This window comes from Quercus lobata, chromosome 3, assembly GCF_001633185.2.
Source record: "Quercus lobata isolate SW786 chromosome 3, ValleyOak3.0 Primary Assembly, whole genome shotgun sequence".
Lineage (NCBI taxonomy): Eukaryota > Viridiplantae > Streptophyta > Magnoliopsida > Fagales > Fagaceae > Quercus > Quercus lobata.
The window spans coordinates 37,184,137-37,256,225 of record NC_044906.1 but is presented as its reverse complement, the minus strand read 5'-3'; the positions used below and the strand labels follow the sequence as shown (position 1 = coordinate 37,256,225).

Genomic DNA, 72,089 nt, shown 5'->3' with positions numbered 1-72,089 from the left:
TTTACCGGTTTGTTTTTCTAGGTCATCATATCATTGTGCTCTTTATTTTCCACCGCTTTACATGATATGATTGTTTTTTTTTTTAACCTTGATCAAAATAATAAACCTAAGTATTCATTTGATTAATTAATTAGGTTAAACAATCTAGTTTATAGGGGTCAAAAAAACTAACAAGTGGTATCAGAGTTGATCCTTGATCCCTGTTATCATGGATAATTTTAAGTGTCTTACTTTTTTTTATTGTGATGTTTTGAATAAAAAGGACACTATTGTTTCAGTTGATCTTTTTGCAACTTGTGAAAGGAATTTGCAGGATTTTAGTATTTCTCAGAAGATTGGTGTAATCCCCCAAATACACTCTGTTTCTCATGGATTTTCACCTATAAAGCCGAAGACTCATGCTATATGGGTGAGAAAAGACTTGCTAAGGTGAGTGTTGTTTACTTGTCCCTGATTTAGTTCTTTCAATTATTTGTGGACATGTTTACTTTTAGGTTTTGGTTGTTTTATTTTCTTTGGTTGTTTTGATTATTCAAAAATCCAAAAACATTGAAAAATTTCAAAAAGACAAAAATATTTTATTTTGTGTCTAGATATATTTTTCTTGAGGATTACATGAATTATGATATCTCTCTCTTTATTTAGAACATGCTTGATATTGTGGAGAAACATAAAAAGTATGTGTTATATAAGTGCTAAGCTTATTCTGATTTTGTGTGAGAATGTACTAGTTTGTACATGTACTCAAGGGTTAATTAAGAAATTGATATTTCTTGTTTGTGTACCCTCGATAGCCTAGTTAAGCACTGGCATGCATTGCATGTGTATTTTTAAACATTTAGTTTAATGTGTGCTTTTAGTTTTGGTCATAATTTTTTTTAAAACCAAAAATATTTTTATGTGTTTTGTATTACACATCATGAATATGTTGTTAGGTTCTAAGGATTAGGAACTAATGTATTAGAACTCTAATTTGTATTGTTGGCAAACCATGATCAAAACAAGTTTTAGTCTTGTTTAGACTTGCTCAAAGTATATACGTTTTATGTAAAGTTGGAATCGAGTTACTACAGAATTTACTGTGCAATTCTGTCTGGCTCGATCGATCGAGAATTAGACTCGATTGATCGAAACACGGGTAGAATGTTTTTCTGCAGAATTTTCCAACTCAGCCCAAGCCCATATGACGTGTAGGGTTTTATGTTTGTCATAAGTATAAAAGGGAAAACCCTAGCTACGTTTTTGGTTATCCATTATGCTGTGTGTGTGAATCTTTTGTGAGATCAAGAGGTGGTTGCCTTCACACATACTTAGGGTTTCCAAGATTCAAGACTATGTCAAGAACTTGGTAATCGATTCAGTTGCTGCATTAAAGAGCTTAAAGAAACACAAGTGGGTGTGCTTGTAGTTGCTAGAGAATCCAAGAAAGAAGGAGTCCGTGGTCTTGGAGCTTGCACGTTGTCATGTCAATAAGTTTCTACTGGTGGGTAGTAATAGGATGTTAGTGGTCTAAATCGCTATTGTAAAATTCGGTTCTTTCATAGTGGATTCAGGTTTACCTTGAGGATAGCTAGGTTAAATCCTCCCCAGGTTTTTTACCGGTTTGGTTTTGCTGGGTTATCATATCGTTGTGTTTTTTATTTTCCGCTATTATACATTGATATGTTATATTTGTGTTAACCTAGATTTGTTAATTTGACTAAGTAATCACTTGGTTAATTTACTAGGTTAATACAATTGTGTTTTAAGGGGTCTAAAAACATACATATGTAATTGAGGTTGGCCTATTATTTTTTACATAACATGCTTGTGTACCTTGTTTAGCTTGGATGAGCTTATTTTTCTGCACTTTACTAGTTTTAGCTATGTAGTGCATGTTGTGTGAGAGTTGTTTATAGTTTTTGATCACATGATTTTGATTTTTAAGTTACATGCTTTTGATTGTAAGGACTAAAAAAAAATTCTAAGAGAAAGGCATAAATAACCATATCACCACTGTTTACTAGCCAATCATGAATACCTTAGTGCATATCATAAGATTTTGTGCTCGAGAAAGTGTAGCACATACACAAAAAGAAAATAAGGTGTAGCCTTGGAATAAAAAATATATAACAAAAATGGTGAGTACATTATAAGGCTAAAACAAAAAATAAAAAAATTTACATGATTGCAAGCTTGTTTTCTAGGAGATGTGGGAGTTATAGGATGTAACTCTTTAGATGATAGCCACTTTCAAACTTATGTGATGAATAATGTAGAAATTGTGATTGATTATTATCTACATATCACCTCACATGTATCTCATGCTTTTACTAGTTGCATACACTTCACAAGTTATTCTTTGCTAAACTTAGTACATGAAATTGTGTGTGAATTTGGTTTGGCCATCCAAGATTATCTTTTCTATGGTGTTTGATGCAAAATATTTTTAAGAGTTGGCAAAAATTGTGTTTTTGATGATTAAAAAACTTGTTTTGAAGTTTTGGGTTGAAAACTTATGTTTTTGAAAATTTTTTTGAATCATTCTCATGCATTACATGTCATGAAAAATCTTTTGAAAATTGATTCTACAAAAAAATTTCTGGTTTTTCAAAAAATTTTACTAGAATTTCGATTGATCGAATCTGATTTTCGATTAAACAAAAATTTTCAGATTTTTCAAGTCTAGCTTTTGCCTAACTCAATTGGTATTCGATCGGTGCTCGATTGATCGAAACTGAAAAATTTTCTGTTTTTAAGTATTTGACCAAATTTTTTTCATGAATCATTTGTGTTTAAGATTCACATGCATTGCATTATTTTTTGTATCCATCATATAGTTTTGTAGTTATATCTCTTATTGTTTTCACACATAACATGTATACACTTTGCTAAACTGGGTACTCAACTTGATTTAAAAATTAATTGATTAATTTTTGAGTTTTGTACAGTTTAGTATATGCTATTTTTATGTGTGAATTATAAAAAATATTTTCCTAAAGAGATATGATGGATAATAATGTGCAAATATATTCTCTACTTGATTTGAGTTCAAACACCATTTGTTTATGGGTCACATGGTGTCAAATTAGGTCTATGTATTTTTATTTATCCCCACCTCCTAAATTTTCCCCAAAACTGTTTTTCCCAAAACATGTTTTGTTTTTCCTATTTTTATAGGAGGATGAGCTTGTTTTTAATCTTTGTTGTTCATAAGGGGAACTGCCTCTATTCTCTACAGAGCTGGATTCATTTGTTTCCTTGATTCTCTATTTTCTCTTGACTTTTGTTGCGTATGTTTTCTTTTTACTCTTTGTTTGAGTTGTTTTTTAATACGTGACAAAAAGGGGGAGAAATAGATGAAATTTGGAAAAGGTTTTTAAAATGTTTTGTTTAGGGGGAGATGAAATTGTTTTTGAAAAGGGGAGAAAATAAAAATATTTGATGTACCTAACTTAGGGGGAGAGTTAGTTTACTTTTGTTTTTATATTGTATTTCATATTATTATTTATATGTCTTTCTTTCCAAACATGCGGTGATGTGTTCTTTTGAGTGTTTCAGGAAAGATAGGTACATTTTGATCAAGACCTTCTACCTTTTCTTGCAACTTCTAGGTTAGGAGTCTTAGATTGGGATTTGTGTTGTATTTGGGCATTTTATTGTATTGGGTTGTTCTTGTATTTGAGTATTTGATTTTGTATGTAAGTTTTGTCACGAATTGCCAAAGGGGGAGTTTGTTAGGTTCTAAAAGTTTAGAACAATTGGCAAATCGTGAACACAAACTTGTCTAGATATAAATCCTAGAGTCTATAAGTATTATTTGACAATGCTCAAGGTGATTCAAGTCAAGATTCAAGAACAAGTAAGCTGCAGAAAGAAGAGTCTAGAAACTATTTGGTTCGATCGATCAGAAGACAGGCTTGACCGATCGAAACACGTATTTGCAGAATTCTATTTCAGCCCAAACTCTACTTAAACGTATTGGGTTTCAAGTAAAACACTACTAGTATACAAAGGAAACCCTAAGCATGTTTTTATAAGGCTTTTCAGAGAGAGAAGAGTGTGTCTCTTTTGTATCTAGGGTTTTGAACACAAAAGCTCTCTAAAGTCTTCTACTAGTGTTATTCCTTGAAAAACCTCAAGATCCGGTGTTGTAGAAGTTGTTGCATACAAGATCAACATCTAAGGAGATCCAAAACCTTTGAGTGGAGTCTCAAAGTCACAAGCAGGTGAACTTATGTTGGTGTAAAGGTCAAGGAAAGAAGTAGTTCGTGGACTTGGAGCTATCATGGGGTTGTGGTAGTAGTTTTCTACTCGAGGTAGCAATAGAATGTTAGTGGTCTAAGTTCTATTGTACTAACTTCAATTCTTTCATGGTGAATTTGCTTTTTACCTTGAGGATAGCTAGGTTAAATCCTCCCCAGGTTTTTTACCGGTTTAGTTTTCCTGGGTCATCATTTCATTGTGTTCTTTATTTTTCACTGCTTTACATGATATGATTGTTTTGTTTTAACCTAGGTCTGAATAATAAATCTAAGTATTCACTTGGTTAATTAATTAGGTTAAACAATCTAGTTTACAAGGGTTAAAAAATGTACAACTTTGAAACTAGATTTTCTTAATTCATATTTTATCAAAAAAAATTGTAAAACCCTATAAGACTATAAAATATTATAATATATACTGTTAAAAATAGATTTAATTTTTTAAACTAATTAAATGATTTTGAAATATATAAATAAGAATTTAAAGCATAAAATACTTGTACATCCTAAAATTAAATAAATTTAAGCAATCTTCTAAACATTTTCCCAACCACTCTATTCTCGCAATCAAATATGGAGACCTCAATCGCAAACAACCAATTCATTATCCCAATGAAATTAAAGAAATTATTTGTAAGTATTGACATGATGGGAACGTGATTAAACAAAGAGAAATTGGCTAAAAACACATCAATTTATAAAAATTTAATTGTTTTTATTATGGCTTTCGTATCCTTAAAAAAAATGGAAAATACTTTGAAATCATCATCGATTTTTATTTTAATTATTATGGCTCATATAGCACAAAATAGTAGTAAAAAAACTTACAAAGAAACCTTCGAATTATGACTTCTAACACAAAATAAATATAAAAAAGCTAACTTCATAAATAATCAATTAGAATGTGTCTTTTTCGTTTTCTTTAATTCTAAAGAAAAATACATTTATAACCTTCCCTAACCAAAATCCTAAACACCTAAAGACTCAAAGTGAATTAGAACCTTCACAAAATCCACAACGTCTGATTTCAACATCAAAACCGTAAGCTACCGTCATTGAATAAAAAATGCAAGTCCCCTTCCTTGGTCATAGCCTACTCATACGGGTTAGGATCAAATGGTACCACAATGTTGAGTTATGTAGGTGTCATTGAAAGGTTGAAGGTAATTAGCATCGCTTTTTTTTTTTTTTTCCTGAGTGTATTTGAGATGTAATGGCATGAAGGGCTGTAGGCATGTGTATATAAAAGAGTAAAAGTGAAAATGGTGGATGGAAATGCAAAGAGTTTTTTGTGTGTGGGAGAAAGGAGAAGTCTTGAAACATTGAATAAAAAATTTAACAAAAAGTAGTCTTGAAAAATTGAACCAAAGGAAATAAAGAGCCCATATTTTTAAATTTGTTCTTATCTCTAATGTAGCTTAAGAGTATTTCAATTCTCTTGATAGAATGTACCACATGTCAGAACTTCATGCTCTCTCATATGAGGTCTCTACTTATATATATATATATATATATATTGATTAATGCTAGTGGCAAGTACAAACAATGCTCTAATATAGTCAATTCATTGCACTGGAATGAAAAGAATTGCACTCGAGTTCACAATTCAATTCATCAATTGGTTGTGCAATTCAATACAACTAGATGATGTCCTGCGCTATGCGCAGAGTACTTTACAATTTAATTTGAAATAATTTTTATGTATATTAAGACCTACATATAATAGTTATTTTGTTGTATAATATTTATGTTTGCCCACAATATTGTTGAATACTTTGAAACTTGATTTTCTTAATTCATATTTTATTAAAAAAAAAAAAATTGTATAACCCTATAAGACTATAACATATTATAATATTTACCGTTAAAAATAGATTTAATTTTTTAAACTAAATAAATGATTTTGAAATATATAAATAAGAATTTAAAGCATAAAATACTTGTACATCCTAAAATTACATAAATTTATGCAATCTTCCAAACATTTTTACAACCACTTTATTCTTACAACCAAATATGGAAACCTCAATCACAAACACCCAATTCATTATCTCAATGAAAGTAAAGAAATTATTTGTAGGTATTGACATAAAGGGAATGTGATTAAAGAAAGAGAAATTGGCTAAAAACACACCCATTTATCAAAATTTAATTTTTTTTACTATGGCTTTCGTATCCTTAAACAAATAGAAAATACTTTGAAATCATCATCGATTTTTATTTTTATTATTATGTCTCATACCGTACAAAATAACAATAAAAAAGCTTACAAAGAAACCTACGAATTATGAGTTCTAACACAAAATAAATATAAAAAAGCTAACTTCATAAACAATCAATTAGAATGTTTCTTTTCTTTTTCTTTAATTCTAAAACAAAATACATATATGACCTTCCCAAACCAAAATCCTAAACACCTAAAGACTCCAAGCGAATTAGAACCTTCACAAAATCCATAAAGTCCGACTTCAACATCAAAACCGTAAGCTACTGTCATTGAATAAAAAAACGCAAGTCCCTCTCCTTGGTCATAGCCTACTCATACAGGTTAGGATCAAATGGTACCACAATGTTGAGTTATGCACGTGTCATTGAAAGATTGAAGGTAATTGACATCACTTTTTTTTTTTTTTTTAGTGTGTTTGAGATGGAATGGCATGAAGGGCAGTAGGCATGTGTATGTCAAAAAGTAAAAGTGAAAATGGAGGATGGAAATACAAATAGTTTTTTGTTTGTGGGAGAGAGGAGAAGTCTTGAAATATTGAACCAAATTAAACAAATAGTAGTCTTATAACATTCATGCATTTCATTCTAGGTTGTTTTTATTTTTTTTTTCAAAAAAAAAAAAAACGAGGAAAATGGAAGATAAATGTGTTTTGCGTTATTTTTTCTTGGATTTGAAATCAAGGTTGGTCATATTATCTTTACATAACATGTTTATGTACCTTGTTTAGCTTGGATAAGTTTATTTTATTTCACTTTACTAGTTTGAGCTTTGTAGTGCATGTTGTGTAGGAGATGTTTATAGTTTTTGATCACTTTGTCTTGATCTTGAAGTCACATGCTTTTGTTTGTTGGACTTGAACTTATTGAGAAAGGCATAAATAACCATCTCACCACTATTTACTAACCAATCATGAACACCTTAGTGCATATCATAAGATTTTGCGCTCGAGAAAGTGTAGCACATGCACAAAAAGAACATAAGGTGTAGCCTTGGTTTAAATGCTAAAATTGGTGTGTACATTATTGGGCTATATTTAATTCACAATCAAATAAAATTGGTATGTAGATTATCTTGGCTATTTTAATAAGTTTCTGATTAAATAAAATTGGTGTGTACATTATGAGGCAAATCAAGAAACTTACATGATCGCAAGCTTCTTTTCTAGGAGATGTGAGAGTTATATGATGTAACTCTTTAGGTGATAGTCTCTTTCAAATTTATGTGATGATTTTGTAGAAATTGTGTTTGATTATTATTCACAATTTCACATATCACCTCACATGTATCTCAAGCTTTTGCTAGTTGCACACACTACACAAGTTTCTCTTTTCTAAACTTTGTACATGTTATTGTGTGTGATCTTGTTGTGGCCATCCAAGATTGAAAATTCCTTGATTTTAATGTAAAATGTGTTTAAAGTTTGAGATTTAAGGAAAAATTGATTGAAAACTTTATTTTTGGGAGATCTAGGTTCAATACAAGTGTTTTTGAAAAACATTTCATCTCATACTCATGCATTCTATTCATAAAATACTATGCTTTGATTTTCAAAAATTTGATTTTCCTAGTTTTTCAATTGATCGAATCTGTTTCTCAACTGATCGAAATTGCGATTAAAAATTTGGTTTGAATTTGCCTGGCTTGATCGATGCTCGATTGATGCTGGATCGATCGAATGTAACTTTCGATCGATCGAACCTTTTTTTTGATCAATTGAAAATCGTTCAGAGAGTTTTTTAAAAACTTAAGTTTTTCACATGTTTATCATTATTCAAACTTTTTCAAAAGTTATTTCTCTCTCTCTCTTCAATTGGTCTAAGATTCAAAGCAAGATTTTTGTCATTTTCCCTCAAATTTTTTCAATTTTGTCTTCATACACCGGTAAGACCCTTTTACCCTTCCTTTTTTAGTTATTTTCATTTTTCATGCATTTTAAGGGAGATTTTCGAACCTAAGGAAATTTGGGGTTTTTGGTATTTTCAATCATTTCTTTCAAAATTGATCAATGGGTTTTTGTTATGGGATGTTCTTAAACTGATCTTTGTGGTTTAATTTGATTAATTTGTTGAATTGGGAAAAATTGGAAATTCTAGGGCTTGAAACTACTTGAATTAGGGATTTTGTTCAATTAAGCATAAATTGATGAAATTGGCTTGTTTGATTGATAAATTTGGTCATTATATACTGTTCTTTAACTTATGTAAAGATCAATTGATCAATATGTTGGGATTTTTGAAAGTGGGTTTTCAAAATTTTGGGTTTTTGGTATAAACTCCATGTTCAAGCCAATTCTGTGTTTTTTTAAAGTATAATTGAACTATTCTCACTGCATTAGAGTATGCATCATGAGTTAATATTGTTCATGCATCATATAGAGTGTTATTTTCTATATTGCTTTTTATCTAACTGTGTCTGATGCAGTCTGCCCATGGTTTTTCTTGTTTTTTTTTCTTTGGTTCTTTTTTGTCTGTCCTTTCCAACCTTAGCATCATGTCTAGGAACACTAGAGCCAATAGGAAATCCTCCTCCTCTTCTGCCCCCACCTTTGATAGTGAGAGGTTTCAGAGTGAGAAAAACCAAGAAACTTATAAGAAGCTAAACATTCTTAGGAATGTGTGGGCTGAGAGGAGAGTAGTGTTAGATGAGCTTAACCTGGAGATTAGGAGAAACTTTGAACGTAGGGGTTGGTTGCCTTTGTTGGATGTTGATCATCCTCCTTTAGCTACCTTGATCAGAGAGTTCTACTCAAACCTCTCTGTCCACTCCAATGATTCCAACACTCAGTTTGTGAGAAGTTGGATATAGGGTGACGAGTACACCATTACTCCTATGGTAGTGGCCTCTGCTCTTGGGGTGCCTAAGGTCCAGCATCCTGTCTATCCTTGCGATGAGTCTTCTCCCCTTGATGACATTATGTCATATCTTACTAGGACTTCTATCCAGTGGGGTTTTGATCCTCGGATCACCTCTCACGAGTTGACCGAGATTCATTATCTCTTTTTCTAGATTTCTTGCCATTCTATCTGCCCCATCTCTCATTTGCATACTATTCCTATCGAGAGATGTGCATTTTTGTATACTCTTGTCACTGGCGCTCCAATGAGTTTTCCTCATCTTTTCATTCGTTCTTTGGTTGAGGTTCATAAGAGTAGTTCTTCTACTCATGCTCTTTTCTTTTCTATTTTTATTCATAGGATTTTGTTACATCTAGGATTAGATGAGTTTCTTGTGTCTGAGCCTGTTCATATTATAGCTCCTATAGGTGCCACCTTCCTTCGGCAGAGGGCTGCTTAGATGCGAGCTAGCTCTAAATGCCCTAGGGTAGACTCTTCCTTTGGTGCACCTCCTCCTCCTTCTTTTCATTCTTCAGGTGATCCAGCTGCTGATGCGTTCGTAGATCTGACTGCTGCTACTAATCCTCCATCTTCTGCTTCGAATATTTTTAGCATTTGTCATACATTGGACACTATCATAACCATTCAGTTGGCTCATGGTCAGCTTTTGGTGGATGTGCTTATCGAGCTTTAGGCCTTAAGAACAAATTTGGCGAGCTTTAAATGGTCACCTCCACCACCTCCTTTTGATGATGAGTGATTGCCCTTTGGCAATTCGTCATAAAAAGAGGAAGTACATATGGATGGAGATTTCGTTGATAAGGGGAGATTTTTGTTGTTTTGGAGCTTTGGAGTTTTAAATTATATCTAGGTGCTTCACTTTGTACTTATTTTTTGGCTCATGATGTATTTATTTTGATGTCTTTATTTTTGATGAGTTGTATATGATAAAGGGAGACACCTTGTTCTTATTTCTGTTTCTTGTTTCACATTGTGCTACATTGATTATTGATTTTATATTTATGAGGTTATTCATGATATATGTCTTGTAGTTTATGATTATGTGGAATCAAGAATTTATTTTGTTTTACTTGTATTTTCCACACATGCGTTTATGTGTTTGTTAAGTGTTATATGAATATATAGGTTGATTCAATCATGTTGCTGTCTACACTTGCAACTGATAGATAGTAATTAGGTTGGATTTGTTTTTGTTGGGCAATGTTATTGTAATAGGCTGTTTTTGTAAACTTTGAGCATTTTGTTTATTTTTTGTTTTGTCACAGATTGCCAAAGGGGGAGTTTGTTAGGTTCTAAGACTTTAGGTTTAAATGTATTAAAACTTCATTTTGTAATGTTGGCAAACCATGATCAAAACATTTAGTCTTATTATAGACTTGCTCAAATTTTGTTTATGTGTAAAGTTGGAATCAAGTGTACTGCAAGATTTATTATGTAAATCTGCCTAGCTCGATCGATCGAGAATTAGACTCGATTGATCGAAGCTCATGCAGATTGTTTTTCTGCAGAATTTTCCAACTCAACCAAAGCCCATTTGACGTATAAGGTTTTATGTTTTGCCTTAAGTATAAAAGGAAAAACCCTAGCCATATTTTTATGTTGTTGTTTATGCTGTGTGTATGAATCTCTTGTGAGATCTAGAGGTGTTTTCCTTCATACATACTTATTGTTTCCAATCTCAAGATTGATGTGAAGAGCTTGGTAATCATTTCAGTTGCTGCATAAAGAGTTTAAAGAAAACATAAGTGGGAATACTTGTGGTTGCTGTGAATCCAAGAAAGAAGTAGTCCATGGATTCGAAGCTATCATGGGGTCGTGTTAGTATGTTACCTACTCAAGGTGGCAATTGGATGTTAGCGGTCTAAGTCGCTATTGTGTAAACTTCAATTCTTTCATAGTGGATATGTTTTACCTTGAGGATAGCTAGGTTAAATCCTCCCCAGGTTTTTTACCGATTTGGTTTTCTTGAGTTATCATATCGTTGTGTTATTTATTTTCCGCACTGTTTTCAATGATATGATTTATTTGTGTTAACCTAGATCTGCATAATTTACCTAAGTTAATCACTTGGTTAAATAACTAGGTTAATCTATTTGTATTTAAGGGGTCTAAAAACATACAATATTGATTGATTTTGTGTATGTACAATTTTTTTAAAACCTATTTTCTAAAGGTACAAATACACTTTCAATAAATTAGTAAATAATTTTTTTGATGAAAAAAGCCCTTAAAGTATCGTCACTACCACTACCACCATTAGTAACTGTGACTTTTGTTGTGGGCCTTTTTGGTTAAATCGGCCTAGGCTGCCTCCTGCGATACTAAGTCCAAATATTCTGAGTAAGGGAGTTGAGACTGGTCCAACTGTAATTCAATTTGGTTCGGCTTGTGCGCAAACTATGCCTTGTCTGCCAAGAGCACACTTACGGCGAGCAGAACTGTTTCAGATGAGTCGTGGCAGGCAGATATGATAATAATAAGATAAAAGCAAGTACTTTGACTTCTTTATTAAAGTAAATAGATGATCCCTACTTAAGAAAATATAATCACAATTTAACAATAATTATTTTTATAAGGAAAGTAAGGGATACAAGTGGGTAGTATATGGGTTACTTAAAAGAGGAAAGAAATCAGATTAAATCTAATCCACAGGACTAAAACCAGAGAGGGAAGAACGCATCTTCTCAAAGTGAATAATCTCCCAGGGAGATCCTACCGTGGAAATTAATTACTTTGAGGGAAGCAGATCTGAATGCTTGGTGCACAAGAGAATTCTTTGTTTCCGGCAGAGAGCAGGATTTTGAGAGGAAGAGAGGGAATCAACCTATTGGTGCATGCCTGCCGCTCTAACTCTCTATCTTTTTCTTTCCCTCTCTTCTACTATTCCCCTTTCTTTTCTTTCTATTTTTTTTTCTTAATGCTTGTTTTCTATTTCCTGGTTTTTAAATTCTTAATACCGTGATGCTTGTGTCAATCTCCCTCCTGTACATGGCAAGGGCCTCTTTATAGTGCCTGCCATGACCGGATTTTACTATTTTAGCCCTTAACAACTTTTGTCTGATCTGGGTGTACTTGCCGCCCACCACTGGTCCGCCAGACAAAAGAAAACTATTTTTTTTGTTTGTCTGTCATGACACCCTTTCCTACTATGGTGTAGGTGCCTTCTCTCTCCCTATCCCTCATGGCATGTACCTAGTGGTTCCAACTCAACTTTACTTCTTTTGGGTGGTATGTCATCCTAGCAGGACACTTCCCCCAAAAAAGCCCGAGCAGGAACCTCAAAAATAGGGTTTTCCCCTCTCTCCACTGCCAAACCATGCCCTCTTAACTCTGACCCATTACCTCATCGTGTCCTGTATTGGCTAGGTACAAACTGGTGAGGTCTAGGCCTTGTGCGTGCCTCTCTTCCATGTATGTCCAAAATCTGCCTACTGTTCATGCGTTTGCCGTGGTTGGCCTGCACAGTCTGCCGTCCGTTTTTGACTATTTTTTGGTTTCCCTTTCTTTTATGGCTTGCCCCACTTAGGGGCTAGGCCTTGCTTGATGGTGGGCCTTGCCTTTCTTCAGCCCATCTTTTTTCTACTATCATCTCCTACAGTGCCATTCCATCATTTTTGCTGCGAATTTATTTGCCTCAATCTTGCTGGGCCTTTTTGGGCTTGCCATTTATTCTTCTCCCAATGGCCCAATATGGCCCTTGGTAATTTCATTACATCACTGGCAGGCTCCTGTGTCCCATTTGTTTTCTCTAGGGCGTCCTTGGCCCGTTCGCTTTCCTTAGGCTTCCTCGGCCCTTTTCTTCACTTTGCATTCTCATGGGCTTTTGCTGAGTTCTTTGGGCTTCCCCGACCCAATTACATTATTCCTCATCCTTGGGGTTCATGGGCTTGCCATCAACCCTTTACTTTCTTTGCTTTCATCCTTTGGGCCTGCCATGGCCCATTCTCACTTTTCCATACCATATATTGCCCATGGTTTGCTTATTTCTCTCTTTTCGGGCACCTTTAGGCCCATTTACCTCTCAAGGCCCATTTGTTTATCTCATGGGCCTGTAATCCATTATTCCTGCTACTTGGGCTTAATAGGTTTTCTATCCATTTACCAATTTTTTTTCTATCCACGTTGCTGGGCTTCTCCTTTCCACTTGGACTTCCAAAATGGCCATCAATATTTAGCCCCCTAAACATATGAAGCGTTCCTGTGGTTCATATGTGAATAAAAGATGTAAGGTTGAATTTAATCAACCAGCTTGTTAGCTTTATTATGTGCCAAATTTGCTTGTATTTCAGCAATTAGTAACCCTGTATTTAGGTGGGATTCTTGTAAGGGTAGTAAGTGAGATAGTGTGAACAAATGCTCAAGAGTATGCAAGAAAAATAGGGACTCGCGACTGGATCTCGTGGATGACTCGCAACTGCAAGTCGCCAGAAGTTGCACACGTGGTAGGCATGCCAGAAGTTGAAGCGTCATGCCAGCTGGAGCGCTACAGGACAAAATAGGACAACCGGCCATTTAGTTACGTCGCGGCTGGAACTCGCGACTTAGTCAAGTCGCGAGCCAGCCCTATTTTGAAAAACCTGACTCTTCACATTCTATTCTCACCCTAGTATAAATACCCCTTATATCCACGAAAGATAGAGAGCTTCCAGACAGAATTTTGAGAGAGAAACCCTAGAGAAAAACAAGATTGATTCATCCCCAATCTTCATTAAGAGACTCTTCAAATTCTTCAACTCTCTTCCTCTCCATTGTTAAATCCTTGAGAGGCTTTTTACCAAAACATTTTCTCACCATATCCATTACTGTGAGAGGGCTGTTTGGTGCTTTGGGAAGTAGTTAGGAAGGAACCAATTTCACATTGGTTGATGTTATGGTCAAGTAGTGAAATTCGGGAAGCTATAAAAGAAATAGGTTCGGCGCAACCTCGTTGGAGCAAGAAGCTTGGAGAGCTTAGGTACACTGGGTAGATTAGACTTGAAGGGTCTATTGCTGTTCATATATCCCAACTACATTTTCTAGTGGATTACTTACCGCTTGGAGGGCGGTGGAAAGGTTTTATGACGAGGGTTTCGGTTTCCTCTTCGATAACACATCGTGTGTTGTCCTTGTGTTTGCATCTCTCTTCCCTTAATCTTTGCCTTTTATTTTCTACTATGGATGTGATTTTAATTGGTTTAGATTGTTTACCAATGTTGTTTATAACTTGTGTTCATTTTCCGCACACTTATTGTTTATCATAAAACTTGAATTGGTAATTTTGTTATTGGGGGTCTAAACATTCATAGTGTTTTATACACTTATTGAACTTTCATTTGGTATCAGAGCGGGTACACTGTTATTGGTTTCATTACCATAATGTGATCCTTGACCCCATATTGAGATGGACCGGTCTCAATCCCTAAATGCACCTCCATATTTTGATGGTAGTAACTATGTATTTTGGAAGGTTCGGATGAGAGCATTTTTATATTCCATTGATGAATCAGTTTGAGATGCTGTTGATATAGGTTGGACCAGGCCTGAGGCAGCCAAATCCACATGGGATAAGGCAACACTCGCCGCATCTAATGCTAACAGTAAAGCACTTAACGTGATTTTCTGTGGTGTGTCTCCAGATGAGTTTCACAGGATTTATCACATTACCGTTGCCAAAGAAGCGTGGGAGATATTTGAATGTCAACAGCTTGTTGATTCCTTGCGAGAAGTAAGAAAACGTTAGTGGATGCCACCATCGGACATACTCCTCAAAATGAGTGAGGATGAGTCCTTTAACTCTTTCTATAGCAAGCTGAATAAGGTGGTTGTCAGCAAGTTCAATTTGGGGGAGAAAACGGAGGATTCCAAAATAGTAAGAAAGATCCTTCGGTCATTGCCGGAAAGTTTTCGTGCCAAAGTGACAGCGATTGAAGAGAGAAAGGACCTTGATGACATCAAAGTCCAAGAGCTGATTGGTTCTCTTCAGGCTTATGAATTGTCGCTGCCCATTCAACAGAAAAGCAAATCTCTTGCTCTTAAGACCATTAATGAAAGGTTGGAAGTCCATGACTCATCGGATGAGGATGTGGTTGACAAAGATGTTGCATACCTTGTGAAAATTTTTTGGAAATTCTTGAAATTCAAGAATAAAGGTAAATTTGTTGATAAAGGGAAATTCCAAAGTTTAGGAAGGGAGAAAAGGGAATTCAGAGAGAAAGATGGAAAAGAATCCCAATTTACACAAGATGTCACTTGTTTTGAATGCAACGGGCATGGACACTTTAAGAAAGAATGTCCGAATTATTTGAAATTGAAAGGCAAGGTGTATGCCATGACACTGAGTGATTGGATTCATCCAACTTTGATTCTAAGGAAAGTTGTGATGAAGAAGGGAATTACTCTGCTTTTATGACTATTGCCTATGTTGAGTCTTCAAATGAGTTGAATTTGCTTGTACAAAATCTTGGAGAGCATAGTGATGAAGAATCATTGGAAGTTATTGAAGAATCAGATGCAGAAGAAGATGAAAGTACAGTCAATCTTCAAGAGAATTATAACTCACTCCTGGAGAAGTCAGGTAAGTACACAGGGGTGGCTAAGGCAGCTATGAAAAAGATGAAGAAGGCAGAGAAGGACTATAAAAGTCTCCTAATTTTCTATAAGGAGGCCAAATGTGAGATAGAGACACTGAATGGTGAGCTGTCAAAAGCCTACACAAAAGTGAGATTTCTTGAGCAAGAGGTTGTGCAAGCAAATATCAAGATAGAGAAGGTCTCCACCAAGAAGCTAGATGATGTTATTTCATCTCAAAAGCATCTTTCAGAAAAATCTGGGTTGGGATATACCAGAAGGAGTAGCTCATCGGGCAATATCACCAAAGAAGTGAAGTTTATAAAGGCGAAAGAGCCATTTGAAGTTGGCCCTATTGCTAAGAAGCCCAAGATGGAGGAGAAGAGGAATGTGGAGGACCAATGGATGTTGAACAACCCCCGTAATCAATCTGTGGGCAGGTCTGAATCCCGAGCCAAGTCTCGTCCACGACCACAAAAAGGTCCTAGATCGAACTATGTGTGTCATCACTGTGGACTTCAAGGGCATACTTGACTAAATTGTCAAAAGTTGATAGCAATGAATAGTGCAACTGCTTCAACATCACGAGGACCTAGAAATGATAGGAGAAATTGGACTGGTGAACCATCAAGAGATCGAAATAGTGATCCCGGAATGATGGACGTGATGAAGATAATTGGTGCATTCACCAACTGCTTGGAAAGCTTCACATGAAGGTTTGAAAGCCCTAACTCCCGTACCCAATCCTATAAGAAAATCACTCCAAACGCAAGTGACGTATAGGTGAAAAAGGGTATTCATGCATAAGCATTACAACATGTCCTTGCATCAATACTTCCTATGCTTTGTGACTTTGTTTTGGTTGTTTGATTATTGATTGTGTGGGTTGAAATTTGTTTATCTGTTTTTGCATACTTTCATTTATATTTTTTTAATGTTGCTTTTGATCAATCTTCTCCTTCTTATGTGTCAAAAATCCAAAAACCACATAAAAAGTAGAAAATCAAAAATTTTGATTGACATTGTTGAGTTTTGTCTCAAAAATTGTTTTGCCTTGTACCTTTGTGCTAATGGTTTTATGCATTTACAAGCGTAGCTTGTTCCTTTGCACTTTTATCACTGTGGAAGAAATCTTGAAATCTATGTGACTGTTGTAAATAGATCTTCAAACTTGTCATAAATGATTAGTGAATGGTTATGTTGATCTTGAGATATGCATAGACTTGTGCCTATATATCTTCCCACTCTTTATTCTTTTTGCTAAAAAGAGCTCACCAAATGTAAATCTCTAAATGTAAAGAGATATTAAACTGCAAAAGCCTGTCGCACATACTAGTATTCGACTAGAAAAAAGGGAAAGCAACCAAAAATAAAGTGTATAATTTTTCAAAAAGCCAAAGGCTATTTCATCAAGGTGAAATATCAAACACCATTCTCACAATGAGATGTGATTGTTTCAAAAGGATCAAACAGGTTAAATGCTATTATTGAAATTGGAACCAAATGTAAAGCTCCAAGTTATGTAATCAAGTCATGTGGGAGGTCATATATGCATACTTCTATAATTGAGATGGGTCACATGATCCAGTGCTAATTGTGTATGCCTTGGTTGAATTGATCATTGAAACTTCACATTAGACTAAGGATTATCTCATTTTTGATATCCATACAAAACACACAAGTTTATGTTCAATGAATGCGATATTCATATGTGTGATTGTACTTAATAAAATGTGTTTTCACATGCTCAATCTTTGTTGATTCAAACACAAAAAGATTTTTGAGTGTTTTAGTTGTTTTTGGAAAGTATTTTGTTCTTACAAAAAATTGAAAATTTCAGAAACAGTGTTGCCCTATTTTGGCGACTCAGTCACGGGCCGGACAAGTCGCATGTCACAGTCGCGTTCTCACAGGTCGGTTTTGGCGACTTATTCGCGAGTGGAAGGTCCAGTCGCGAGGGATACATAGAGATTTTCGCAGCTCAGCTCGCGACTCCCTCGTGAGTGAGATTTCCAGTCGCGAAAAACACTTAGCAAATTTTTTCAAAACTTTTAGCTTGAATTGTTTTGGTGGGTGAAACTGGCGACTTACCTCAGTCGCGAAAAATGCGTGTTTGGCAAAAGTTGGTCTGTTTTTAAAAGGTGTTCAGTTTTCCCTTGAACCTTTTATGACTATTCACTTTCTCTCTCAACTAAAACTAACCTAAACACTCCGTGTCACTCTCTACAAACTCCATTTTTGCTTCATTTCTTCTCAAATCTTCAAGAAAAAGGTATGGGTCTTCTCTTCCTCACTTCTTATTTCATGTTTTTAGTATTATTTTCTTGCTTTATGAGTTGTCACTGTGATTTGAGATATACTATGTTCGAACATTTTTTTTCTTAGATTGCTGGGTTTGATTGTTTAGGGTTGGTTGTTTTTGTTGCTGATTTCATTTGCTATCATAATTTAGTCTCATTATGCTAATCTTTGTTCTGAGCTTTTCCGTTTTGTTGGTTTACATACTCATTAGGTATATGGGTTTGGAGTTTTCTGCGATGTACTCTGTATGTGAGTTTGGGTGTTTAAGAATGTTTGAGGCTTTAGATTGTTTATCTTATAATACTGTGATTTTAAGTTGCCACATCGTGTGTGTGCTTCTGTCTTGAGGGTATTTTTTTAACATTCCATATTCAGTAAGATATGCCTCATAAACATCTGCTCTTTTTTTTGCATGTATGTGGTTTCCACTGTTCATAAATATTGCTGTTTTATACTTGTTCCTATCTTACTATGGTCTAATTTGAGCTATCCTTCCTTAGTTCTCAACTGTGCTTGATCTGTGCATATCATGCTCATGGTAGATTGTCATAATGACAATTATTTGTAACTTTGTGTTATTCAGTGTTCACTTGACATTTGGTTGTTACTGTACAATCACCATTTTGGTTCACCTGCCTCATTCAATACTTTAGTGTTGCTTATGATTTTGTTTGGTACTGACCTGACTCATGTTTGTGATTGTGTGAGATATCTCTGGTTCACATTTTTCTCTGAATCTAATCAAGTTGATATCTATACTTTGTGGTGTTGCTTTTGGTTCTTTGCTGTGTGCCTGTTCTCTTGCAGATGTCTCATCGATCCTTTAAAGGCAAAGACGTTGTAACTAATGATCCATTAGCCCCGATTGCTAAACGGACTCGATTCTCATCTTAATCATCTAAAGACTCCAATTGTGAGAGGTTTAGAACTCCTCTTAACTCACACATCTACTCAAGCATCTTTAACGTGGCATCTCCTATAGTGGAATGTGTGGTTGAGTTTGACACCTTGGGGGCCACTTTTGTCCCTTAGATCTTTGAGTTAAGAGATTGGGCAGACTTATTCGGGAATTTTGAAGACCCAATGGATGAACTGGTTAAGGAATGCTACTCTAATACAAGTGACCTTGGAGTTGAGCTAATTTGCTGGGTACGTGGAAAGGAATTTATCATCAACCCGAACTCTATAGCCGAAATTCTCCACATCACTAGACCTAAGAATGTGGATCTAACTCCTTATGATAATCGAACTCTAGAGACTCAAGACATTCTACAAGTTCTTGGACCTAACCATGAAGTCTCTAGTAAAGGCACATCCATAAGCACTGCCAAGTTTGCACCTGAGCTGACCACACTAAAGCTGATCATGTTCTCCAATCTTTACCCGCTGTCCAACACGACTTTCATCAATCTCGAAAGAGCCCCCATTGATATCTGTGCCCACATCTTTCAAACCATAAGGAAGACCGCGACTCGATCAGCAGCACGAGGATGTATTCCATTTTGCAGTCTCATCATGAAGTTCATTCTTCGTGAAGGTATTAATCCTCCCTCAGATGGAAAAATGATGACCCGTCCACGTCCAATTTCCATGTTCACTCTACAAGCCAGCAAAAGTCATTCCTCTAAAACACCAAAGAGTGCACACATCTCTCTTGCTACTTCGTCTGCTCTTGAGTCAGAGACACATGTACATACCACACCCTCTTCGTATGTCACCCCTGAATTACAACAAACTTACACTCTACAAGTATAGTCTGATCCTCAAACTAATAGGTTGGGTAGTTTGTTTGAAAGTCTTCATAAGCGCATTGAGGGAATGGCAACACTTCTCAACTCCACCAACAACCAAGTCCAAATGCGTCTCGAGGCCATGGAGAATCAGCTACATGCTATTCACCAAAAGTTAGAAGACAGCCATACAGTAAGGGGAAGGAAGCTCAAAGGGAAGTGTATACAGTAAGGGGGAGTTGGGTAGATGATGACCTATTCTCTCACACCACACATACTTTTGATCATATTGTGTCTTACTTATTAACTTATAGTTTTCATAAAACTCTTGTTCGTGATTATTGTGGCTAGTTGTTCTCTCCTGTTGATATCTTGTGAAACACCTTGGTTTTTATATATTGATGATATTTTTTTCAGTATATAATGTGTTTGTACCCATGTTGCTTTTGTAATTTTTTAGGGTTTTTTTTCATAATTTGTAGGCTTTATGGTTTGTACCATGCTTTATGTAGCCTTTATGCTTTGTTAAATTAGTACTTCTAACTAAATGTCATGCATTTTTCTTTTAAGTATTGTCACTCTTGTGCCCTTGTAGGATTGTTCCTAGATGCATATACTTAGTATATTATGCATTGGTTGAGTGTTGGGCATTGTGTCTTACTTATTAACTTATAGTTTTCATAAAACTCTTGTTCGTGATTATTGTGGCTAGTTGTTCTCTCCTGTTGATATCTTGTGAAACACCTTGGTTTTTATATATTGATGATATTTTTTTCAGTATATAATGTGTTTGTACCCATGTTGCTTTTGTAATTTTTTAGGGTTTTTTTTCATAATTTGTAGGCTTTATGGTTTGTACCATGCTTTATGTAGCCTTTATGCTTTGTTAAATTAGTACTTCTAACTAAATGTCATGCATTTTTCTTTTAAGTATTGTCACTCTTGTGCCCTTGTAGGATTGTTCCTAGATGCATATACTTAGTATATTATGCATTGGTTGAGTGTTGGGCATGGAAGTGATTTGCATTGATCTTATTAGCTTGTATGTCCAAGTATTCATTCCAAGTGTGAATGAGCATTATGGTCACTACCGTGTAGTGATTGCTTGTTTGATCAAGCCATGGTTTGTTTCTTAACTTCATCTTTGCTTGATCACATCATGCCTGCTTCATATGCATTTCATGCTTTTCTGCATACAATGATCATGGTGTATTGTTGTGTTTCAGGAGATTCATGTTCATATGATTCAAGAGCTTCACAGTTTCTAGAGTTAGGTGTAAGTAAGTTATGTTCAACTGTTCCCAACTCACATGTTAAGTCTAGAGTCTGTTTTAGGGTTTTGTCACGGAATAGCCAAAGGGGGAGATTATAAGGTTGAATTTAATCAACCAACTTGTTGTCTTTATTCCGTGCCAAATTTGCTTGTATTTTAGCAATTAGTAACCCTGTATTTAGGTGAGATTCTTGTAAAGGTAGTGAGTAAGATAGTGTGAAGAAATGCTCAAGAGTATGCAAGAAAAATAGGGACTCGTGACTAGATCTCGCGGGTGACTCGCGACTACAAGCCGCCAGAAGCTGCACACGTGCCAGGCATGCCAGAAGTTGAAGCGTCATGCCAGCTGGAGCACTACAGGACAAAATAGGACAACTGGCCGTTCAGTTACCTCGCGGCTGGAACTTACGACTCAGTCAAGCTGCGAGCCAGCCCTGTTTTGAAAAACCTGACTCTTCACATTCCATTCTCACCTTAGTATAAATACCCCTTATACCCACGAAAGATAGAGAGCTTCCAGAAAGAATTTTGAGAGAGAAACCCTAGAGAAAAACAAGATTGATTCATCCCTAATCTTTATTAAGAGACTCTTCAAATTTCTCAACTCTCTTCCTTTCTATTGTTAAATCCTTGAAAGGCTTTTTACCAAAACCTTTTCTCACCATATCCATTAATGTGAGAGGGCTATTTGGTGTTTTGGGAAGCACTTAGGAAGGAACCAATTTCACATTGGTTGATGCTATGGTCAAGTAGTGGAATTCGGGAAGCTAGAAAAGAAATAGGTTTGGCGCAACCTCGTTGGAGCAAGAAGCTTGGAGGGCTTAGGTACACTGGGTAGATTAGACTTGGAGGATCTATTGCTGTTCATGTATCCCAACTACATTTTCTAGTGGATTACTTACTGCTTGGAGGGCGGCGGAGAGGTTTTAAGCCGAGGGCTTCGGTTTCCTCTTCGATAACACATCGTGTGTTGTCCTTGTGTTTGCATCTCTCTTCCCTTAATCTTTGCCTTTCATTTTCTGCTATGGATGTGATTTTAATTAGCTTAGATTGTTTACCAATTCTATTTATAGCTTGTGTTAATTTTCCGCATGCTTATTGTTTGTCATAAACCTTGAATTGGTAATTTTGTTATTGGGGGTCTAAATGTTAATAGTGTTTTATACACTTATTGAACTTTCAAAAGACTTCCCTACCCTTTTTGTCTTTTCATCTTCTTTTTCTTCACAGGCTTTTTGAACAGTGACCCCTACTTTACGCATACATATATATTCATATAAATATATATATATATTTTCCGTGAATAGTGTTATCTCTTCGAATTTCCCAATTTAGCAGTTATTTTGAAACACAGCCATCGTTTCATTAATTTCTTCCTCTTTCTGATGGCTGACTCGTCGCCTCCTTTCATGCCAGCATTAATGACCTGGGTATTTAAGAAGGAGTCCCTTTGTAATCCAAACACAAACCCCTTATTCCTTTCTAAAACTCTCTTTCTATTTTCCCTTTCTTCTCTGCTTCCTCTTCCTCAAACACTCCCATCCGTTTTCTTCAATCAAATTCTTGTACAATGACTCCGGGGAAAAGCCAATGCTCCTCCCACCGTAAAGGAAAAGAGGTTATCTCCGATCCTCCCACCGCACGTGACGTAGGCGAGGAGGCCGTGTACTCCAAGTCAGACCATTCCTACGAGGAAGAAATGGAGCGTGCCCCGAACAGTGAGTGCGCTCCACTTATTGATTCCTGGTACGACGTTCATCCCCATTTCCCAAAGATTCCCGGTGATTATGCGCCACTGCCTGGCCGTGTGTGGCTTGCTTTTTGCTAGTGAAATACGGACGTTTCTTGGGCCTTGTTGGCCTCCTCGATCCCCGATCTTGTCATTCGTCAGGGCACTTCGCTCCCCGTGCCTATCCATTTCGAGTTTGGATCAGGTAGTGCCCTGAGTTGGAGGGAGTGGGTGGATAGTGAGTTATCTGACACCGACTTCATGGGGTTGTTACAGTGAGCAAGTGTTTTGAAGGCCATCATTTCATCCCGCTGCTTATCCAACTTTTGGGACCTCTTCAACCTCCGTCACTTGGTCTGCCGGTGGTGTACCACCACCTATACCTTCTTCTTCTCCTATGGTGAGGTCATCGTGACCTTAGAAGATGTAGCCAACTAGTTACTCTTGCCCATCCTTAGCAACGTTGATCCTGCCACCTTAGAGCTTTCCCTAGAGGAAGAGGCCGTGGAGGCTGAGTTGAAGAAGAGGATGAGTGGGAATGCTAAGTTGTCTTCTTGGGTTAGTTCTTCTAAATTCTCTGTGTCTGCTCATCATACGGCCTTTGTTGTGTTTTGGCTTTGCAAGTTTGTTTTTGGGTCTCACCCCCATTACACTGTGAAGCCTTTGTATTTCCATTTGGCTATTAAGATTTCTGTTGGGGTTAGTCTGCTATTGGCTTCTATGTTCTTGGGGCATTTGTATGTCCAACTAGACATCATGCGAAGCGACGTGAGCCAGGAAGGCTCTTGCCATATAGTCACCTCCTCTGATCATAGTACTATTTTGCAACACTTGCTGCATGAGCATTATGCTAAGCATTTATTGAAGTGTAGGCCCCTTCGCTTCACTAAAGAAAAGTATCAGTCGTGTCCACAGGCAATTACTGATTTTTGTGGTAGATTTGAGTCAGACTTTCCTTTGGCCTTTTGTTGGGTTGGCTTGAAGCCAATTGACCATTCTGCTGTTGAATCCTTTGATCAAGACGTTAGATTTTCTTGGAGAGCTTACTGAAAATTTGGTACCGGTTATACATGTGTAGATTCTGCTATGGGTTTGTTCATTGACACTGCCGGGACTACCACTCCTTTGACCGGTTTTGATGAGACCGGGATTACTTACTTGGCGGCTGCCAATGCTAGATGGCTACCTTATTTGGCCGACAAAGGAATTAGGTTTGTTCATTATCCTGCCAACCGAGTGAGAAGGCAGTTCGGATTAGACCAAGACATCCCTGATGGCTTTACTTTTCTTATGGAGTCCCCTACTTCCGTCCGACTCTTTCTTCGGCCCACTGCCTTTGAATTTTGGAGTCAACGTTTTACTGTAGTTACCGTTCCGGGCTCACTGAAGGAGGGCGTTTGTACCCCTACCATGCATGGATATTGGCAGGCCATGATGACTTCATTCGAAAAAGAGTTAATGGGTAGTCATGGTTTCTCCCTCGTTCCTCCTAATGGGCTTAGCCTAATTATCTCGGCTAATCCTTGGTTGCTTTTTCCTTCCAAGTCTGTGTTAGCATATGCCAAGAAGATGAATTGGTCTACTATCTTTGAGTGAGATGAGGAGAAAAGAGGGTGGCATTGGCACGCTAGTGATTATCCTCTGGGATGGGAGAAGAAAGTTAAAGTGATGAATATTTCTGCACTGAGTGAGAAGGGTCTTGCCAAGCTTAAGTCTACAAGCAAGTCCAAACTTGCTACTCCACGACCATCTACAGATGCTCCCCCCTCTAGCAGGACACGAGGCAACAAGAGAAAGACAACCCCTCACCCTGTGTTTGCTGCTAAGCGGAGAGTAAGTTATCCCTAATCCTGCTTCGTCTTTTATACTTTTGACTTTCTAGTAGTTAACTCTGATATGTTTGCTGACTTTTCTCTTTAACCTTATCTTTTTGCTCCCCCCTTTTTTTTTCTCTTTGCAGTCTAAGCATAAGGAGGATACAACAGTCACCCATCTCATTTTGCTTGATGAGCTTGAGTTTGAGGTACATCTCCTTTCTTTTCTTCTTCCCTCTTCCTTTTTTTTTTTATTTTTTTTTTTTATTTTTTTTTTTTACACGTGTTTCATCTGCCACATGCTTTTGTTTATCTCATCTGCCTAAAAGTTCCTTTGATCTTTATATCTTTTTATTTTGTCTTCTAGGATGATCTCGAGCTTCTTTCTATATACCACCCCACAGCTGAGGAACTTTCTGCCTCCATGGGCGTACCAATGGGAGGCTTTTTTGATGGGGCTAACATAGCATTTGCAACACCTGCCCCTTTTGTTGCTGCACATGGAGTTCCTGCTGAAGCTCCTACCCTTCCCACTGAGCCGATACCCATAGGCGAGGGTACTCATATTGGGAAGGTTAGTGAGGCCACTCCTATTCCTGCCGAGACACTTACTCCCCAAGAGGTGGCCACTTCTCCTGTTGCTGTTCAGACCATGGTTGCTTCTCCTGTCACACCCCTTTTCATCTCCACTAGTGACCCCTTCGTAGTTCTATCTCAAGCCATGAAGGATTGTTCTTTGAAAGTTCAAAAACGTGTATAAACACCCTTGAACGTTTAGACCCCCAATATACAAATTACCAATTCAAGCAATATGTCAAATAATTAATGTGCGGAACATGAACAAAAGCTTAATACAGAATTGGTAAACAATCTAAGCCAATTAAAAACACATCCACTGCAGAAAATAAAAGGCAAAGATAAAGGGAAGAGAGATGCAAACACAAGGACAACACACGATGTGTTATCGAAGAGGAAACCAAAGCCCTTGGCGTAAAACCTCTCCGCCGCCCTCCAAGCGGTCAATAATCCACTAGAAAATGTAGTTGGGATACATGAACAGCAATAGACCCTCCAAGCCTAATCTACCCGATGTACCTAAACCCTCCAAGCTTCTTGCTTCAACGAGGTTGCGCCGAACCTTTTTCTTTTCTAGCTTACCGGATTCCGCTACTAGACCGTAGCATCCGCCATCCTTGGCATCCTCCAATGCTTCCCAAAGCTCCAAAAACACTCAACACTCTAAATTGGTGTGGGTAGTGTTTGGATAGAAATCTCCTCTCAATAAGTATGACAATGAGAGAGGGAATAAGAAGAGACTACAAAGGTTTCTCTCTAAGAATGAGTAGCTCTCTCTAATTGGGTGAGTGTTTTGAGGTAACCTCTCTTAGGGTTTTTCTTTATGAATAGCCACACATATTTTGTGGGAATGAGGGGTATTTATATTGGTGTGAGAATAGAATGCGAAGAGTCAGTTTTTCCAAAAACAGGGCTGGCTGGTGACTTGACCTCGCGACTTGACTGAGTCGCGAGTTCAAGCCGCGAGCTAACTTAATGGCCAGTCTGGATTTTTGTCCTGTAGTGCTCCAGGTGGCATGACTGTTTAGCTCCCCTGCATGCTCTACGCTTGTGCAACTTTTGGCGGCTTGCAAGCCGCGAGCCTCCCGCGAGATCAAGCCGCGAGTCCCTGCTTCACTGCACAGTCTTGAGCATTTCTTCACTCTCTCACACACTACCCTTACATGTGGGTGGACTAATGGTGATTAATATGCCAGGAATTCCAAATGGGATTCCTCATTCTAGTTCAGTAACAGGATTGACGTTTGATATCCTGGGACACTGCCTCACGGATCTGGCAAAGGAGGTAAGCTAGCAATCAGCTATTACTTTTTGCACTAGAAGCTTTTCCAAGTCAAATAGATCACTGCAAGTAAATTTATTGAACTTACACTAAATGTCAGCATATGAACTTAGAATTTGGAACTTCAAAATACAAAATTTTGTAAAACCTAAACTCTTATATACTCATCTGATAATAGAATTTTGCTAGGACCATGGAGTACTTTAACTAGTCTATATAATGTACAAGCAATTTGCCTGGCAAACAACTTAAAAAGAAAACCACTTCATGAGGATCTCTTTTGTAGGGGTTGGAGTTTGTCACTTCTCCTAGTTATGCATTGTCCTAAGAACGATTTATGTTCCATATGTGTAAAAACAAAACTAATGATGCTGGAGATATTATAAATTTTGTTACATTTGCTTTGCGAACTAAAGTGTTTACAAATCACAATAATTCAAATACTCATTTATTATGTTATTTAAATAGGACCAATTGCATCCACCACCACGTCAAGTTGTAGGCCTTTTCTGGTAAAATCGGTAATAGTTTTAGTATTTCCAAACTAAAATGTCTACTGTTACCTTTGTAGGGATTAATTAGTGAAGTTCAGGTGGACTCCTTTAACGTGCCTATTTATGTTGCCTCACCCAAGGAGATGACACAACTGGTGGAAAGAAATGGGTGTTTTAGCATTGAAAGAATGGAGATAATACAACCTTGGGCAAGAGCTGGTGACCTTAGTAGCCAGGCATTCACAATGCACCTAAGAGCTGCCATGGAGGGTATAATAAGCAAACATTTTGGAACTGATATTATTGATGAACTATTTGATCGATACTGTAAGAAACATGGAGAGTTTATCGGCCTGTTGGAGTCAAAATGCAATGAAGGAAATCAACTGTTTATTGTTTTGAAACGCATATGATGCGGCTTTGGAAGCACACATAAGACTTCTTATTGTCACAAATTTGCATATGCATCAGCAGAAAGTTTATTTCTTTGTCACAAAGAAACTTTAATATTAACTACAAATAAAGGTCCATAACAATAGGGACTTAACCATTTTTTTTTTTTAGGATTAGTGCCCTTAAATACTATTATATGATGCTAGGTATGAAATTATGTATGACTTAATGCTGTGATTAATAAAGTTGTTTTATTATTATCTAAAATAATGGTAACATGAATATTCAGACATTATCATATAGTCCATGAGATGCATAGTATATGATTTATGTGAAAAGTCACATAAGATATAAAACACAAGTTCTTTGTAAACTCGGAATTTTAGTTTTTAGTTGATGATGAAATTGGGCATTTCATCCGCGTAAACTAGAACATATCAACTAATATGACTTGTCTTAATCATGGAAGTGGAGACTTCTAGTTGATATGTTTTAAGATTTAAGACATATTGAATTGGACCGCTGTGAGATTTATTATTCTCCTAACAACTGTCAAATGAATAATAAATCTCACGACTTCTATTTACATGAACTCTTAATCCTAAGAAAATAATGGACATGATCATGAAGTGTAAGTTACTTTGATATATCTGGAGTGAGAGCTAATGTCATGATCAAAATCTCAGTATGTTGGGCAGCCACATTTAGTGTTGTTGGAACATATATTTTGAAGATGGAATTCATAATCTCTTAACGGAGATATAAAATATTCCCTTAAGATAAGTTTAATGGGTTTGATTATTCAGAATGTTAGGCCTAACTACTTTAGTAAAGAGTTACTAAAGTAGATATTTATGACATTAGATTTCATAAATATATGATGAAAAACTTAAAAGATTAAACTAGGTACTCAAGAATTAAGATGTAGTAATCTTCAAAGTGGCAGTCTACATTCATGACTTTGTATTACTACGAATATTTAATGAAGGAGTTACATGTACAATAAAGTCTTGGGATATAATTTATTAATAAGGACTAGAGTGCAATTATATTTATATAGCAATTATATTTATATAGTGATATTAAATATAATTAATGGTAAATTTGGACTTGTCAAGAGTTGACAGAAAAGCTTTAGGCCCATTAGAGCTAGTGTCTTATTTGTTCTCTTTTGGTCCCACTCCAAACTACATACTAAAACCCAATTGGAAAGGACTAAAAGGCTAGCCCAATTAGATAATCAGTTATAAGGAGAGAAACATACAGAATTTTGTATGAGAATGAAATGGTTTGTATGTGAGTGTTGGACACTCTCTAATTCTCCTTTGAACACATTCATAAAAACTGATTGAGAGACTACACTTCTTGGGCACAAGTGGAATTGGAGTAAAGATTAAAAGTGTTCTCAAAAACTTTTGATCTTTGGTTTTGAATTTCACCGCACCAAGGTACACTCTCTTGTTCCTATATTTTGAAACTTACATAGTACATCTTATCAATTGCGAATGAAGTAGATCCGTTAATTTTCCGCTGTGTATGATTTGTATGCGATACAAACATGTGTTTTTTCAACAATTGGTATCAGAGCGGTTTTCAATTTCGAATCTGTATAGCATGTTTTGTGAGTTTTAAATTGGAGATAATAATTTCATGTTGTTAGAAGATTATATATATATATATATATTTTTTTTTTCGGCATGGTTGTTGAAATTATTGTTTGATAAAACTGATATTGATGTTATGATGTTGTTTAAATTTGAATTTAAGTATGTTAAATTGAATTTTAAGGCCATAGCATCAATGGAATTTAGTTTTGATATCAATCTATGTCTATCATGTTCATATGATTGTTGTTTGTTCATGAAAAACCGTTGAGAACTGCCTTAGAAAAATTCTGGAAAATTCAGGCTTCACAAGATTCGATCGATCGAAAATTACTTTCGATCAATCGAGTGAAACAGTGACCAATCTTCTTGATTCAATTGATATTCGATTTTTAGTTGATCAATCGAATATTCTTTTTAGATCGATTGAGCAGTGATCGAGTACCAATCGAGCCAGGCAGATTGTTTTGTGACAATTTTCTAATTTTTTTCAACCGATCGAGAAACACATTCAATCGATCGAAAATGGGGAATTTTGAATTTTTCTAAGTGTTTTCACATGGATAAAGTGCAAGGTTGTGTGTAATTAGATTACACATGTTTCATAATTAAAAACCTTTCTTTTAAAACATCTAGTGGGAGAGAGATACAAGGGTTGGATCCCACGGCCTCCATTATCGGTTCATAGTAGTATGAAATATATACTTTGTCTTTGCTTTGAGCTTGGCATTCCATGCGGAGAGTATTTATTTAATGGTCCTACAAAATTGAATTTCCTGATTTATAGTGGTTTGATCAAACATCTTGTCTTAGCCTTGAGCTTTGCATTCCATGCGGAGGATGTTTTGAATCATGGTACTACAAGATAAACTTGTTTATGGTAGACGAAATGTGGCTACACATGATTCTAGACAATCGTATACACTGGACTAAATATTATAGTATCCTCTATGTTGAGTTCTTTCTATTATTATTTAGAGGCCAAATGTATAACGACATATTATTAGTGTTTGCTAAGAGTTATAATGATAGCACTAATAATGAGAATAGTTCTCAATCAATCGTAGTAATTGATGTTCACTCTATGTTAAGGGATATTGAATATGGGATGGGGTTGTCGTTGCATATATTATATTATGGTTTTATTAAGGTTCCATACTATATGTTTATATGCTAAATTGATAATGTCCAATTTACTTATTATATTCATGTTTATTGTTTTCAGATTTGAACATGGCATCATTTAGCCCACTTGTTACTATTTTTAATCAAAACAAACTGACTGGATCCAACTATGTTGATTGGAAAATAAATTTGAACATTGTTCTTACTGCTAAAGAGCACAAATATGTGCTTACCCAACCATGTCCTAGTTTTCCATTATTAGATGCTCCTCTTGAGGAAAAATAGCGATATGATCATTGGCAGAAATCTAATGAGATGGCCAAGTGCTACATCCTAGCATCTATCTCAAATGTTCTACAGCATCAAATGCAAGATGTAGACCTAGCTTCGGACATAAGGCCAAGTCTAAAGGAGATGTTTGGTGAGCAAGGCCTTTTTGCAAGGCAAGAAACTATGAGGCAAATTTATAATACCAAAATGAATGATGGCACTTCAGTGAGGGAGCATTGTCTTTAGATGATCTCTAATCTGAATACACTGGAAGTTTTAGGTGCCGATATTGATGGAGAATCCCAAGTGGATATGATACTCCAGTCACTACCAGAATCATTCAAGGAATTCAGACTTAATTATAATATGAACAAAAAGATTTATTCATTGTCTGAATTAATGAATGAATTGGTAGTGGCGGAAGGCATTCTTGGTACAACCAGTGTTGATGCTAACATGGCTGAAGCTTCTACTTCTCAACCTAAGTCGAAAGGCAAGGGTAAGAAGAAGAAGAAGAAGGACTTCACCAAGCAAGATGGTAAACAAATTGTCTTAGGAGTTGCCAACAAAGGAAAGAAAATCAAAGGAAAGTGTTTCCATTGTGGTGAGAAAGGACATTGGAAGAGGAATTGTCCAAAATTCAGAGCTGCCAATAGTAAGGGTATGAAAAGTTCATTCCTCTTTGAAATATGTTTAGTACAAAATCCCACGGATTCCTGGTGTGTGGATTCAGGTTGTACTAATCATATTTGCAACTCTTTGCAGGGGTTCCAGGAGACTAGAAAACTGAATGAAGGGGAATTGTTTCTTACATTGGCCGATGGGAGCAAGATTCTGGTTGTAGCTGTTGGAGTGTTTAATTTATGCTTTGAGTCTAGGGTTTTAATATTGGGAGACTGTTTATATGTTCCTAATGTTCGTAGGAATTTAATTTCTGCAACTTATTAAGGTAAACATGGATATTGTGTTATCCTGAAGGACAATGTTGTAATAAAGAAGGGTAAAGTGTTTATTTGTTCTGGCAATATTTTTGATAGTCTTTATATTTTAACTCCTGATAAGCATGAATTATATAATTTTGAATTAGATAATAATTCACATGTGAAATCATTAAGGAGAAAGTTTCCTTCTACTAGTGATGCATATCTTTGGCATTTACGTTTGGGTCATGTTAATTCAAATAGGATTCAAAGATTGATCAAAGATGGTTTTTTAGAGCCATTGGACTTTGATGGATTTTCAGTTTATGAATCTTGTTTGGAAGATAAAATGACCAAATGACCTCTTAATGCAAAAGGTAGAAGAGCCTAAGATTTGCTAGAACTAGTGCATTCAAATATATGTGGTCCTATGTCAACCCAAGCAAGAGGTGGCTATGAGTATTTCCTTACATTCACTGATGATTACTCTAGATTTGGTTATGTGTACCTAATGAAACGGAAGTTCGAAGTCTTTGAAAAGTTCAAAGAGTTTAGGGTTGAAGTTAAGAATCAATTAGGAAAATGCATAAAGGCCATTCGATCTGATCGTGGTGGCGAATACCTTCTTGTGGATTTCAAGGATTACATAATTGAAAATGGGATTGTATCCCAATTGACTGCACCTGGAACTCCACAACAAAATGGTGTAGCAGAAAGAAGGAATAGGACTCTTTTAGATATGGTTAGGTCCATGATGTGTTATTCAACTCTACCAATTTCTTTTTAGGGATATGCCTTAAATATTGCAATGTATCTTCTAAATTTAGTACCTTCGAAGTCTGTTTCTAAAACACCTGTAGAGTTGTGGAATGGGCGTAAGCCTAGTATGAGACATCTCCATATTTGGGGTTGTCCAGCACATGTGTTGAAAGGAAAGTCTAACAAGTTATAGTCTAAAACAGAAGTGGTTTTCTTTGTAAGGTATCCAAAAGGAATTGTTGGAGGTTTATTCTATAGTCATAAAGATAATAAAGTGTTTGTTAGCACAAATGCCAAATTCTTGGAAAATGACTATATGAATGATTATACTCCTAGAAGTAGAGTTGTCTTGGCTGAAATGAACGAACCTGTAAATGAACAACCAATGGATGAAACTAGGGATGATGTGGTTGTATTGGATACACCACAAGATATTACTCATGAGATGTCTTGTACATAAGTGCCTCGTCGTAGTGGAAGGATTGTTAGGCCACCTATAAGATTTATAGGTTTGGGAGAAACTTATGAAACTATTTCAAAAGAGGCTGAAACTGATCCTTACACTTATGAAGAGGCAATGAATGATATAGATGCACATCATTGGGTCAAAGTTATGAAATCTAAATTGAATGTATTCTAATCAAGTTTGGGATCTTGTAAAGGTTCCTAACGGCATTAAACCTGTTGGTTGCAAATGGGTTTATAAGAGGAAGAGAGGGATAGATGGAAAGGTTGAAACCTTTAAAGCAAGCCTAGTGGTGAAAGGGTATACACAAAAAGAAGATATTGATTATGAAGAAACCTTTTCATCAGTAGCAATGCTTAAATCTATCATAATTCTCTTATCTATTACTGCTCATTATGATTATGAGATCTGGCAAATGGATATCAAGACTGTATTTCTTAATGGCAATCTTAAAGAAAAAATCTGTATGATACAACCGGAAGGTTTCATAGCAAAGAACCAAGAGCATATGGTATGCAAATTGAAAGATCCATTTATGGACTTAAGCAAGCATCTAGGTCATGAAACATTAGATTTGATTAAGCAATCAAGTCATTTGGTTTTGAACAAAATATTGATGAACCATGTGTGTACAAAAGACATCGAGACAAAGTAGTAATGTTCCTAGTGCTTTATGTTGATGATATTCTACTTATTAGAAATGATGTAACGGTAATGTCATCGATAAAGGTTTGGTTGTCAAGTCAATTTGATATGAAGGACTTGGGTGAGGCTAACTTTATTCTAGGGATCAAGCTTTGGCGAGATCACAAGAATAAAATGTTAGACTTGTCACAAGCTAGATATATAGATAAGGTTCTAGAATGGTTTAGCATGCAAAACTCCAAGAAATGATTGCTTCCTTTTAGACATGGAGTTCCTCTGTCTGATGACCAAAGGCCTAAGACTCTTGAGGAAGAAAATATGATGAGACAAGTTCCCTGTGCTTTTGCAGTAAGAAGTCTCATGTATGCCATGCTTTATACTAGACTAGATATTTGTTATTCAGTTGGCATGGTCAGTCGATATCAATCAAATCTAGGACCAAAACATTAGCAAGCTGTAAAGCATATTCTGAAGTATCTACGAAGAACAAGAAATTATATGCTTGTTTACCGGTGTAAGGATTTGATACCTGAATGCTCTAGATGTGTAAAAACATGAGCTATTTAGACCCCCAAATTAAAATTACGGCTTGATAGATTTTACTCTAACTTATACTAAGTGCGAAAAAGAGTAAATGCGAGCATACAAACAAACAAACTACTCTAACCCATATTCATAATAACACAGCAGTAAAATGAAATGTAAAAGAGTAGGGAAGAAAGATGCAAACACAAGATAACATGTCAATGTGTTATCGAAGAGGAAACCAAAGAACTCGGTGAAAAACCTCTCCGCTGCCCTCCAAGCGGTAATTGATCCACTAGACAATCAATTGGGATACATGGGTTAGCAAGAGACCCTCCAAGCCTAATCTACACGCTGTACCTAAGCCTTCCAAGCTCCTACTCTAACAAGGCTTCTCGGAACAGTGTCTTGTCTAGCTCTCCGGATCCCGTAATACGCCCAATTGCATCCGCCAAAGCTTGGCTTCTTCCAATAATTCCCAGCAGCACCAAATCCTCACTTGACACTTTGAAAGGGTGTGGTAAGTGTTTGGGCTATCAACCTTTCAAAAGTATAGAAATGGAGAGGTAAGAGTTGAGGAAAATCCACAAGCAATTATGTAGAGACATGTGGGTATAATAATCTCTAACTCTTAAGGTTTGTGGATAGGGTTTTCTTTCAGAAGTACTCCTCAAAATTTGTAGGTAATGTGGGTATATATAGTGTGAGTACAAAAAGTGTGTATCAGATAGGACAATCTGGCAAAATAGAATGTTTTTGCGAGTGTCTCGCAGGAAGGCCTTACGCGCGAGCTACTCGGGAAACACAGCTATCTCCATCCTATCCTGACCCTTCGCATTCCAATCATGTGCAAGACACATGCATCATTTCGCGGGATGCTTAGTTGTGAGCTACTCGCGAAAACTCTTCAGTCTTCAATTTGCTTGAGTCTTCACACTCTCTCTCTCTCACACACAACCCTTACAATTAAATCCCACAATAAATACAGGGTACAAAAGATTGAATAAAATTACAATCAAATTTGGCACAGAATTAAAGCCAATAAAACAAATAGTTGTAAATTACAACTTTACAATACCTATTGGTTATACAAATTCAGATTTTCAATCAGATCTTGATTTCAGAAAGTCAACTTCAGGTTGTGTATTCACCTTAGGAGGTGAAGCCATAAGTTGGAAGAGTGTTAAGCAATCTTGTATTGCTGACTCCACCATGAAAGCTGAATATATTGCTACTTGTGAAGCATCAAAGGAAGCTATTTGGCTCAAGAAATTCCTTTCTGATCTTGGTGTTGTGAGAATGGAGCAAGTTCCTATCACATTGTTTGCAATAATAGTGGAGCGGTTGCACAATCCAAAGATCCAAGGAATCATAAGAATTTTCTTTCCCCCTCAGTTGTTACTCTCTTCTTTGTAATTTCTTTTCTCCTCCTACTAGAGCTTTATGATTTCCACATGTCTCTCTCTCTCTCTCTCTCTCTCTCTCTCTCTCTCTCTCTCTCTCTCTCTCTCTTCTTCTCTTCTCTTTCTCTCTCTCTCTCTCTCTCTCTCTCTCTCTGATTTCTAAAGCTTGTTGGTGTTCTTATTATTTTTGCTACCCACAAAATTTTCAAATTTGCCATATTTGCAAGTACTAATCCTATACAAACTACTAAGAGCTTATTTGCTCTAAATGAAGGTAATTTTAGGGAGGGATTTCAAGACTTGAATAATAATTTCCAGAGAAATATCATATGTATGTGGAAGACGATACCAACGTTGTTGGAGAATATCATTGGTCCATAATTTTCTTCCTCCTGAGAATACATTTAAACATGGTTTCTTTGGATTTTCATTCTTTAATTCCACTAACCTAACTAATTAATCACCTATTAGCACTTTAGTTATGTGCAAATACTAACTATACAAGATTCGTAGCATTGTAAGTTGTTAACACGTAAACAACTAGCAACATCCCATAGACGGACAAAATTGGCTTCTGTCCTTTTCGGACAAAATAAATAGCATTCTACCCCCCTTCCCAAACTAATTAGGGAAATTCCACTCTTTTGAAACTCGATTTTCTCAAAATCGAGTTAAGTCCTATAGTGACATTTTTAAGGACCTATAGTAGCGTTTTTTAACTCAAGCTCCATGAACTCGAGTTATAGGTAAAAAACTTGTATAGAACTCGAGTTCATGAAGCTTGAGTTACAAAACGGTAAGGTTGAATTTAATCAACCATTTTATTGGCTTTATTCCATGTCAAATTTGCTTGTATTTCAGCATTTAGTAACCCTGTATTTAGGTGGGTTTGTTGTAAGGGTAGTGAGTGAGATAGAGTGTTGATTGCTCAAGAGTGTGCAAGAAAACAGAGACTCGCGGCTTGTTCTCACGGGTGGCTCGCTACTTCAAGCCGCCAGACGCAGCACACGTGCCAAGCATGCCAAAAGGTGAACAGTCATGCTAGCTGGAGCACTACAGGACAAAACAGGACAACTGGCCATACGGTTATCTCGCGACTGGATCTCGCGACTCAGTCAAGTCGCGAGGTCAAGCCGCGAGCCACCCCTGTTTTGTAAATCCTGACGTTTCACATTCCTCTCTTACTCCAGTGTAAATACCCCTTTTACCCACAAATGAAGGAGAGCTTCCAAAGAGAATTTTAAGAGAGAAACCCTAAAAAAAAACAAGATTGATTCACCCACAATCTATACATTAAAGTCTCTTCAAATTCCTCAACTCTCTTGTTCTCACCATATTCATCACTGTGAGAGGGCTGTTTGGATTTCTGGGAAGCAATTAGAAAGGAACCAATCCACATTGGTTGATGCTACGGTCTAGTAGCGGAATCCGGGAAGCTAGAAAAGAAAAAGGTTTGGCGCAACCTCGTTGGAGCAAGAAGCTTGGAGGGCTTAGGTGCACTGGGTAGATTAGGCTTGGAGGGTCTATTGCTGTCCATGTATCCCAACTATATTTTCTAGTAGATTGTTTACCGCTTGGAGGGCGGCAGAGAGGTTTTACGCCGAGGGCTTCGGTTTCCTCTTCGATAACACATCGCGTGTTGTCTTTGTGTTTGCATCTTTCTTCCCTTTTATCTTTGCCTTTTTATCTGCTGTGGGTTGTGATTTTAATTTGACTTAGATAGTTTTTCCTATTCCATATTATAGCTTATGTTAATTTTCCGCACACTAGTTGTTTGACATAATGCTTGAATTGGTTAAGTTGTAATTTGGGGGTCTAAACGTTCAAGGGTGTTTATACACATATTTGAATTTTCAAAAACGCTACTATAGGTCCTTAAAACATCACTATAGGCTCCTTAAAATGCCACTATAGGGCTCCATATTTTTTTTTTTTTAAACTCGATTTTGAGAAAGTTGAGTTTCAAAAGAGGGCATTTCCCTAATTAGTTTAGGAAATGGGGTAGAATGCTATTTATTTTGCCCGAAAAGGGCAAAGGCCAATTTTGTCCCCCTCTAGACATGTCATAGATGACAAAAGCTCCTAACACTACTTGTCATTCAGTGTTGATCTTCATCCTTAGTAATCCTAGTTTGTGTTTCACTCAAACCTAGATTTACTTTAATTCCATTGATTTTTTTTTTTTTCACAAAAATAAAATAATAAATTATGCAAGTGAGTCCAACAATACTTTTGTGTAGTGAACATATTATTAGTTTTCAAGATTAGGAAAAACTAAGATTGGGAAAAAGTAAAATCATCTCAATTATGGCCCATCATATTTAATCTTTCTTTAAATTACCATTTTTTTCAATTGATAAAATTGTGTCTAAGCTTTTGCATATTATTTACGTTTTATTTATCAACTTCCAATTTTATTTGCTAATATTTTAGCTGCATTATGATTTTTTCTTTTTAGATATGGATTCAAATACACTTAATTCTCAAGGTCCTTCTAAATGAAAGTGGACTCTTATCAAAGATTTGGAACTAGTGGAGGTTTTGATAGAATATCACCATGAAAGAGAAGGTAACCCTGAGAATAAGTTTAAGCCTAGTTAGATATTTGAAAGTCTTGGATGGAAAGATTTCTACCAAATTACCTAATATTGGGTAAATAGCAAAACCAAATATTGAATCAAGATTGAGGACTTTGAAAAGATTGAGTAATTTACCATTGTTTAAGTAAGATTGTCATTTATTGGTCAAATTTTACAAGTGTATGATACTTGATTGAAGACCCACAAGAATTTTTGATGGACCAATTGATCACTGATGTAGCTACTTCTTAATTTCTATGCAATGAAATGAAAGAAATTTTATTTATAGGAAAAAAAAAAGGAAAGAAGAAGAGATATTAGGTTTGTTGGAGGTCCTTTGTTCAAGATTGGGTTTGTTAAACAAATCCTTATCAAAAGTGTATTGTAATTTTAAAATAAGGGTATTTTAGACAATTTGATTTAAAATGCTTTCATTATGTTGTTTCTAAGGTTCTATTCTTGTGTTGTTACAAAATAAATAAATAGTAATAAGTATTATATTACATCTTGTATTCCTTATAATACCTATTCCTATTCCTATGCAATCATCATTATAGTCTACCAAATGTGCCATAAGCTCATTGGCTATGTTTTTTCTTAATATAATGAAGATATTAATTATTCTTGTTAAGATTAAATCTTAAAAATCATCTATTGTCTCTTACTATGTATAGTAAAGTTATTGTTTAAAAAAATGTATTAATTATTGTTGCTAATATTAATAATTTTTTTTAAGAGAATTTAATTATTATTTCTTAGATTACTATATATTGATATATATATATATATATATATGTGGGGGGGGGGGGGGAGGGTACAAGATCGGGAAGCCCATGTCAATGTCTACGTTGGGCCAAGGGCCCAGTCCAAGGAAAAACCCCTCCTTGGCCATGGGAAGAACCCTCCTCGGCCATGGCTGTAGCCGAGGACGAAGGGAGTAACCTGCTACTGGTAGCGACACTTCGGGTCATTCCACAGAACAGGAAAAGTACTAAAACAGAAAAGGACAACAGAGAAAATAGAAATGTCTGAGGGAAAGACTGCCATTATGGCATTCAGTGCCTTGAACCTGACACAGCCATGCTTTTTTGCCTTTACAACCACTCCCAACAATTGGAGGGAAGGGCTGATAGGACAGGTATCAGAATTAGGAACCCAATTCAGGAAGAAGAAAACTACTAGAAAAGAGGGTGAAGGGAGACAAAAACGGGGGGGCTATGACCCCTATCACACAAGAGCCACCAGAAAAAGCTCCTTGGACTGAGCCAAGGACCATCATTCTTTGATAAACCCAGTTCACCTCAGCTTGATCTTGAAAAACACCGTGTTAATTGTTGTCCATACACTAAAGTCTAGCTCTTTGACCCACTCTCTACAAATTCATTGTACCGGGCTCACTGGTCTAAGGTCTCATACATCTTGGGCTCGGGTTGAAAAACGTGACCCTGCAATATATATATTGTATTTACTCATTTAAATTATTTTATTTGACAGTTCAGCTAAACTTTGACAACTTATTGGTGTCTTTGTAATTCATTAAGAAGAATTTTTGTTGTGTCTTTTGCATGACTCTATTATGAATTCGACACAACAATGCAATCAATAATTTATAAAAAATAAAAAATAAAAATAAAAATAAAAAAAATAAAAAATAAAAAACAAATTGTCTTCACTTCCTATTGTTCCATGGTTGGGTCCCAAATAATATTATTACCAAAATTAGCAATCCAAAATAATAATCACACACAATAACACAAATATTTACGTGAGAGAACCCCTTTTTCCTTGAAGGAAAAACCGCGAGACAAATTTCAAATAATTTCACTATTATCAAATCCATTACAATAATTCTCAAGTTTATGCCTAACTTGAGATTCACCAATTTGATAATAAATCTTCTTGTGTATGTCTCACGGCTAAAGAAAAATCTCATTATTTTTCTTTGCTCTCACACACACTCTCTTTGTGTCTCACTGCTAAAGAAAACCCTTCTTGTTTTTCTTTACTCTCTCACACACTAATTATTTATCTCAAAGGTGGCAACATTTTACTCTCTCCTCTCTACCTTTCTTCTCTTCTTCTTTCTCTTTTCCATGTAACTCTCCTTAGCTATCTTCTCGAATGTGGTAACACTTTGCTCTCCTTTCTAGCTTTCTTCTCTTATTCATTTTCTTCTCCACATAGCTCTCCTTGGCTGTCTTTATCTATGCAGCACCTCTTTCTTTGGTACTTTGCAACATCAAACAAAACTTCAAAATTCTCCTTGATTTGTGTGCTTTACAAAAAACTTTGTTGACCAAATCCAAACCTTGTTGTCTCCCTCCTTGCGTTACCTCCCAAGTGAAAATCCTTCTCTCTCTCTCTCTCTCTCTCTCTCTCTCTCTCTCATGCTCTATATTCTTTCTCCCTATAGGGAGGACTCTTCGGCCAAAACCATCAAATTCTTGGTAGCATTGTCTATTTATAAGACCCTTTTCCTATTCCCTTTAGAACAAAGAATATATTACTTCTTTAACAAGAAATAGACTTTCCTTCCATACTAAGGAATAGTCTTTCCTTCCACACCAAGGAAATCCAAATTAATTTTTCTTTCTTCAACTAGGAAACCTAATTGACTTTGTAAGTCACAATTGGAATTTGAGGCAATTTCCCAGCACCATGCCCCACTTCTACTACATCACACTTAATTGTTTTTTAATCTTTACACTTCACTATCCAAATAATTTTTCCTTTTTCGAGATTGAAGATCAACAAATTAATAATTGCTATTGTTGGGTTTGCTATTTTTTCTAGATTTTAGATCAAATTGGTTTGTTGTTGTTGTTGTTGTTGTTGTTGTTTTTTTTTTTTTTTTTTTTTTTTTTTTTTTTTTTTAATGTCAAAATAAAGGTTAGTGTTGAATTAGTTTGTTGTTGACCTTTTTTTTAAAGTATTCAAAATTTCATTTTAGGGTTGTTAAAACAAAAAAAACAAAAAAATTAATATAAAATTTTTATGAAGCCCCTGGATACAATGTGGCAAAAAAAACTTGTATGCATATCTTATACATAACAACATGTGTAGTCATAATTGAGTTTGCAATAAGGAGACCTTACTTTCTAAATAATCATAACAATGACAGCTCCAAGAATATCTTTTAGGGAGCTCATTAAAATTTGTATTGAAAAGGTTGATAAGAACCTTTTTGTAAATAATCATCATAAACATTAGAATGATAAGATGGGACATTTTCTTGCAGTCCATGATCTATAGGAAGATTTTTCAAGTCAACATGAATTCTCTTAGAAGATAAATATTAGGTAGAAGATGAATCTTACGATACGTGATTTTCTTATAAAAAATTTATCCATAGTACTAGTAAGAGAAAAAATGATAAACTATAAGTTCATTGGATATATTGTTTCTTAGTATAAAGAAAATATTAATTATTATTGCTAAAATAAAATTTTGAAAATCATCTATTGTCTCTTAGTATAGGAAAAGTTTTAGGTACTCTTATAGCATGGAGAAATGGTGCTCCCTCCAACATTCATGATAGACCTCACAATGAATTTAATGAGTGGATCTCACCATGAATGTGAGAGGAAGGAGCACGATTCTCCGTGTTCCGGGAGTACCTATGAATTACTCCTTAGTATAATAAAGTTATTAATTATTGTTGTTCAGTGAAATTTGACTATTATTGCTTACAATACTTTAATTTATTATTTATTAGTTTTTAGCTATACACTTTTCAATTCTTTTATTTAACAATTCAACTTAACTTTGACAACTTATTGATCTTTGTAATTCATTAAGAATAGTTTTTGTTGTGTCTTTTACATGACTATTAAGAATTCAATACAACAATACAATTATTAAAAAATAAAAATTATCTTTAATCCCCATTGTCCCACGCCTCACTTCCACTAGTCCTACAATGAACGCATATAGGCATATTAATTGTTAAGCAGTGTCTTGATCTTGTACATAGTAGTTTGTATATAGACTATTAATCTATGTGTAGCATAGAGTAGCAGTGCATAAAAACAACTTGTCGTTTATGCAATAGAGATGATTAGTTAGTTTGTTTTTCTGTTTTGACACTTGTCCTTTTTTTATTGGTTAGATTGATAGTTTGTTAGTTCTGTTATTGTTTCCCGCTACTCTGCTCTCACTATATAAAGGGCAGAGCTTGATATTTATCAATACAATACAATCGTTCACAATATCTCAGCTCCTACTTTCTCTCTTTTCTGTGTGATTCTGGTTCTACCATTGTAGGACCTTGAGCTAGTGTGTAATTTCAACATGGTATCAGAGTTGAACTAATTTAGAGAGTCTTCAAATCTGAGTCTTCAAATTTAATATTCTCTGAGCTTTCTAGTTCAATTTCATCTTGTTCTTCTTAGTGCCTTTTTCTTCAAATCAAGTAGAAATTTTCTTGATTGTATTTCTCTCGATTCTTGCACTAAGTTCTCTTTCTAAATCTTTATTTCTTTCTATGCACGATAGCATATTGAAATCTTGATTTCCTTTTGTACATTGCTAAATTGAAATTCTTGATTTAGGGTTTTTCAATTGCCAATTTGTGGTTTCTGTAGTTGCTTTCTCATTCATCAAGATCTTGAATTGAATCTTGATTTGATTAATCAACAAGTTTTAGAGTTGATTTCTTGTTCTAAAGAATCTTGATTTCTAGAAAATCAATTCTTGTTTACTTCTCTATTCATTCCTGTTTTTGGGATTGTGAATCTTGATCAACTATTTCTTTTGTTGGATAATTGCACTAAGTATGGCTGATAGTGCTTCTAGTTCTTCTGTCCCAACTGTCCAGCCTTGGGAAAATGCACCTAGTCGTTATTTCTTGTCTAATAGTGATAATCATGGCATGTCCCTTGTTGTTCAACATCTCACTAAGGAGACTTACAATACTTGGAGTAGAGTAGTCCTTATTTCTTTGGATGCGAAAACCAAGTTAGGCTTCATTGATGGGTCAATTCCAAAACCTTAGTCAGTTGACCATCCTTATTACACAGCTTGGTGCAAATGTAATAGCATAGTTTTGGCTTAGTTGTTCAACTCTATCTCTAAGGATCTACAACCTAGTGTGGTGTACTTCAAGACAGCAAGGGAGGTTTGGCTTGACTTACAATATAGGTATTCATAGGGCAATAGGCCTAGAATTTTTGAGTTAAGGAAGGAAGTTAGTTCTTTGACTCAGGAGGATTTGAGTATTAATGCATACTACACCAAATTTAAGGGACTTTGAGATGAATTTTCTAACTACAGAACCTATACTTGTGGTCACCAAGTGGAGGATTGTACCATGTCTTTCTTGATGGGGCTAATTGATACTAATGTAGGAATCAGAGGCCAGATTTTGCTTATGGATCCTATACCCTCTTTGAGTAAGGTCTTCTCTCTTTTACTTCAAGATGAAAAGCAATGGAAGGTTGGTGCTGGGAAGAAGGCCTTGACTAACACATCAGCAACATTGGCAGCAATGGGGGCTAAGAATGGCAATGCCAAGAATTTCACCAAGCCAAAGTCTAGGAGGCCTCAATGCACTTATTGTGGTGCTATGGGACATGTAGTTGACAAGTGCTATAAGCTACATGGTTACCCCTTTGGCTACAAGTTCAAAAACAAAGGTCAATCCTTTGAAAATAATGTCGTTGCTGCTGAGGATGGTTCAAGTGGGGCTATCACACTCACTAGAACTGAATATCAATAGTTGGTTGGTTTGCTAAATTCCCAATGCCACTTTGGTACTCAGGCTCCACCAGAAGTAGCTACAGACACTCATTAAGTTGCCAATATCATTACTCAGCCCTCACTTGGTTTTCAAGGTCAAGAGTTATTAGGTATATGGTCCTATTCATCTCTAGAATATTTTGTCTTTTCTTCAACTGTCGACACTTCACACATTAGCTGTTAGGATTAGTGCCCTTAAATCCTATTATATGATGCTATGTATGATATTAAGTGTGACATTATGTATGACTTAATATTATGATTAATAAATTTGTTTTATTATTATTTGAAATAATGGCAACATGAATATTCGGAAATTATCATATAGTCCATGAGATGCATAGTATGTGATTTAATCACAGAAGATATAAGTCACAAGTTCTTTGTAAACTCAGAATTTTAGTTCGTAGTTGGTGATGAAATTGGACATTTCATCTGCGAAAACTATAACATATCAACTACGATGATTTGTCTTGGTCATGGAAGTAGAGACTTCTAGTTAATACGTTGATATATTTTAAGAGTTAAGACATATTAAACTGGACCGCTGTGAGATTTATTATTCTCCTAACGACTGTCAAATGAATAATAAATTTCATGACTTATATTTACATGAACTCTTAATCTTGAGAGAATAATGGACCTGATCATGAAGTGTAGGTTGCTTTGATATATCAGGAGTGAGATCTAAATTAACGGTCAAAACCTCAGTATGTTGGGCAGCCACATTTAGTGTTGATGGAACATATATTCTCAAGATGGAATTCATAGTCTCTTAACGGAGATACAAAATATTCCCGTGAGATAAGTTTAATAGGTTTGTTATTCAGAGAGTTAGACCTAACCACTTTGGTAAGAAATTACTAAAGTATATATTTATGAAATTGGATTTCATAAATATATGATGAATAACTTGAAAGGATTAAACCGGGTACTCAAGAATTAAGATGTAGTAATCTACAAAGTGGTAGTCTACATTTATGACTTTGTATTACTATGAATATTTTATGAAGGGGTTGCATGTACAATAAAGTTTTGGGATATAATTTATAGATAAGGCCTAGAGTGCAACCATATTTATATAGTGGTATTAAATATAGTTAATGGTAAATTTGGACTTGTCAAAAGTTAACAGAAAGGCCCAAGGCCCATTGGAGCTAAGGTCTTATTTGTCCCTTTTGGTCCCACTCCAAGCCACATTCTAGAGCCCAATTAGAAAGGCCCAAAAGGCTAGCCCAATTAGATAATCAGTTATAAGGAGAGAAACATACAGAATTTTGTAACGAACAACTTACATGAAATGGTGTATGTGAGTGTTGGACACTCTTTAATTCTCCCTTGAACATTTCATATAACTGATTGAGAGACCACACATTTTGGGCGTTAGTGGAATTGGAGTGAAGATTAAAAATGTTCCCAAGTGATTATAATCTTTGTTTTGAAATTCACCACACCAAGGTACACTCTCTTGTTCTTGAATTCTGAAATTTACATAATGCATGTTATCAATTGCGAATGAAGTATATCCGTTAATTTTCTGCTGCGTATATGAATATTTCCATCAAATGGTATCAAAACAGTCTTCAATTTCGAATTGTATAACATGTTTTGTGAATTTTGGAATTAGAAATTATAGTTTCATGTTGTTGGAAGATTACACATTTAATTTTCTGCATGGTTGTTGAAACTATGATTTGATAAAAACTAATACTGGTGTTATGATGTTGCTTAAATTTGAATTTAAGTATGTTAAATTGATCTTTAAGGCTATAGCATCAATGAAATTCAATTTTGATATCATTCTCGGACTATCATGTTCGTATGTTAGTTGTTTGTTCAAGAAAAACAGTAGAAAACTGCCTTAGAAAATTTCTAGAAATTCGAGTTTCACGAGTTTCGATCGGTTGAAAATCACTTTCGATCGATCGAGTGAAATAGTGATTAGACTTTTTAAATAGATTGATTTTCGATTGCTAGTCGATCAATTGAATTTGTTTTTCGATCGATCAAGAGGCAATCGAGTACCGATCGAACAAGTCAGGTGGTCAAGTTTGAATTTTTAAATTTTTTCTATCGATCCAAGCGCACATTTGATCGATCGAAAGAAGGAAAATCAAAAATTTTTTTCTAAGTGTTTTCACATGTTTAAAGAGAGGCTATGTGTAATTAGATTATGCATGTTTTATAATTAAAAACCTTTCCTTTAAAACATCTAGTGGAAGAGAGATACAAGAGTTGGATCTCACGGCCTCCATTATCAGTTCATAGTAGTGTGGGTAAACACCTCATCTTGGCGTATATGCCTCGCGATCCCAAAGGAGGGTATTTGCTTCATAGTACTACAAGATTGAACTAACATGTTTAAAGTAGTGTGGACAAGCACCTCGTTTTGGCGTATATGCCTCGCGATCCCAAAGGAGGGTGTTTTGTTCCATGGTAGTACAAATTTAAAAATTATAAGGGAGATGAAATATGGCTACACATGATTCTAGATAATGGTATGCACTAGACTAAGTGTAATGTTAACCTCCCAAAGGAGCTATGTCATTATTACTTAGAGGCTGAAGGTATAACGGCATGTTATTAGTGTATGATAAGAGTTATTATGATAGCACTAATAATGAGAATAGTTCTCAATCAATTAATGTGCTTATAATAAACTTGCTACCAAGAAATTATAGACATGGATTGGGTTGTCGTTGCATATATTATATTATGGTTTTATTAAGGTTCCATACTATCTGTTTATATGCTAAATTGATAATGTCCAGTTTACTTATTATATTCATGTTTATTGTTTTCAGATTTGAACATGGCATCATTTAACCCACTTGTAACTATTCTTAATCAAAACAAACTGACTGGATCCAACTATGTTGACTGGAAAAGAAATTTGGACATTGTTCTTACTGCTGAAAAGCACAAATATGTGCTTACTAAACCATGTCCTAGCTTTCCTTCATTAGATGCTCCTCCTGAGGAAAAACAATGATATGATCGTTGGCAGAAATCTAATGAAATGGCCAAGTGCTACATTCTAGCATCTATTTCAAATGTTCTACAGCATCAAATGCAGGTTATAGAACTAGCTTCAGACATCATGCTAAGTCTGAAGGAGATGTTTGGTGAGCAAGGCCGTTCTGCAAGGCAAGAGACCATGAGGCAAATTTATAATACCAAAATGGCTGAAGGTAGTTCAGTAAGGGAGCATTGTCTTACAATGATCTCTAATCTAAATACATTGGAAGTTTTAGGTGCCCATATTGATGAAGAATCCCAAGTGGATATGATACTCCAATCACTACCAGAATCATTCAAGGAATTTAGACTTAACTATAATATGAACAAAAAGATTTACTCATTGTTTGAATTGATGAATGAGTTGGTAGCGATGAAAGGCATCCTTGGTACTTCTAGTGTTGAAGCCAATATGGGTGAAGCTTCTACTTCTCAACCTAAGTTGAAAGGCAAGGGTAGGAAGAAGAAGAAGAAGGACTTCACCAAGTAAGATGGTAAACAAATTGCCTTAGGGGTTGCTGACAAAGGAAAGAAGCTCAAAGGAAAATGTTTCCATTATGGTGAGAAAGGACATTGGAAGAGGAATTGTCCAATATTTAAGACTGCAAGAATAAGGGTATGAAAAATACATTCCTTCTTGAAATATGTTTGGTATAGAATCCCACGGATTCCTGGTGAGTGGATTCAGGTTGTACTAATCATATCGCAATTCCTTGCCGGGGTTCTAGGAGCCCAGAAAGCTTAAAGAAGGGGAGTTGTTTCTTACTTTGGCTGATGGAAGCAGAATTCCAGTTGTAGCTGTTGGTGTTTATAATTTATGTTTTGAATCCAGAGTTCTAATATTGGAAGACTATTTGTATGTACCTAATGTTCGTAGGAATTTAATTTCTACTACTTACTTAGGTAAACATGGATATTGTGTTATCCTAAAAGACAATATTGTAATAAAGAAAGATAAAGTGTTTATCTATTCTGGCAATATTGTGGATGGTCTTTATATTTTAACTCCTGACAAGCATGAATTATATAATTCTGAATTAGATAATAACTCTCATGTGAAATCATAAAAGAGAAAGTTTTCTTCTACTAGTAATGCATATCTTTGGCACTTGTGTTTGGGTCATATTAATTCAAATAGGATTCAAAGATTGATCAAAGATGGACTCTTAGAGCCCATGGACTTTGATGAATTTCCAGTTTGTGAATCTCGTTTGAAAGGAAAAATGACCAAACGACCTTTTCATGCAAAAGGTAGAAGAGCCTAAGATTTGCTAGAACTAGTGCATTCTGATGTATGTGGTCCTATGTCAACCCAAGCAAAAGGAGGTTACGAGTATTTCATCACTTTTACCGATGATTACTCAAGATATGGTTATGTGTATCTAATGAGATGGAAGTTCGAAGCCTTTGAAAAGTTCAAAGAGTTTAGGGTTGAAGTTAAGAATCAATTAGGTAAACGCATAAAGGCCATTCAATCTGATCGTGGTGGCGAATACCTTCTTGGGGATTTCAAGTATTACTTAACTCAAAATGGGATTGTATCCCAATTGGCTGCACCTGGAACTCCCCAACAGAATGGTGTAGCAGAAAGAAGGAATAGGACTCTTTTGGAAATGGTTAGGTCCATGATGAGTTACTCAACTTTACCTGTTTTCTTTTGGGGATATGCAATAAAAACTGCAATGCATATTTTGAATTTAGTTCCATCAAAATCTGTTCCCAACACACCTAAGGAATTGTGGAGTGGGCGTAAGCCTAGTATGAAATATCTCCATATTTGGGGATGTCCAGCACATGTGTTGAAAAGGAAGTCTGATAAGTTGGAAGCTAAAATCGAGGTATGTATGTTTTTAGGATATTCAAAAGAAACAAAGGGTTATTTATTCTATAATCATAAAGATAACAAAGTGTTTGTTAGCACACATGCCAAATTTTTGGAAGATGATTATGTGAATAATTTTAATCCTAGAAATAAAGTTGTTTTGGCTGAAATGAATGAACCTGTAAATGAACAACCAATGGATGAAACTAGGGATGATGTGGTTGTATTAGATACACCACAAGATACTACTCATGAGGTGTCTAGTACACAGGTGCCTCGTCGTAGTGGGAGAATTGTTCAGCCTCCTATAAGATTCATAGGTTTGGGAGAAACTTATGAAGCTATCTTAGAAGAGACTGAATTGGATCCATACACTTATGAAGAGGCAATGAATGATATAGATGCACATCAATGGGTCCAAGCTATGAAATATAAATTAGATTCCAATGCGCCTAAGGGCATTAAACCTGTTGGTTGCAAATGGGTTTACAAGAGAAAGAGAGGGATAGATGGAAAGGTTGAAACCTTTAAAGCAAGGCTAGTGGTGAAAGAGTATACACAAAAAGAAGGTATTGAGTATGATGAAACCTTTTCTCTAGTAGCAATGCTTAAATCTATCAGAATTCTCTTATCTATTGCTGCTCATTTTGATTATGAGATTTGACAAATGGATGTCAAGACTGCATTTCTTAATGGCAATCTTGAAGAGGAAATCTATATGATGCAACCGGAAGGTTTCATAGCAAATAACCAAGAGCATATGGTATGCGAGTTGAAAATGTCCATTTATGGAATTAAGCAAGCATCTAGGTCATGGAACATCAGATTTGATCAAGCAATCAAGTCATTTGGTTTTGAACAAAATCTTGATGAACCATATGTGTACAAAAGACATCGAGATAAAGTAGTAATGTTCCTAGTGCTTTATGTTGATGATATTCTACTCATTGGCAATGATATAGGGGTAATGTCATCGGTAAAGGTTTGGTTGTCAAGCCAATTGGATATGAAGGACTTGGGTGAGGCTAAATTTATTCTAGGGATCAAGCTATGGCGAGATTGCAAGAATAAGATGTTAGGCTTATCACAAGCTAGATATATAGATAAGGTTCTAGAATGGTTTAGCATGCAAAACTCCAAGAAAGGATTAATTCCTTTTAGACATGGAGTTTCTCTGTCTAATGACCAAAGGCCTAAGACTTAAGAGGAAGTAGATATGATGAGACAAGTTCCTTATGCTTCTGCAGTGGGAAGTCTCATGTATGCCATGCTTTGTACTAGACCAGATATCTGTTATTCAGTTGGCATGGTTAGCTAATATCAATCAAATCCAGGACCAAAACATTGGCAAGCTGTAAAGCACATTCTCAAGTATCTTTGGAGAACGAGAGATTATATGCTTGTTTACCGTTCTGAGGATTTGATTCCCATTGGCTATACAGATTCAGATTTTCAATTGGATCTAGATTTCAGAAAATCCACTTCAGGATGTGTTTTTACCTTGGGAGGTGGAGCCATAAGTTGGTGAAGTATTAAGCAATCTTGTATTGCAAACTCCACCATGGAAGCTAAGTACGTTGCTGCTTGTAAGGCAGTAAAGGAGGCTATATGGCTCAAGAAATTCCTTTCTAACCTTGGTGTAATGAGAATGGAGCAAGTTCCAATCACATTGTTTTGTGACAACAGTGGAGCAGTTGCACAATCTAAAGATCCAAGGAATCATAAGAAAGGAAAGCACATTGAGAGGAAGTACCATATCATTTGAGATATTTTTGCTCATGGAGATGTGGTGGTAGCAAAGATTGAAAGTACAAATAATCTAGCAGATCCATTTACTAAAGCCTTGCCTCAAAGAACTTTTGAGTCACATTTGGAGGGAATGGGAGTTAGATTAGTGCACAATAGTCTTTAGGGCAAGTGGGAGATTGTTAGGATTAGTGCCCTTAAATCCTATTGTGTGATGCTATGTACGATATTAAGTTTGACATTATGTATGACTTAATATTATGATTAATAAATTTGTTTTATTATTATCTGAAATAATGACAGCATGAATATTCAGACATTATCATATAGGCCATGAGATGCATAGTATGTGATTTATGTGATTTAGTTACAGAAGATATAAGTCACAAGTTCTTTGTAAACTCAGAATTTTAGTTCGTAGTCGGTGATGAAATTGGGCATTTCATCTGTGAAGACTATAACATATCAACTACGATAATTTGTCTTGATCATGAAAGTGGAGACTTCTAGTTGATATGTTGATATGTTTTAAGAGTTAAGACATATTGAACTAGACTGCTGTGAGATTTATTATGCTCCTAATGACTGTCAAATGAATAATAAATCTCACGACTTATATTTACATGAACTCTTAATCTTGAGAGAATAATGGACCTGATCATGAAGTGTAGGTTGTTTTGATATATCAAGAGTGAGATCTAAATTAACGGTCAAAACCTCAGTATGTTGGGCAGCCACATTTAGTATTAATGGAACATATATTCTCAAGATAGAATTTATAGTCTCTTAACAGAGATACAAAATATTCCCTTGAGATAAGTTTAATAGGTTTGTTATTCATAGAGTTAAGCCTAACCACTTTGGTAAGAAATAACTAAAGTATATATTTATGAAATTAGATTTCATAAATATATGATGAATAACTTAAAAGGATTAAACCGGGTACTCAAGGATTAAGATGTAGTAATCTACAAAGTGGCAGTCTACATTTATAACTTTGTATTACTACGAATATTTTATGAAGGAGTTGCATATACAATAAAGTATTGGGATATAATTTATAGATAAGGCCTAGAGTGCAACTATATTTATATAGTGATATTAAATATAGTTAATGGTAACTTTTGACTTGTCAAGAGTTGACAGAAAAATCCAGGACCTATTAGAGCTAGTGTCTTATTAGTCCCTTTTGGTCCCACTCCAAGCCACACACTATAACCCAATTGGAAAGGCCCAAAAGGCTAGCCCAATTAGATAATCAGTTATAAGGAGAGAAACATACAGAATTTTGTAACGAACAACTTACATGAAATGGTGTATGTAAGTGTTAGACACTCTCTAATTCTCCATTGAACATTTCATATAACTGATTGAGAGACCACACATCTTGGGCGTTAGTGGAATTGGAGTGAAGATTAAAAGTGTTCCCACGTGATTATAATCTTCGTTTTGAAATTCACCACACCAAAGTACACTCTCTTGTTCTTGAATTCTGAAATTTACATAGTGCATGTTACCGATTGCGAATGAAGTAGATCCATTAATTTTCCACTGCATATATGCATATTTCCATCGTTAGCTCCACTGATTGGATTCTTGACAATGGAGCTATTGTCCATATGGTTCATTCCCTTCATTTCTTTAAGTCCATTACTTCTTCTGTTCAAATTTTTATTAGATTACCTAATGGTGATATGGCTAAGGTGACTCATATAGGCACTATACAAATTTCTGCCACTTTAATCTTAGAGAATGTACTTTGTATTCCTACCTTCTCTTTCAATCTTATTTCTATAAGCAAACGGACCCAGAATCCTACGTGTTGCTGTATTTTTCTTTCCCATTATTGTTTTATCCAAGACTTATAGCTTTGGAAGATGATTGGGTTGGGTAAAAAGCAAGGCCTTTACACATTGCAGTGTACTTCTCAAGCCACCTTACAAAAGTCTATTTCTGAGGTTTTATCCAAGTTTTCATCTTATTTTCATGACAAAAGTGTCAATTCTTGTAATATTGCTTCTTCAGACAATACTTTCAGTCTATGGCATTAAAGATTAGGCCACCCCTTTCCACAAAGATTAACTTTGTTGAAAAGCATTGTACTTGAGATAAATTCTTGCAATATTAATAAGCCTTTTGACTGTAATGTTTGTCCTCTAGCTAAGCAACAAAAATTACCTTTTCCACATTCTACAAGAATTTCTTTATCTTGTTTTGATTTAGTTCATTATGATATTTGGGGACCATACTCTACACCTTCTTTGAATGGTTAAAAATACTTTCTTACCTTGGTTGATGACTGTAGCAGATGCACTTGGGTTATCTTTCTTTAATATGGTTCTTACTCAGTTCAAAGTTCCTATCAAGGTTTTTAGAATTGATAATGGACTTGAGTTTGCCATTCCTCCTTTTATGCTTCAAAAGGTATTATTCATCAATTTTCTTGTGTTGAAACCCCACTGCAAAATGCTGTAGTTGAAAGGGAACACTAGCACCTTTTGAATGTTGCTAGAGCTTTAAGGTTCCAAGCATATTTGCCTTTGAAATTTTGAGGAGATTGTGTGCTCACTGCCACATATATCATCAATAGGCTTCCTAGTCCTCTTTTACATAATCTTACTCCTTATGAGAAGCTCTTAGGACACTCTCCTTCTTATAGTCATCTTAAATCCTTTGGTTGCTTATGCTATGCTTCCACTTTGAGTAGAAATAGAACCAAATTTGATCCTAGGGCCAAAGCTTGTATCTTCCTGGGTTATCCTTTTGGTACCAAAGGATATAAGTTGTATGATTTGGCTACTAAAACTGTTCTTTTATCTAGAGATGTCATCTTTAAGGAATTTATTTTTCCTTTCAAACATTGGTTGTCCAAATCTGTCTCCACTTCTCTTCCACTTCCACTTTCTTATTACATTCTTTCACCTATCTATTCATGTGTTGTTTTTTTTCTCTCTTTATGCACATGCTTCTTATTTATTGTATGCAATCTTTTATTTCTATTTCACATTAAGATGCCGTGATGAGTTTTGTTTAAAGTGTTTCAGAAATACAAGTTGTCAAAGTCTATCTTGCCATGAACTCTCTTCTTGCAAAGTTTTTCAAGAGTTTGTGTTAGGATTAGATTTTATTGTATTCAACAAGTGAGTATGAGTTGAGTGATTTATGACTTCTCTCATATTTCATTTGTTTGTTGTGGTTTTGTCACGGATTGCCAAAGGGGGAGATTGTTAGGACATATGTGGATCATGTTAAGAACATGTGTCATTTAGAATTGGCTAATATTTTGACAAAACGCACTTTACTTGTATTTAGGTAGATCTAGGATGGCTTAAGTCTTCAAGAAACGTGTTGTTCAAGTCAAGAGTTAAAGCCATGCAAATCTGTTTAAGAAACAAGTGAAGAAGTCCTGTATTTTAAATCTCAACAGATAACTCGACAGATTGTATCTATCGAGGTCTAAAAGGCTATTCTAGCCCGATCCTCAACAACTGCTCGACAGATAACCTATCTATTGAGAATTACAAAAATCAGTTTTTCAGATCTGATTTCACGCATATCCATGTGTATGTGTTTAGGTTTTATTTTCTCACAATCCTAAATATATATAAGGATTATTTTAAGGGCCATCACATGAGATGCAACTTAATACAAAGGTTTCATTGAAGCATATTGTAACCAGAGACATATGCCTTAGTTCATCTTTCTCTTAAAGAAGCTACTACATCTTTACACCTTAGGGTTTTGTAACCAAGTTCTTTTTGATCTTTATTGTTGATGAAGTGAAGAACTTTGCAACCAACAATCTTCTTCAAGTTTGTGAGTTAATCACGTACTGGGAGTCGTGCATCTTTGGTTAGTCATATACTAGGATCTGTGCAAAAGGGTGGCGTTCATATATTGAAGAGTTCAGAGGTTCTGAAGCGGTAGAAGGTTTCTACTGTAAGTTTATCTATGGGGATTGTAGAGTCAAAGGACAGAGGTTTTGTACTAGATCTGAAACTTCTCTTTATTATAGTGGATTGTTTTTCGGGAAGGTTTCCCCCCAGGTTTTTTACTATGAAACTAGTTTGTTTCATTGGTTTTCCTGGGTCATCATATCTTGTTTTATTTACTATTCCGTTGTGCATGATTTTTACACGATATTAATGTTTGTTTGTTTTAACAAGGTTTATTCATAATAAATCTAATTAACAATTGGGTTTAAAACTTGTTAATTCTATCTGAAAGTTCAAAAACGTGTAAAAACACCTTTGAACGTTTAGACCCCCAAAATACAACTTAACCAATTCAAGCAATATGTCAAACAACTAGTGTGCGAAAACTTAACATATGCTATAATATGAAATTGATTAAATACTATCTAAGCCATAACAAATTAAAATCCACAGCAGATAATGAAAAGGCAAAGATAGAAAGGAAGGAAGATGCAAACACAAAGACAACACGCGATGTGTTATCGAAGAGGAAATCGAAGCCCTCGGCGTAAAACCTCTTCGCCGCCCTCCAAGCGGTAAACAATCCACTAGAAAATACAGTTGGGATACAAGGACAGCAATAGACCCTCCAAGCCTAATCTACCCAGTGCACCTAAGCCCTCCAAGCTTCTTGCTCCAACGAGGTTGCGCCGAACCTTTTTCTTTTCTAACTTCCCGGATTCCGCTACTAGACCGTAGCATCAACCAATGAAGATTGGTTCCTTCCTAACTGCTTCCCAGAAATCCAAACAACTGTCTCACAATGATGATGATGATGAGAGCCAGGTTTGGTATAATGCCTCTCAAGGATTTGACAATGGAGAGGAAGAGAGTTGAGGAATTTGAAGAGACTCTAAGGTATAGATTGTGGGTGAATCAATCTTGTTTTTCTTTAGGGTTTCTCTCTCAAAATTCTCTCTGGAAGCTCTCTCTCAATCGTGGGTAAAATGGGTATTTATACTGGAGTGGGAGAGGAATGTGAAACGTCAGGTTTTACAAAATAGTGGTGGCTCGCGGCTTGACCTCGCGGCTTGACCAAGTTACGAGATCCAGTCGCAAGTTAACCGTATGGCCAGTTGTCCTGTTTTGTCCTGTAGTGCTCCAGCTAGCATGATTGTTCATCTTCCAGCATGCTTGGCACGTGTGCTGCATCTGGCGGCTTGCAGCCGCGAGTCACCCGCGAGTCCCAGCCGCGAGTCTCTATTTTCTTGCACACTCTTGAGCAATCTTCACTCTATCTCACTCACTACCCTTACATCAAACCCACCTAAATACAGGGTTACTAAATGCTGAATTACAAACAAATTTGGCACGGAATAAAGCCAATTAGATGGTTGAATAAATTCAACCTTACACTATCAACCGAGGTCTAAATTTCCCAACAGAATTGTTAAGAGGTAGAAAACGACCACTTAAAAAATAATGTCAGTGAATCATACTAGAGCTCATTGAAAGTTTGTCAAAGTAACTTGTTGCCAATGATCATACTTTTATGAATTTAAGAGTGACTATTGAGTAATGTACATTAGGTCATGGCATAGATTTGGAAGATTAAAAGAAGCATGTATAGCATTAGAAGTAAATCTCAAGCTAGCATTAAGAGTGTGGATGAAACGGAAGAAATTGCAGAATATATGCAACACTAGTTAATTAAGCACAAGGAAATATGGACACTACTTTTTTTTGTGTGTTGTCAACAGAGCTAAGAAACATGTATAGGATTAGAAAACAATTCCAAAAGTTTGAAATCAACTAATCCGCATATGATCAAGATCAGCTAATCTGCATATGAGGATCCATTTTTAATACAGCTATGACCTAAATGATATTTGGTTAAAATCCACATTTACGTACCTTCAAGCATTATATTTCTTGCGTTAATGTAAAAGGCATCCATTTTATTAAGAAAGAAAACATCCATTTTATTAAGGTTGGCTAAATCAGTCTAAACAAAAGGTAAGGTAATTTGGGATGGAATATTCTTCATTCACACAATACACTTTGACATGGTCACAGCTAGCCTAGTTAAACTATGAGCAACACTATTGCCATCTTTCCTAGTATGAGAGGAAAAAAATTATGAAAACAAACCAGGGAACAATGCAGCATCATTGATGAACAGACCATAACAGGGTAAAAAGCTTGGTGTTTTCTTTAAACTCAACTTTTTAGAATGTTCATTAAATTATCTCATTGGATAATATGAATTTAAAATTTTAAATAGCACAAGATTTGTCTTGCTCCAACAAAAACATTAGTGGTATCCCCGTAATAACTTCAACCCTATAAATTAATAAAGCTCAAGCATAATCTAAGGGTGCACCTGAATGTAGTAGCTAAAATAAATTATTCTTCTTTGTGGACAGTGAAGCATAGCTTCATTCCATTAGGATTAAGAGGACACACCAATCATGTTATGGGGATCTATTTTATAATTGCAATAACACCTAAACGATGAGCAGGGAAGGAACAAGTACGAATGATTCAAACAGAAAGAATATCCCACTAGTTTGCACCTACAGCGGCACATAATTAAAGTGTTATGGAACAAGTGTAGACAGAGTTCACCAATGCCAACTTATTTGTGTTTTCTATATATATTATGCTAGTCGCTAACCCGTGCGATGTATGAGATAGTTAAATAAAAGGATAATTAACCAACATCACATTAAAAAGAAAGGTAAAAGAATTAGTGAGAGACTGATTTGCCCACCAAGAATTTAAAAGAAAAAAATATTGAGAAAGAAAAAGAAAGTGTAATGTTACGTTAAAAGTGTAATGTTGAAACTAAAGCAACATTAAAAACAATGATAAAACTATTTGCAAAGAGAATTACAACCTTTGTATGTTTACTTGGCTCAAGGCCAATGATAGGCCACAAATTGAATGACCCCTTGTGATAGAAATTAATTAATTAATTAGTCAAGTTGTTAATTAATCAATTTATCATGCAAACGCGTGGTAGTACAAACAAATCACCAATAAACTAAATATGCAGCGGAAAATAAATAACACAGTGATTTGTTTACGAATGGGGAAAACCTAACGGCAAAAACCCCCACCAGGTGATTTTCAAGTCACCACTTCTGAAACTCCACTATTATCACAACAAGCAGTTACAGGTAAAGGAATCTAAGTACCTTACCAACCTACAGTTGAACCCTTACCCCAATACCCAATTGGACTTGTTCTAAAGTGACAGTTCCCCTTTCAGATTGACGACTCCCAGTACGTGACTAACCAATTGCGCGGATCTCAGTACGCGACTTCAATCACCAACTAAGAAGGTTGTTGGTTGCAAAGTTTTTCAGTTCATCCAAACGATGAAGATCAAGAAAATACTTGGTCACAAAACCCTATGGTGCACATACACAACAACTTCTTCAAGAGAAAGAGATGAACTAGGGCAAGAACTTCGTCTCAGGTCACAATTTGCTTGAACAAAGTTTGCTCAAAGCTTGTGCAACTTGTGAACAGTTTGACGACCCTTAAACTGATCCTTTTATATGTCTAGGTTTAGAAAAAAGAAGGCCCAAAGACATATTCATGGATCCCAAGAAAATTAGATTGAAATTCTGAAAATCTTAAACCTCGACAGATAGCAAGTGTTGAGCAGCTGTCGAGCAAGTGTCGAGCACACCGAATGAAGAACAGCTTCCTTAAGCTCGATAGATGCAGCTGTCGACCAGCTGTCGAGCTTTAATGATTTTGCACTCTGAACTTGTTTTCTTGAATAGACTTGAAAGCTTCAATACGTGATCTTGAAACAAGGTTTCTTGAAGTATTTAAAACATCCTAAATCTACCCAAATACAAGTAAAGAGCGTTTTGTCAAAGGATAAGTCAATTACATAAAATCAAAACATATGTTCTTAACATGTGAAACATATATGTCCTAACAATCTCCCCCTTTGGCAATCCGTGACAAAACCACAGCAAACAAACGAACATATGAGAGAAGTCATAAATCACTCAACTCATATTCACTTGTTGAATACAATAAAATCTATCCTAATACAAACTCTTGAAAAATTTGCAAGAAGAGAGTTTATGGCAAGTAGACTTTGACAACCTGTATTTCTGAAACACTTTGAACAAAACTCATCAAGACATCTTTGTGTGAAACAAAAATAATAGATTGCATACAAGTATAAGAAACATGTATATAAAGAGCGAAAAGAAACAACACATGAAGGGGTAGGTGAAAGAAAAACATACATCAATATAAATAAGGAAATAAGTACAATGTATGTCTAGAAATGGTCACAAGACCTCATGTACAAGAATAATTAATCTAAAAAGAAAGAAAAGAAAAGATACATACTATCCTCACTACATCCCTCAAAAATGTATGAACACTCCCCCTAACAATATGATCTTATACTAACTCTCCCCCTAAGATAGACTACTCTCATACCAAAACTACTCCCCGTTTTTGTCACGAATGACAAAGGGTAAGAGTGTCAAGTAGACATCTCATCGGCAGAGCTAGCATCTCCATCATCATCATCTGAAGCATCATCGTTATCACCATCATCATCATCCTCATCCTCAGAAGCAGAAGCACAGCAGAATGCGGTGAAGGAGTAGCCTCAGGAGCAAAGCCACCTATAGACACCTGTCATCGAGCAATACGACCGACACGAACGTTCACCTGATACAACTCCGCAGAGATTGTATCGAGGCGAGCATCCATGCATTGCAGCTGCGCCATAATATCTCCTAGAGACACATCGCTCGAAGAGGAAGGAGGAGCCGATGTGAATAGAGCCGCCGCTGAATCCAACTGCCGCGACTGAAGCTGGGCCTTGTTACGTTTAACAGTAGCGTAATCTATGGCACGCATGATAGTGAAATGGTTGGATGAGGGAAAAGGAACAGAAAAATGGCGTAGAATCCTCGTGATAGCAGAGGGAAAGATGAGCTTATCACGGGTCACCGAATCTAGATGAACATCAATAATAGACAAAATGAAATGAGAAGGGAAGTCTATGATGATATGCTTAAGAAGAGACAACAAAAATCGAGCACGAGGCTCTGTGATGGAATTATAGTAAGAGAGGGGATGCAAAACAAAAGTCATCACCATGTTCATGAATCTAGGACCTTTAGCAAAAGGTCGACATGGTGTAAAAAGACGCTCACCCCAAGTAGGGTGCTCACAGAAAGCGGACATGAGCTCATCCCTGGACACAGTCCTCAGACGCTTACAACCAGGATAGTCAGGAAACTCTATCCTAGGAACCCGAAGCACATCCGGAACTAGCTGTGGTGTGATAAGAATGCGCGTATCTCGGACACGAGTAAAGAAAAGAGGTACTGACCGATCAATCTCGTGCATGTTGGAGTAGAACTCCTGGATCAGCACGAGAGGACAGGTGACCGGGGCATCACACAGTGACTTCCATCCCCTACTGTGAATGACAGAACGAAGGTCGGTGCCAGAAAAATCTGAAAAGATGACTTGGCATTCTGAATGAATGCCTCATCGAGAAAAGTTCTCCGAAAATACCTTAAAGGCATCATCATCACGGAACCGGATATGAGATAAGGTAAGATCAAATGAAGAAGAAGCACCGAAATGAAGAGGGTTCCGGGCTGGAGTGGATTTATGCCTATGTGCCATAGACACGACAAACGTAAACAAAAGAGAGGGAGAAAAAGAAAGACAATCAGAAAAGTTCCAAACATTTTCAAATATATCAAATATATTGAAAAGAAGCACGTATGCATGGGAAATGCATGAACATGTGACATGCAAAAGAAATTTCATCATGGGCTCAGCCCAATCCAAACCTACCAGCACATAATCATATAGCACACATCTAAATGCATGGCAAGACCATTATAATGCTAATGCGATGCAATGTATGAGGTTTTAAACACATTTAAGCGAAAACCCAACCCAAAATTTCAATGAAATCTCATCAATTTTGAAAAACCCTAAAAATTTCCAAAAACCCCAAATCCTAGGTTTCAAAAACATGAAATGCATGAATGAGAAAGGATTAGAAGCTTACCAAGTGAAGAAAAACTTGAAAAACCTTGGAAAATCCTTGAGAACCAAGATAGGAGTGAGATTGAAGAGTTTATGGGAGAGAAACAGAGAAGTATATAGAGAGAGAGATCGATGGAAATGAAGACCGGATCGCGCAAGGGCTTTATATAGGAAAGCCAGTAATTCTAGATAGATGCAGGTATCGACAGGTATCGAGAGATCTGTCAAGGAGGTGTCAAGAAAATACACGTCGACAGCTAAGGTGTAGAAGAGGTATCGAGGATCAACACATCAAATTTAAGAACAGAAGCTCAATCGATCCACTAGGTATCGAGAAGCTATCGAGCATACAAATCCAATCTCAATAGATCCACCAGGTATCGAGGTGCAGGCGAGATTGCAATAAGAAAAAACTTAAGGAAGCTCGACAGATAGCCAGCTATCGAGAAGGTATCGAGGAGGTGTCAAGCCAACTTTTAAAAGCAGTTTTTTGATATGTGAAAAACACAAACATGAATGCAATCCAACATGCAACTCAACCAACAATCCAATCAACATATTAAGCTCTTAAAATCATCTCTTAAATGAAAATTTAAGCACATGGATCTCCACAAACACACACACACACACACTAAACAATTCTAACCAATTTTATATTTTAAAAACAAGTTTAGACAGTTTAGTAAGCATACATTAATGCATGTAAAACCTCGTGATGGCCAGATCACATTGTACCTGTACATGTATCAAGAATAGTAAAGAATATTGCGTGTTGTGTGTGAAAAACATCGTAAGATTGCATAAGTGTATGCATGTTATGACGATTTGAGATATGAGAAAATCACTTTCACTCACACACAATCATAACTGCTTGATGGGGACTATCACCTTCAAGGTACATCCTATAACTCCCACATCTCCTAGAATACACGCTTGCAATCATTTTTAAAGCATTTTTTATCTTTTTGCTTTTGATTTTTCTTTGCATATTTTTCTTCTAAGCATATCATGCATGGGCATATTAGAGAGAGAAAAGAAATACCCAATGATATTTGACATTCCAATTTTGCTATGCCTAGGCACACAAATGTCATTGACACTGCACTTTTGCTATGTCGAAGCATATAGGTGTCTTATTATGATTGGCAGGCAACAGTGATGAGATGGTTATTTATGTCTTTCTCTCAGGATTTTTTAGTCCTTCCCGTCAAAAAGAGTGATATGCATGTTAAGTTTAAGAGACAACTTAATCGTACTCATCACAAACACGAGCCATAAAGCTCACTTGCTCAGTTGTGCATAGAGATGCTCATCTAAGCTACAAATGATACAAAGTTCAAAAGACTTTGTTTCAATGGCCATCTAAGGTACACAAGTACCAATCTACAAAACACACACTGTTTTTGTATTTTTCTGATTTTTCAATTTTTTTTTTTAATTTTTATAAAGAAAAAAAAAACAAGGCAAAAACTGAAAAATAACCAAACAAAAACATGTTAAACAAACAAAGCATAAAAACAAGACTGACTCGAAACATTAAAGCAAAACACAAGTAATGCACAAAAAAAAACAAATGAAGAGAGAGAGAAAAGTAATAGAATCACTTGGAGCCCTTTTCCTTCCACACCTTGGAAGAACCTTTCCGTCTAGCAAACCTTTGAATCGGTAGTGAAGGGGAAGAATTAAACCCATTCAAGTTCGAAAGGAATATGAGGGCTTTAAGAAGATCACCAAGGGGAGCGAGAGAGGATTGAAACTGATTCTGGTTCCCAGATGCTATCAAGTTGTTGCTTTGTTGAGTGGCAAGCCACTTGTAGCAATTTGGTCGAATATGACTGGCAACTCCACAATGATGATAAAGATGCTACTTCTTTTGTTTAGGCTTTTGAGAGTTAGCCTTCTTAGCCCTAGGGTTTTTAACATCTTTCTTCTCAAGCTTAGGGGGTGCTCCTAAGATAGATTTACCCTTGTCTAAGTTCTCACTAGCTAATTCAGTATTAATCTCATTGTTCTCAGTTTTAACATTATTAGCAGGAACAAAAACAGTAGTACTAGAAGAAGTAGTATTAGAGGAAGAAAAACCATACCCTAAACCTGTTCTATCTAAAGCAGATTTCTGAATGCTCAGCATCTCATCCAGCTTTGCACTTGAAAGTCTCTCCAATTGAGCTCTGACTTGAAATAGCTCTGCTTTAAGCTTCTTGGTCTTCTCAGCCAAGAAATTGTTCTCGAATCTCAGTGCTCCAATAGTCTGATTGGCTTCATCAAATTTTGTGGAAAGCTCCTCACGATCAAGTTCCACATCACTGAGCTTCTTGGTGGTTAGTCTATATAATTTCTCATGCTTCTTAGAAAGCTTATACAGCTTCTCATAGGCTGTATGGATGTCATCTTGGTCATCCATCTTCTCAAACTTAGATTCCACTAGTTCCTCTTCTTCAACCACATCTTCAACAATCCCATCAGTAGGATTGACTGTGGCTATGAAGGCATTTAAGATTCCGTCATCCTCATTGTCGGAATCATCCTCAGGCTCAATGTCGCTCAAGGTAACAGCAAGTGTCTTGCTCTTCCCAATGCTCTTATGGTATGTGGGACACTCATGCTTCATGTGACCGAACCCTTGACACCCAAAGCACTTAGGTCCTGAGGGAATAGTGTACTGACCATATTCCTTAGCATCTTTCTTCCCTTTGTCTTGGCCTTTAAGTTGAGAAGAACTGGATTGCCTACGGTCCTTGTCGAAACCCTTTCCATTGGAGTTTTTCATGAACTTCTTAAACTGCCTGGTGATGTAGGACTTCATCTTGGAATCTTCATCATCATATGATTCATCTGTTTCACTGCTCTTGTCCTTCAGTGCCATACTCTTGCTTTTACCCGACTTGCCTATTCTTGTCAACCCTAGCTCATAGGTCTGCAAGTTTCCAACTAGCTCAATCAGAGGAATCTTGTCAATATCCGTTGATTCCTTTATTGCCATAATCTTGGCGTGAAATCTCTCGGGCAGAGATCTGAGCACTTTCCTTACAATCTTGGGTTCAGGAATGGTTCCCCAAGATTGAAGGCTGAGTTCACTATGTCCTTTAGCTTGGCATAGAACTCATCGAAAGACTCATCTTCCTCCATCTTTATCTCTTCAAAGCTTATAGTGAGCCTTTGAAGCTTTGAGTCTTTGACAGTCTTAGTTCCCTCATAGGTTGTCTGGAGAATGGTCCAAGCCTCCTTGGCAATTTCAGTAGAGGATATCTTCTTGAACTCCTCATTAGTGATAGCACTGAACAATGCATTCAAAGCTCTGCTATTGAAGTTTGCCGCCTTAATCTTACAATCATCCCAGTCGACTGGTGCTTCTGTAGGCTTAGTCCAGCCTAACTTCACAGCTAGCCACACTTTCTCATATAAAGACTGCAAGAAAGCTCTCATGCGTACTTTCTAGTATGCATAGTTAGTGCCATCAAATAAAGGAGGTATGATTAATGACTGTCCTCTATCCATGACAAATAGGGGTCAATGGATCAACACAGCAAAGATTAAACCCTAATCAAAGTGTGCCCGCTCTGATACCACTTGATAGGCCACAAACTGAATGACCCCTTGTGATAGAAATTAATTAATTAATTAATTAGTCAAGTTATTAATTAATTAATTTATCATGTAAACGAGTGGTAGCACAAAAAAATCACCAATAAACTTAATATGCAGTGGAAAATAAATAACACGGTGATTTATTTATGAATAGGGAAAACCTAACGGCAAAAACCCAACCGGGTGATTTTTAGGTCACCACTCCCCAAACTCCACTATTATCACAACAAGCGGTTACAGTTAAAGGAATCCAAGTACCTTACCAACCTACAGTTAAACCCTTACCCCAATACCCAATTGGACTTGTTCTGTAGTGACAGTTCCCCTTTCAGATGCACGACTCCCAGTACGTGACTAACCAATTGCGTGGATCACGCGACTTCAATCACCAACAAAGGAGGTTGTTGGTTGCAAAGTTCTTCAGTTCATCCAAACGATGAAGATCAAGAAGATGCTTGATTACAATACCCTATGGTGCACATACACAGCAACTTCTTCAAGAGAAAGAGATGAACTAGGGCAAGAACTTCGTCTCAGGTCACAATTTGCTTGAACAGAGTTTGCTCAAAGTTTGTGCAACTTATGAACAGTTTGACAGCCCTTAAACTGATCCTTTTATATATCTAGGTTTTTGAGAAAAGAAGGCCCAAAGACATATTCATGGATCTCAGTAAAATCATATTGAAATTCTGAAAATTTTAAACCTTGACAGATAGCGGGTGTCGAGCAGTTGTCGAGCACACCGAATGAAGAATACCTTCCTTAAGCTTGATAGATGTAGCTGTCAACCAGCTGTCAAGCACACTCGGGTCTTTATCACGTCAATTGGGTTCGACGCCACCGCCTCCACAAACCCCACCGCAAAGCTCGCGGTCACGTGGGTCCCGAGCCCATCTCTCATCACTCCATTTTCCAATATCATCTCCTTGATATGATCGTACAAAGCTAGCTGCGAAGCTGTGACCAACATGGCTCGGTTTATAGTTAGACTCGAGCCGCGCCACAAGCTCGGCACACCTTCTTGGCTCCGATGCTTGTGATGAATATGAAGGTGGAGCGAGGGGCTAAGCCACCTTACTCCGGTGCTTTGGATTGAGCGTTGAAAACTATGCTTACTAGATGGTTGATAGAGAAAGAGAGAGCGATGGCTAAGAGACTCGATCCACGTGACTTGGTGAAAGTCAATGTGAGCCGTTGATAAGATGGGAAGGGATGGTGAGGAGAGTCGAGAGTGTGGTGATTATGGATTGTGCTTTATATATATATATATATATATATATATATATATTTGTGAAATGTGTTTGTGTTTCTTTTGGCGGGTTTGAGGAGGAGCCAATGTGTAATAAAATTCTTCTGAATCTAACATCTGCAATAGCACAAAGAGAATCGGCGAAAAGGTGATGAAGCTGAGAAAGCTAAACAAAAATGAGATTCAATTTTTTTTTTTCATTCACCTTAAATTTTCTTAGGAAATAAACAAAGATTATTTATATAATCGGTTTGTAATTTTGTTAATTTAGAAAGGGTAAATTGGAGAATTCATTTGGTCAATAATTTATCTACTCTACTCTCCCTCTAAATCTCTCCAATTTGGAAGAATTAAAAATGAGGGGTTAGAGGTAGTTGAAACCCCTCCCCCTCCTTCCTTAAAAAACTTCTAAACAAGGCAATTGAATTACTCTTCCTCCCTCTACTCTACTCTCCCTCCTTTTTTAAACATCCAAACAGGCCATAAGTGTATATGTGTATGAAAGTCCCTCCTAGAGTCTTAAATCTCAAAATTGCTCTTTACACCCCATAAGCACTTATAAAGTGACTATCATAACAAAAGACACAGTGGTAAGGAATATAATTTTTTTTTTGGAAAACATAGGGAATAGAATTTTGAATATTGAAGAGGCTTGTAATCGGCATCATTAGCCAACGAGACAATCAGGCAAATCAAATGCAATGCAAATGACCAATCGTATTTATTCTGTAAGAGCAAAAATGTCATTTTGTTGTTTGGCCTATATGAGTTGGGACAAAAGTGGCCTCTGCCCTTTTCGGGCAAAATAAATAGCATTCTACCCCCTTTTCCAAACTAATTAGGAAAATGCCCCTCTTTTGAAATTCGACTTTCACAAAATCGAGTTAAATAAAATAAAAAAATAAAAATTCTAGAGCCCTATAGTGGCATTTTAAGGAGCTTATAGTGACATTTTAAGGACCTATAGTGGCGTTTGTAACTCGAGCTCCATGAACTTGAGTTCCATGCAAGTTTTTTATCTATAACTCGAGTTCGTGGAGCTCAAGTTAAAAAACGCCACTATAGGTTCTTAAAAATGTCACTATAAGTCCTTAAAAATGTCACTATAGGACTTAACTCGATTTTGAGAAAGTTGAGTTTCAAAAGAGGGGCATTTTCCTAATTAGTTTGGGAAATGGGATAGAATGCTATTTATTTTGCCCGAAAAGGGCAGAAGCCAATTTTGTCCATGTGAGTTGTTGCGCACACATTGTCTAATCAACCGTATGCATTGGGTAGTGGAAGTGCCAATAGAGTGGACTTGACAATCTACATTAGGGAGTGCTGGTCCAATTTCTTTACATGCTAGCCCAAGTAGGGGAAAAAAAAAGAACAAAAAAGGAAATATAATTTTATATTTATTTATTTTTATATAAGATAGAAATTCTACTCTAATATAATTTAAGTATTTATGTGTATGAAAGTCCCTCCTAGAGTCTTAAATTCCAAAATTTCTCTCCACACCCCATAAACTTATAAAGTGCCTATTATAACAAAAGGAACAGTGGTAGGGAATAGAATTTTGAACATTGAAGAGGCTTGTAATCGGCATCATTAGCCAACGAGACAATCAGGCAAATCAAATGCAATGCAAATGACCAACCGTACTTATTCTGCAAGAGCAAAAATGTAATTTTGTTGTTTGGCCTATCTAAATTCCCGACGTGTCAACGTTTAATTGGGGGAAGACGGAAACATTAGTTACACAAGTAACACTGGAGCCCAATATACCCAAATTTTTTTTTTTGATGAATGGGAATGGGAGCCTAGTAAAAAGAGAATAAGTTGTGAACGGTGGACGGTGAGAGGAAAAAACCAAGTTGAATTGAAATGGAGAATGGGGCAGGGGCAGTGCCCAGAGTGGGAGTATGCGTATTTTTGGTAAAGGGGAAAGCAGTCCTGTTGGGGCGTCGTCGATCCTCCATTGGTCACTCCACTTTTGCTCTCCCTGGCGGCCATCTTGAGTTTGGTATTTTTGTTTTCCCTATTATCTTTTGCAATTTTTAGGAGCTTTTCTCTCCTTATTAAATTTGGGTGGTTTGATTTTTCTTTGATCTCAATTATATAAATTGTACGCACTTTCTGAGTTTGTTTTATTTTTTGGATTTACTGTCATACTTTTTCATTCATTCCAATTTAAGATTTATGTTTTGTTCAATAATATTATGCATTTATGAACTACTTGCTGATATAAAATAAATGGGGCAGTTTGATCGTTAATTTATGTACTAGACTTCCCTTTCATGTAGAGTAGAGTAGAGACGAGTAACTCTATCTGTAAGTCTGCAAAGGAAACCCATAACATGTGAGAGTGAGAACTGAGAAAAGTATCTACCGTGGTATATGATTTATTGTTTTGTGTTGCACAGGCACAGGGACACGGGATCAGAAATATTTTTATAGGGGCTAATTTCTGGGACCAAAAATGAATGTTTGTATTCCTTTAAAATAAAATAAAAAAGAATGTATATATACACACAAGCCGTTGTATATACACGAGAAATACTAAACTAAAATTACATAAAAGTTCTTAATTCAATTTTGTTTTAATATCATATGATCTGTTTAGATACTTTTTTTTTCCCCCCTTATAAAAATAAATTAGTCAGATATTATTATTTTGAGTAATTAAAAAAAATCTATTATAAGTTTTATATTATAAAAAAAAGGGGTAAATCTAAATTGAGCATTTATAATAGCAATTTTAAGAAAGATGACCTTAAAAAGAGTCGGAAGGAAAAAAATGGATTCACACGGCATCTTACATGGATTGGATGAGATTTGAAGAATTGATAGTGAACAAAATAAGAGCATGCGTAATGTTTAGATCTACAATTAGTCACATATATAAGATTTATTATACTTTGTATGTGTTTAAAAGATGTTTTGTTGCAGGGGAGAGTTTTGAGGAATGTGGTAGTAGAGAGTTGAAGGAGGAAACGGGATTGGACATAGCTCAAGTAGAGCTATTAACTGTCACAAACAACCTCTTCCTAGAGGAGCCAAAACCATCCCATTATGTTACTGTCTTCATGCGTGCTGTCTTGGAAGATCCTCAGCAAGTTCCCCAAAATCTTGAGCCACACAAGTGTGATGGATGGGATTGGTATGACTGGGATAACCTTCCTAAACCGCTCTTTTGGCCATTAGAGAAAATGGTGCAAGATGGCTTTGATCCCTTCCCAATTGGTTAGATTAGAATTCATTCGGATATTATTATGTTTGCTAATCCTACTCTCTCTCTCTCGATGAGAAAGAATTATCACTTATGTAATATTTTTAGGCGTTGGACCAATCAGAAAGTTAAGGCTTTCAATCTTATCATCAATTTGGTTGAAAATGTTTTTCCTTTTCTCCTTTTCATTAATCATGCCCTTCTTTTTACCCCTTAGGCCAGTGATTGTGATTTTTCTTTATTACTTTGTTGGCAATTTCATTTGGCAATGATTTACTTAGTTTTTCTTGATTGCTTTTTTCTAATGGCTTGTTTGGAAGTTTAAAAAAGGAGGGAGAGTAGAGTAAAGGGAGAAAGAGAGTAATTCAATTACTTTGTTTAGAAGTTTTTTAAGGAATGAGGGGGAGGAGTTTGGAGGGGTTTCAACCACCTCTAACCTCTCATTTTTAATTCCCCAAAATTGGAGAGATTTGGAGGAAGAGTAGAGTAGATAAATTATTAACTAGATAAATTTCTCAATTTACCCTTTCTAAATTAATAATAGATCAATGTTGCAAGTCCATTTTTAAATAGGGATAAATTTGTCTATTTTAATCATTTCCTATTCTCTCCATCCTAATTTTTAAAACATCCAAATAAGGGGAAGGGTTAATTACTCCCTTCCCCCTTACTAATTTTAAAAACATCCAAACAAGATGGAGGGGAACCATTTCCCTCTACTCTCCTCCCCGTTACTCCCCTCTAATTTCCTCCCTTTCTAAACTTCCAAACAGACCATAAGAGTAGGTTAAAGTATACTTGCACTTCAAAAAAGTTGGAAAAATTAAAACAAAATAAATTAAAAGCTAAAAGAAAAAGCTTGTGGTAAAGGGACACTTCATTTATTAGGAATCATTGCAAATTCTATTATTATTATTGTGGGGGGTGGAAGAGTCCTCATCTAGGCTTAAAGCCCAAATACCTATTGGGCCCCGTGGAATGCATTGGGTTAGACACATATACTCACGGAAGGGCCCAATAGCTTATAAGATCTAGGGGAAGGGAATAAAGCTGTCTTGAGCATCCAGGAGGAGATAGGAATCCTTGCAGATCGTTCCCCTGAGGCAAGTAGTAAGCTAAGTGGAGCCAAGTTTTATTCAAGGAGACGAGCACGAATGATCTACATCTTACTTCCAATTGGTATCTAGAATCTCGGGGAATCTTCAGAATATGTAAGAAGGATGAAGATCTTCACTTCTACATTAATGAGGGGACTTCCACCTAACCTCTGTCGCATTAAATGCATATGAGACAATTTAAATAGTACAAACCCCCCCTAAAAGTCAAAAATTTCGGGATAAGGAAGGGAGGAAACCAATAAAAAAGAGGAAAATATCCTTGAAAACTTGGCTGTTGACAGGACAATTGTAGGAATAAGAACAAAAGATATACCTATATAAGGGAGGAGGCAGGCAAATAGAAAGGGGTTGAAAAAAAAAAGATTAGAAACAAGTAACAAAGAGAGAGAGAAGAGAGAGAGAGAGAGAGATACCCAACTGATATAGTGTAACACTGCGAGAAATAGAATTTTTTTCCCCTGTAATACATAAGTTCATCTGAAATATATGGTATTTATGAAATCAATTGCTTGAGTTTCACACTATGGAGTGTTTTTTTCTTGTTTTTCTTTTATATAAATAAATTGTGTCAATCAATTAAACCCCACCATGTGGATCCATTTGGTTTTTGACACCCACAATTGATTTAGTGAAAATGCATTTCTATTGGTCGAGGTTAATTCTATTTGGTCGAAAATGTACGTTCTTGATCAGTTGAAATGAATCGAATTTATATTCTTGCACACTGAAAACCAAAACCTTGAGCACTTGTCTTGACATTCCTATAGACTGTAAAGACTATAACAAAACAAGTTTTTGTTTACGTGCTTGTCAACAAAAACCTAGATATTTAAATCCTAAAAAGAGCTTTAAGAAATTTAAGTGCACATTGTCATAAAATATATATATATGTAATATTATCTTACGAAGCCCATTGTTAATTGATAAGACATTTGAGAAAAGAATCTAAATGGAGAAGATTATAATAACAAAAGAATTCATATGGTGGGTGATTAGTTAGTTAGCCCAATTGATAAAAGAAAATTTACATGAATTGGGTTATTATTTGGTTGAGCCAAAAATTTACACAAATTTCTTTCTACCCCTCAAATTGTTCAGACTTCAGACGCCACTGGGTTAGCATGATACAGAGGTGAAATACAAAACAGAAATACAGGTTAGAATTCAACTATCTCTTCCTTTATGGTTTGTCCCACCATTCAACCCCTTGTTTTCTTTCTTTTGATTAATGGCTTGAATGAAATTCCTTACCTTGGCATTTCTGCTTAACTTCATGGCAACTCTATTTGTCTATTTCGATTGCCCTTTCGGCCATACTTCAAATAAGAAAATATTTATTACTTATCTTGTTAGCTTGATGTTCTTCACTACGGCTAATTTGGACTTTGGAGTATCAATATTGTTAGCTTGAGAAAGATTTTTCATTTACTTTTAAGTTAAACTATCTCTAAAGTAAATATCAAGATACCAATTTTTTTGTCAAAATACTTGAACGATAAAGTATGATCAGTTTATTCCGTTGTGTATACACTCCATATGGATTTTTAATATGGACTAATAATTTTGATTTGTGTAGCCAAGATTTTTATGATTTTGTGGCACTGTTTGACTCCGTCCTTAAGGGAATCATCCCTCACTTGTTAAAAAAAAAAATGAAAAAAATGATGATGAAAATGTACTGCCTTGGTGTCTATGTTTTGAGCGTGAGAGTTAAGTTAGAAAGATGCATGTGACGATGTGAACATCAGAAATTTGGTCACTTGTTAAAAAGAGAGAGAGAAAAAAAGGAAAAAGTACTGCCTTGGTGTCTATGTTTTGTCCATGTTTTGGCAATTTCATTTGGCAATGACTTATTTGGTTTTTCTTGATTACTTTTTTCTAAGAGTAGGTTAAAGTATACTTGCACTTCAAAAAAGTTGGAAAAATTAAAACAAAATAAATTAAAAGCTAAAAGAAAAGGCTTGTGGTAAAGGGACACTTCATTTATTAGGAATCATTGCAAATTCTATTATTATTATTGTGGGGAGTGGAAGAGTCTTTATCTAGGCTTAAAGTCCAAATACCTATTGGGCCCCGTGGAATGGATTGTGCCAAACACATATGCTCACGGAAGGGCCCAATAGCTTATAAGATCTGGTGGAAGGGAATAAAGCTGTCTCGAGCATCCAGGAGAAGATAGGAATCCTTGCAGATCATTCCCGTGAGGCAGGTAGTAAGCTAAGTGGAGCCAAGTTTTATTTGAGGAGATGTGCACGAATGATCTACGTCTTACTTCCACCTGGTATCTAGAATCTCGGGGAATCTTTCCGAATATGTTAGAAGGGTGAAGATCTTCACTTCCGCATTAATGAGGGGACTTCCACCTAATCTCTGCCGCATTGAATGCATTTGAGACAACTTGAACAGTACAAACACCCTAAAAGTCAAAATTCTAGAGTAAGGGAAAGGAGGAAACCAATAAAAAAGAGGAAAATATCCTTGAAAACTTGGCTGTCGATAGGACAATTGTAAGAATAAGAACAAAAGATATGCCTATATAAGGGAGGAGGCAGGCAAATAGAAAGGGGTTGAAAAACAAAGATTAGAAACAAGTAACAAAGAGAGAGAGAGAGATACCCAACTAATATAGTGTAACACCGCAGGAAATAGAATTTTTTTCTCTTGTAATACATAAGTTCATCTGAAATATATGGTATTTATGAAATCAATTGCTTCAATTTCACACTATGGAGTATTTTTTCCCTGTTTTTCTTTTATATAAATAATTTGTGTCAATTAATTAAACTCCACCTCGTGGATCCACTCGGTATCCTTAGGCTAGTTGGTTTTTGACACCCACAATTGGCGCTGTCTGTGGGAATACTCTA

General features: G+C 36.0%; 3 protein-coding genes across 3 annotated transcripts; all 3 read left to right on the top strand.

The window, feature by feature from the left end:
- The first annotated feature begins 26,466 nt into the window (after positions 1-26,466).
- On the top strand, positions 26,467-27,701 carry LOC115978780 (probable S-adenosylmethionine-dependent methyltransferase At5g37990). Its single transcript, XM_031100644.1, has 2 exons — positions 26,467-26,580; positions 27,149-27,701. Exons 1-2 carry the CDS (start codon positions 26,473-26,475, stop codon positions 27,482-27,484), a joined length of 444 nt encoding a protein of 147 aa, XP_030956504.1. The 5' UTR covers positions 26,467-26,472; the 3' UTR covers positions 27,485-27,701.
- An 18,814-nt stretch (positions 27,702-46,515) lies between these two features.
- On the top strand, positions 46,516-47,004 carry LOC115980841. The gene has a single exon (XM_031103051.1). It carries the CDS (start codon positions 46,516-46,518, stop codon positions 47,002-47,004), a length of 489 nt encoding a protein of 162 aa, XP_030958911.1.
- Positions 47,005-66,675: 19,671 nt separating this feature from the next.
- LOC115981661 (geranyl diphosphate phosphohydrolase-like) lies at positions 66,676-68,259 on the top strand. Its single transcript, XM_031103949.1, has 2 exons — positions 66,676-66,898; positions 67,825-68,259. Exons 1-2 carry the CDS (start codon positions 66,760-66,762, stop codon positions 68,121-68,123), a joined length of 438 nt encoding a protein of 145 aa, XP_030959809.1. The 5' UTR covers positions 66,676-66,759; the 3' UTR covers positions 68,124-68,259.
- Positions 68,260-72,089: the final 3,830 nt, after the last annotated feature.

What these genes read in the sequence shown, in the direction of transcription:
- LOC115978780 (XM_031100644.1), top strand. Translation starts at nt 26,473, where the DNA reads ATGGTGATTAATATGCCAGGAATTCCAAATGGGATTCCTCATTCTAGT. An exon ending in TCACGGATCTGGCAAAGGAG is followed by an intron (nt 26,581 to 27,148) that starts GTAAGCTAGCAA and finishes TTACCTTTGTAG; the next exon opens with GGATTAATTAGTGAAGTTCA.
- LOC115980841 (XM_031103051.1), top strand. Translation starts at nt 46,516, where the DNA reads ATGGCCAAGTGCTACATTCTAGCATCTATTTCAAATGTTCTACAGCAT.
- LOC115981661 (XM_031103949.1), top strand. Translation starts at nt 66,760, where the DNA reads ATGGAGAATGGGGCAGGGGCAGTGCCCAGAGTGGGAGTATGCGTATTT. An exon ending in TGGCGGCCATCTTGAGTTTG is followed by an intron (nt 66,899 to 67,824) that starts GTATTTTTGTTT and finishes GTTTTGTTGCAG; the next exon opens with GGGAGAGTTTTGAGGAATGT.